This window comes from Ornithodoros turicata, chromosome 4, assembly GCF_037126465.1.
Source record: "Ornithodoros turicata isolate Travis chromosome 4, ASM3712646v1, whole genome shotgun sequence".
Lineage (NCBI taxonomy): Eukaryota > Metazoa > Arthropoda > Arachnida > Ixodida > Argasidae > Ornithodoros > Ornithodoros turicata.
In genome coordinates this window covers 35032270-35104358 of record NC_088204.1, presented here as the reverse complement: position 1 = coordinate 35104358, position 72089 = coordinate 35032270, and the positions used below count along the sequence as shown (strand labels likewise).

At 45.6% G+C, this 72089-nt stretch overlaps 2 protein-coding genes and 1 long non-coding RNA gene across 4 annotated transcripts; 1 reads left to right on the top strand and 2 right to left on the bottom strand.

The window, feature by feature from the left end:
• Window positions 1-8102: 8102 nt before the first annotated feature.
• LOC135391427 (uncharacterized) lies at window positions 8103-18999 on the bottom strand. 2 transcript variants are annotated; one of them, XM_064621679.1, is made up of 14 exons: window positions 18937-18999; window positions 18678-18776; window positions 18571-18610; window positions 18332-18450; window positions 16056-16100; window positions 10094-10213; window positions 9814-10032; window positions 9678-9701; window positions 9379-9614; window positions 9199-9320; window positions 9018-9132; window positions 8764-8931; window positions 8570-8692; window positions 8103-8515 (listed from the first exon to the last, which is right to left on the bottom strand). In XM_064621679.1, the coding sequence occupies exons 1-14, from the start codon at window positions 18965-18967 to the stop codon at window positions 8309-8311; spliced, it is 1668 nt and encodes a 555-aa protein (XP_064477749.1). In that variant the 5' UTR covers window positions 18968-18999; the 3' UTR covers window positions 8103-8308. The 2 variants fall into 2 exon arrangements, with proteins under 2 accessions (XP_064477749.1, XP_064477750.1); XM_064621680.1 differs by having other exon boundaries at window positions 18678-18743; window positions 18937-18986.
• A 13371-nt stretch (window positions 19000-32370) lies between these two features.
• Window positions 32371-34942, bottom strand: LOC135392973 (neprilysin-1-like). The gene is made up of 2 exons (XM_064623591.1): window positions 34766-34942; window positions 32371-34528 (listed from the first exon to the last, which is right to left on the bottom strand). The coding sequence occupies exons 1-2, from the start codon at window positions 34919-34921 to the stop codon at window positions 32459-32461; spliced, it is 2226 nt and encodes a 741-aa protein (XP_064479661.1). The 5' UTR covers window positions 34922-34942; the 3' UTR covers window positions 32371-32458.
• A 9327-nt stretch (window positions 34943-44269) lies between these two features.
• On the top strand, window positions 44270-59134 carry LOC135391426 (uncharacterized). The gene is made up of 3 exons (XR_010421943.1): window positions 44270-44430; window positions 44530-44626; window positions 58888-59134. It is a non-coding gene; the product is annotated as an uncharacterized LOC135391426 (long non-coding RNA).
• The last annotated feature ends 12955 nt before the right edge of the window (window positions 59135-72089 follow it).

The window sequence follows — 72089 nt, the reverse complement described above, 5'->3', positions numbered from 1 at the left end:
GCCGGCGGAGAATACAGTAAACGATTCGTCCAGACTCGGTACTCTCGTTCCCAGCCCACCGCAAAAAGCCTCACCCTGCGGGGAACTATTTTGAGACGCGGGAGCCAAAAGCCTTCGCTGCTCTGAGGCCTGTCGACCAATCAGAGACGATTTATTTTGAAAGTTGGAATCTGAAGCGTTTGTATCGCAAAAGTTGATTTTTACGGCTTTATCTTTACACCTTGGATTTTTTCGTGATTTATTTTGAGGAGTTTATTCTCGAAGTTTATTTTGCGAAGTGTAAATCAGAGTGATCCCCATTTCTCGTAGGATTCTGTGTAAACGGTTAGTTACAATCTTGTCTCCAAGTCAAATTAAAACATATTTCATGATGAAGTATGCAAGCTTGATTGAAAATTTTGCACTTTGCTCGCAAAAGCCCGTCCGCGAATCGGCAACATGTTCTGTGTATGATGTCACGGCCAGTTCACCTCGGAGGCGGGCCGTAGCAGCCGCCGTTCACGCCTGTGGTAAATATAGAATTTGTACGATTTTCACACTATTGTACGACACTATTTGTACGATTTTCAACTTCATATTTTACATAGTGAATGCCTTATTACAGGGGAACTAATTAAAAATGTTTGTGGGCTTGTCAAATATCGTTTCATGGTCCCTTTAATGCTACATACGCATTCACAGCGTCATGTTCATGGTCCCTACCATGCCGAAGAGCCTCACACTGTTTCTGCCTCCTTGGGTGAGAATCTCTTTTAGCAGTCCTTCTGGCTGGCTGCAGTTCCTGATGCGACCAAACAGGGAGGACGTCAAACGCCCCACTCTCTCCTGATGCCACGTCTTGCTTGATGCTTGCCCTGTGGTTGCTTCACATAGGCTATTCCTCTCCTCTTCTCTCAGAGGCTGAATGTCTTTAAAAAAAAAGTGCAAATACTAGTTAATTCAAGTTATTTTCCAAATAGTTTATCACACCTTGACTAAACTGGAAATGGAATGGCTCATGCTTTATCAAGAGTCTGGAAGAATTTTACACAAATCCAACACATGGCTGAGCCATCACAGCTGTTTGTTGTATGAAGCAGTCAGTGGTCGCCTGGGATTACAGGGTCTGTGCTCCATTATCTGTTTTTGCTCATGTGAAACATTTACTCATAATGTCGTTGCAGCTGTATATAAGTGTACAGTTCGTCTGTGTCATACCTTCAAAATATCGGCCAATAACTTGTCTCCAGTCGTCAGCAGTGAGATCTTCAGACATTGGGAGGCTCAAGGCTGGTGACACACAGACTGCATCCTCTTCGTGGGACTTGTTGTACCTCAGCCAAAGGGAGTCTGGATGAACCTTCTCCATCGCTTCCACAAACTTGGAGTAGTCTCAAGGTACCAGGTGGTCACCAGGAGAAAACCTGCTTCTTGCAGATTCACGCCTGCATACACTGTCAGCTCTGAACTTGTTCCCCTTTATCATAGTTGGAGGGTGTGGCTGCTTCGCTGTTATTGGTAAAAGAATAGAAAATTCGTTATTGCGGCTTGCCACATGCCCCCCCTCCCTTCGCGTTGCTTATCCAAATTACGGAATGTTTGACATACTGAATGACACCACAACTACAAGGATATATTAAACAGAGGTGAGCAAGCACAGCGACAACCTCCCACCCCTTCAAACTTTGTGAATGTGTGTCGTCTACTCATCTCCTTTAGTGAAACTCTACCAACTTTCCAAACGCTCTACATCACTCAAAGTGTGTGTGAAAAGACGACCTGGTTATGTTGGGTACGTTACATAATCAGCAGCTACCGGCATGTATAGGTGTCTTGCATGTACATGAACAAATTAGTTATTTCTCCAGTTCTGTATTTAGACTATATATTTTCTCTCGTGGACAATATGTAACTGCATTGTTAAAGTGGTAGATGACCTTATCAGCTGGTGGCACAACCCACTTGCAGGGCAAATCTATACCGGATGTCTCAGTTATCTGTGTTGGTTCTTGAAGGCTTAATAGCAAGCCTGCTACATGCTAACAGCACCCGCGCAATCTGTAACATATTACAGGACTTGTAAAATGGACTGAAAGAATGGTGCTAATGCAGGCTTTGCGGGTGGTAGAAATTCATGTTAAAAATCTTGAGCTTAAGGAAAAATAACAGACATTCCTGTGTTCGAATCGCTTTTTTAGCTCAAACTCAAGCTCTGTTCATGGAGCTCATAAAATGTGTGCGGCGGCATTGCACATGATGGCAAATAACTGATCCATTGAGATAAGTGTCCCGATTTTTGAAACCAACGCTAATTATATAAAACTTGACTTAAGGCTGATTCGCACTGCTGCGTTTACGGTTGCGCTTGCGTGTAATGTCCGCTGACAGCGAACCATTGCAACGGAACATCCTTCCGGATGGAACGAAGGTAGACGTAAGACGCTGTACGCAGCCGTAAACGCAGTAATCTGAATCAGCCTTTACACGGCACTGTAACGTACGGCCACTGTTACTTGACAGTAACAATGAGCTCCCTCGACGTCGCCGTTTTCCTTTTGTAGCACAACGTGAACGACGTAATCACTAGCGCGCATGGACGGCAGGCAAACACATTTTACTACATGATAACAAGAGTTCTGCGACACCGTGTGAACGTAAACGTTTCGTATGTACTTGTCATTTTTGAACAGGTGACCTTTTCTCAGTTGTCTTGCCGTCGGTGCACCCGATTGACTGAGGAATTGCATGGTTTGCTCCGCGTTCGAGAGACGAATGCTTCGAAGATTATTTGTCCACCCATTTATAAGCGCTGCAAACCCTCCGGGAACAAACCTGTCCCCGGGTACAGTCATTGGTAAATGGGGATGTAAATAACTAAGAGCAAATACGACGTGCTAGAGAAAGCGGTATCGGCAACACGAAACAACCTCAAGAACTCTACTACCCGTTTTCCGGCATTGCCCTCTGTATTGTTTAGGTTTAGGTTTAGGTTTAGGTTTGCCTAATCCCTTTTGAGTCAGGGCAGGTGACGTGAGGGCACCACAGGCAAAAGAAAAAAGAGAAAAAAAGAAACAGAGTCTATGAAGGTTGAAGCGGTTGTAGGTGGGTCGGTTCCAGGAATGTCGCTGCTGTTGGCGCTTCCGGTCGCTCCGGCTCGGTCGGCAGGCTTGTTTGCCTTGGCTTGGCTCCGATGGCTATCGCTGGCGTCGCTGCTGCTTCCGGTGTTTTCGACGGCGAAGGTTTGCTCGGCTTGGTTCCTGACCTGGATTTGTGGTCGTTTCTTAGGGCACTTTTAGTCAGCCTATCCCAGTTCACGAGGTGTTGTTTACATCTTTCGGCGATGTCGCTGGGGTTTGCTGTTTCAGATGGAGTTGTCAGTCCTAGCATTGTTGCGATGTCAAGGTTTGCTGGGCGAGTCGCCTTGGTGGCTTGGCACCTCAGCAGGACGTGGCTTAAGTCCTCTTTCTCCGCACCACATAGGATGCATAAGTCGTCGTTGTGGTTAAAAAGCTGGGACAGTCTCTCTCGCGTCAGGAGGGCCCCCGTTCTAGCTTGGAAATATAGGCTGCTAGCGCGGTCTCCTCTGTAGAGGTTGTATGCGCTGGGCTTGTCTCTGTATGTGGCGTAGAGGTTCATGCTCTGTTTGTTTCTTACGCGTTGTCTCCAGTAGTCGTTCTCAGTTTTCTTCATTTCTTTGTTGATTTGTTGATTCCATTCTCTGGCAGTGTTTGTTTTATGGCGACTGGTGCCCTTGCTGAATTTGGAATCTATTCGGTTTATTCGTTTTATCCAGTTCGTCTTTATGCCTGTGTATCTTACATGGTGGAAAATTATTTTTGCTCATCGATTTCGTGGTAGATGGATCAGTCTTCCCAAGTATCTTGTTTTTGACCGTGCCTCTCTGTATTCGAATGTTGACCATGCGACCTCCCCTCCTATGGCAGCATTCGCTGTGGCTAGGTTCCCTCCCAAAATTCATTTGCCGATCTCCCGTTGTTGGCGTTCAAGGATTTTCATGGTACTGGCGCTGTAGCATAATGCTTCATTTGCGTAGGTGGCACATGGAACTGATGTAGTCTTCCATAATAACTTACCGACGGAATATGGGTTGTAGGAGTGGCGGGCGAGGTGCCACACGTGTCCCTTCTTTTTGTTTGTTGTCGCTACGATTGTTTTTTCATGTTTCTCCAAGTAATTTAGTTTGTCTTCGATGAGCACCCCCAGATACCTGTAGTGGTGGGTGTGTTGGACGGTGGTATTTTGTAGTCGGAAAGTTTCGTTGCCGTTGTTGTTCCCCCCAATCTTCATCCATTGGGTCTTTGATCTGCTAAACTTCATTCCGTGAGCCTCTGCCGTCCGAGTACATATGTCAAGGAGGCGACGCAGGTCTGTTGGTGTCCTGGCGATGAGTAAAATATCGTCTGCAAAAGCCAGCGCAGGGATGTGGGTGACAGTCTCCTCGCCCAATGTGTCCCGGGTACTAATCTTGATCCCATTGTGGCAGTCTTCAAGTTTTATCAACAGCTCATTAAGGAAAATATTAAATAGCGTAGGTGACAATGGGCATCCCTGTTTCAGTCCCACCATCTGTTTCACTTTGCAAGATTTGTAGGCATCCAGTTGGTACGTGCAGTAGCAGTCAGAGTACATGTTTTGTATAATGTTGATCATGCGTTCCGGGACTCCAATCTTTCTGAGTTTTTCCCAGAGTACTTCATGAGGGACGGCGTCATACGCCTTTTCCAGGTCGAGGAAAGCTAAGAATATTTCGTTGCCTGTTTTCAGGGTGAGCTCGATCAGTTGGGTAAGGATATACAAATTATCGCTTCCTCTTCTGTCTTCGCGAAAGCCATTTTGTAATTCGCTCAGCTTATCATCGAAGGTTTTCGCTATTCTTTTGTTAATGACAGCTGCAAACAATTTGGCGATGCTGTTTTGTAGCGTTATGGGTCGATACGAATTGAGATCGTCTTTTGGTTTTCCTTGACCTTTGTGTATTAGTCGGACTGTGCTTTGTTTCCACTCATTGGGTAGTTGACCCGTCTCTAATATGTCATTAAAGATTCTTCTGAGGGCTTCTTTGGAAATGGGTTGGAGTATTTTTAGGAAATCATTTGGGATCCCATCTGGACCAGTGGCTTTACCCTTCGCAAGTCTGTTGATATGTTCTGTTAATTCCTGTTCTTCAATTGGCCTCAGGAGCTCTTCCTGCTCGTCTTGAAGTGGTTGTGTTATATATTTGGCTTGTGTACTTGTTCTTTTCTGAAGGTCGTCTTGTTGTTGATTGAAGTAGCGGGTCATGTAGTTCTCGATTTCTTCTTTACTGCTAAATCTCTTTCCTTCCTGATCGCATAATGCAGTTACAGTTGTGGGGTTTTCTCTTTGATTTGTTAGGATTTCTATATAGTTCCAAAATTTGTCCCTTTTTCCGTCCAGCTGCATTGATATCTTCCTCTATACTTTTGTAATATTCGGCCATCTTTTTTGCTATTAATCGTTTGGTGGCTCTTTGTTGGTTTTCGTAGGACTCTTTTTCGGCTGAGGCTTCAGATTTGTTCTTGTTTCTCTCGCCCACCGCACGGTGGCAGCACATCTTCTGAAAGAGGCGCATTATATATACTCTGATCGGAGGAACGTGGATTTCATTCGAAGTTCGAGGATTGAATTGCATATTTGATTCGGAAATCGAATATAATATAAGAATCTTCCCCGTTCTTGTTGTATATGATTACTCGCTTCGATGTTCGAAATTCACATATTAACGCCATCCTTGTAAAAGCCAACGTGAAGAGTCAACAAGTCCACGCGTGCGAAAAATAGATGTTCCACTGGGGATTTTTTTTTTTTTTCAGGGGACATTTTCTTTCCTTGGAATTTCTTCAGTGGGAATTTTCTCCTATAGGCCTGTCATGTACAGTGAAAATCTGCCTTTTCTAGCTTTGATTATGGGTAAAGAGAATACAAAAACATGGTGTGCTATGAAAAAAAAAAGAAAAAGCTTCGGCTTCTCTAACTCAATGTATGTTAATTTTTGCTTCTTTCCAGAGTAGCATTTCGTACCGTTCCCGTTTCAGTTACCGAAGTTTCGTCTGCTCTTGCCATCAGAGGTGTAGACTTGTACACGTAACTGGAATGAGAACTAAGTCCGTTACCAAACGATTCGTTACCAAGAAATAACTACGTTACACGCTACAACAGCATCAAAAGTGTCGCGTTCCCGTTAACAGACAGTAGCTTGGTACTCTCGTGACTTGGGTACTCGTGACTCACCTAGCTACCCGCCAACGGACCTCTGACATTCTCCCCCCGCCCCCTCAGAGCATAGTTGATCCAGCGCTCACTTTCCGCATGCCCGCACATATCTCTCGTCAAGACGCCGCATTAGTTCGTCGAATGTGCCTCGACGATTAATGACACGTACGAGCTTCATATAATGAACCCTATGTAATGAACCTATAATGACCCCCCCCCCCCCCCAGACACACCAAAGCATTAAGTCTCGTTAACGTCCGTCATGAATTTATACAATAGGTTCGCTCCTCCCCATACCCCACGGGAGAGCTGTAGCGACGAGGGTGCGAGAGGGGCTGCCGCAGGTTAAAAAGCCCTGGCAGGTTGGTTAAACGGTATAAAGTATGAATGAAGAGAATTTATTATCTCGGCAGTGCAAACGAGCGTTTGCTTCTCTTTTTTTACGAGGCTTCTGATCGCAGTAAGACGGGGGGGGGGGGGGGGGGAGGTGCTCCGATTAGCTCTCCACGGCGGTGCGCGCTTTGATGGATGGAGAAGCCACCCCTTCCCCAAAGTGAGGTACTGGTTACTGCCCTCCTAGTTATTCGCTACTCTACTGGCTTTCCCAACACAACAAGTTTCAGTTCCATCGGAACATGCTCATGATAACGTTCTGGATTCCGTCACGAACGATCGTCTGACACCTTGGGTTTCTCGTACTGTTTTCGGACGGCGTGCGCGATGTATTAAAACTCCCTAATAGCTCCTCCTGCCCATGCAAAGAGAAGAGAAGATGCACCTTATGCGTGTGTTCCATCCTCACAGATATATATATATATATTACTGAGGGGTTACGAGGCCGTGTTTTAGTAGCGAATTATGAAAACATATCTTGTGAGAGAGGGAGATACGATGAAACGTATGTTGGTGTTTATAAATTTGGAAAGGCGAGTTGCTGGTTCATATGATGCTTCCCGTTGGGAGGTGTTCGGTGAGGTAGAGAGCACGTTTTTCGTGCCGTCACTACGGAGGGCTTGCAACTATATGCTTCGCGGCTGACGAGATTCTTCGGTGCGTGTGTCCTTTAGTTTATGTGGTTCCCGCATGTAGTTCCCCTCAGTTCGACAGTTCTGCAGCTCATCACGTTCAAAATTTCATTATCGTAACTTGAACGCCGCCCCGCTCCAGCCTCCGAAGCGGGAAGCGAGCCACCCTGGCAACGCCTAGCAGAAAACAACGCTTTCATAACGAGGGTCACCCCTCGAACTGTAAATAGATGAACAAAACACCCTTCGCAGTTATTTCTACTAAGCATCACCCGGAATGGCGTTCAAGTTAACTCTGATGCGACCTGTACCAGCGCCAGGGGTTCAAGGTAATGCGAAAAACGCGCTTTTGGGGGGCGTTGCACTGGTCACCCTCGTTGCTCTACTTTTCGCGGCGCCGGTACAGTAGGGAGCGATTGGAAGGATTAAAAGACACTTAGCAGATTAGAAGGTCTTTCCGATAACGGTTTCGCAAACATGGTACGCCAAACATCTGATCCCTCTGAAGCGGAACCATCACGTTGTTGACCTTGGACCTGAAACGTTTGATTTGTTTTTGGTTTGTCTCCCTGGAACGCTTCCGATGTGCCAAAACTCCCTAATGTCTCACCCCCATTGCCCTACCTCTCACTCGCGACGCATTCCCTTTAACCACCTATATGCGCGCTCCTCACTCCTCCTCATCTCTGGCGCGGAGAGGCGAGGGTTTTTTTTTGTTCCGCAGATACGACGATCTCATGAAACTTTCCCGTTAACAGCTGCCGTAGTAAAATGTTACCTTTGGTCGGCAATCTTTCGTGTTTAGTTGCGAAAATTAGCTTAATGAATGCGTGACAAGAGCAAATCCCATGATCTACGCAAATGCTTTTATGAGCGACATTCGGGTACTGCCAAAGTGTTGCGGCCTGCTTTTAATATGATTAAAGGCCTTTTCCTGTAGATGATCATGCTTCCTAACGGCATTATACACTTCGTGCAATTAATGGTAATCGCATGATGATGTTCAGCGAGGGTGAATACAGTATAATAACGAATTGTTCATTGCGCAGAAGCTATGTCAACTTCTCTTTGCATGTCATCGACGTGCCAGGAGCACCCGACCTTGACATATTTGCACGAAGCCGTTTTCGGACAGCGCGAATTCTTGGAAATGGTCTTGAATCACGGGTGCATCCGGTGTCCGTGTTGTCCTCAAACTCCGCATTGAAGAGGGCCCACCCGATATTCCCTCTGTCGTCTTGCGATTGCACCCGGTCTATCTGAAATATAGGATCCGAATGTTATGTTTCGAGCATGAGGTGGCCATTCTGTACCTTTTCCGAGAGTGTTCTCACGGTCTCGTAGCAGCGATCCACTTGCTCCTGCGTGTTCACTTCGAACACTACCATTTCGTTAGAGTCGTATTCATTTAAGATAAAGCCTCGGTCAACGCAGCCCTAGAATATCACAAAGGGACCTTGCTTCGTGGACGGTCTGCACAGAATGGGTCAGTATGGATCGCACATACCTGTCGGTACGGAACGTACGAAATAGCCTTGCAAATATTTCCCAGGTTGGCTGGAGGTCCCGCATTGTTAGCTCCATTGTACTGTACCACAGCCAGGGTAAAACTCATGAAGAATGTTATATTAGGCAGAGATGGAGTGAAGAATTTCAGAAATTCCAGGCCTATCTCCTGTTTGGGGAAGGCCATTATTGTGATTGCGACTGTGATACAATTGGATAGATAATGTGCAATTATGAACATTGTGTAGGGCTTACGAGAGAGGTGACGTCGGGATCATTGAAGGAATGTGCTGTCCAAGCTGAAGTTGGTTCTGGAACGGGTTCATGGTGTGCGCTAACGTGCGTTATCAAAATAAATAAGGTTGGTTTCCTGTAACATGAATATTGCGTTGCAGTGTTCGGCAAAGAACATGTACAAATAGGTTATCAGTCTTACGTCAGAACTGTATTTAATGCTTGAAAATATTGGGAGGCTTCCGAAAGTTTCTGAAGCCTCTGTAGCCGGACACCCAAGAACACTGTGGAGCCTCGAATACGCTTTAAACGACTGCGTAAGGCCTGTACAAACGCGATATTTCAGATAAACACACAGGTAACGCAACTATTAAAAACATACGTTCAAAAGGTTGGTCAACTCGTGACGTTGACTCAGAAGAGCGTGACCAGTGTGGTACTCGTGGAATATTCCGAAACCCCGTATATTGGAGGCGGTCCGAAGCGTTTTAAAGTGTTTTACGAATGCAGGAGATAAGATACGGTCATTTCTGCCCAGCATTTCCGAGGCAAGGGTTGCCAAAAAGATGGTCTTCCGGGAGTTCTTCGACTTTTCTAAAAATGATCCTAAGGTTGTGCCTGAAAACAAACAAAATTTCGATGATGGCGTTCCCACACACTGCGTGTGTGACGGCCACGTACCTTCGAGCGCAAGGTCGTCGATGCCTGTGCAGACGAATAATTAGAAACAGGGATAATTCCTTTTTGCTCATTGTTTTGAGATGTACTTCCACGGTACCTAGCCTGAGTACTACCACACATAAAGGGAGCTTCTTACCGTGGAAGCCACTGTCTTCGTAATGGAGGTGGACGTAAATGGCGTAATCGCAGACACCGTCCTTCGGATAACTGTTCGCTGCGGTCTCCCCAAAAGTGTAAATGCAGGCAATCTTTCTAGGCGGAAATGTTCGAGCCAGAGAGCATCGCGGTGTTGGCGAAGGCTGTTTACTAGCTGCTGAACGTGTACTGGAACGGCGGTGTGTTTCCCTGACGGAACCTACGCAAGAAGCGGGCAGTCCTTAACGATGCACGCCTACATGAAGGGCACACAAACGTACTGTGTGCACCTGTGATGGCGGTTGTTCGGGTAGCATTCCGATGAGCTGTCTTTTCCGTAGCTGATTGAACAGGGCCATCCTGAATGAAATTTCCCCGAGGTTCATCGACAGAACGATTATCTGCGGAGAAATGCGGCAGCAGTGACGAATAACCCGTCACACATAGTACGAGAATAGTCCCTCACGATACATTTCGTCTATAGAATTGTCTCTGTCGTCATCCGCACTTATGTAGGAATATAAGGGTTATACAGAGTTTGTAATGAAAATGAAATGAATAAAAATACCGTTTAGGAGCTACGCTATCCGTTGGAGAACGTATTATGTAGAAATTGTCAGCTTGTCCCATCGTCTATGGATAAATTCTGACAAAAAGAAAAAAAGCGATGTCCTTTTAATATGTCCGATGGCTTAAACACTGGCTTAAACCTCTTGTCTTTGCAGGACTGCATAGTTTCCCTATGTTGTTTACTTTGCTGCGCTATAAAAATTGTGAGATGTAATATGCACTTCTGATTCATTACAGGGTATCACCGACACCCCGACAGCTTGCCTCGAAAATGCCTCGATAGGGCATTCATAAGTATTCGGTACATTATGCATTCAGCAGTATCTTCTACGGAACTGGGTGGAAGGAATACAGTATTTATTTTGGGTTGCACCGTACTTAAACTTTTCTTAAGGACTGTAGGCACCTCTTTCTTTCGTTTTTGTTTATTCGCTACAAGGTGGCGAACATGTGAGCGACGTAGGAGAGGGGCGTGGCGGGAGTTAGATAAAAGCAACAGTGCAGACGGGAGAAAAAGATCTTCCTGGGCTTCCGCGGTTGGCGGTGTGGGTGGCTTGTTTGTCAAAGGTATGGATTAAAACCTGGTTTGTTGTTTGAACCTTTGGCCTGCTGTGTCGTCCTCGGCGACGGAGCGGACGGAGTGACGCCCCGAGGTTGTGGAAACACGGTTTTTCCGCAGGACTTAAGTACTTACACTCTTCTAAATATTCTTTTTGACACCGCAGCACTTCGGTCCTCACTGTAAGGAGACTCACTGGTCCGGTAAACCATATTACCGCCAGCAATCGGGTACAGTGTTGCCCCTGGCGATGCACCTCCGCTATCATCATCGTTCAATTAAAGTTGTTTAACAAAGACTGCCCCAGTTTAGCAAAATTGTTATGTGTGGGTGTGATGCGATTGCAACAAAGAGGTACACAAACAAGTTTCAAACAGCGACTGCAGTAACAACGCCCTATACCCGAAACCCAGGTAATTGCGAATGATATATAAAATAGAAATATGCACTCCATTTATTTACATCATAATTGCCCCAATTATAGGCTTAACGGGTGCCACTTGTAAGAGGGCGAAGAGGGCAAGGCACGAAAGAGACGAGGAGGAGGAAAAGGAGGAATAAGAAATGAAGAATTTGGAGTTCGGGCTTAAAAACAGGGCCGACAGTCGGCAGCGTTTGAACAGGACCCAGTGTGGGTGGAGTGATATGTCTCAAACTCACATGAGAAGGGCATCATCACAGCTTCCCGCCCTCAAGGTGAAGAGGAAGAGTTTTCTGGAATCTTTCGGTGAAAATTAAGGAAGCGTACTCAATTGAATATTTTTTACGAGAAACGGAGACTATTACTACTGGCTGGCCAGAAACTGTCACCACATTTGACTATCGCATTAATAGTGCATGGCCTCCCTAGGGATATTCAAAAACAAGTAATAGGAACCTCACCAAAGGCGACACAGGAACCCCTGCAATGCTTGAAGAAACTTTCTATCAACGTACCCAATGATCCTTGGAGACCATCCACTAGATGAGCACGTCAAAAGGGTTTTGCAAATCCCACTGAGAGAATAGGACAAGAAATACACTGCGGTTCCCACGCCCTTTGACCTTTACAAGAATAATCGTTTACCATTCGGATGAAAAAAAAACACACCCCTGTCTGGTTTCAGACGATGTTGAACTAAGTTTTGAAACCACACTCGGGCGACTTCTGCAATTGCTAGGTTGACGACCTCGTTCGGTTCCGAAATTGTATTGAAATCCGTTGATGACCGTATTGATTGCCTTTCTCCCTGGGTAACTCTGACATACGGACCATTCTGAGGAAATACCCTTTTTTATATAAAATACAACAAACCCTGAAAAGAGTCCTAGTAGGAAGGGCAACGAAATTCCAAAATAGTTCACAGCGGGGCACATTCCACGTAATGGAACAGCCTTTAGGTCTTTAACAAATGCTATGAGAGAGGATTGTGAAATCTGAGCAGATGACAGACAATGTTGATGACAGAGAACTGTTCAAGGAAAGAATGAATATTTAAAGAAATCAGCCCTGCACTGGAACGCTTTGAGTGCGCGCTGGTGGATAACCGTGTTAATCTGGGTACGTGTGGAGTGATGTAGGCCTGATGATGGATTCGAAATTGATCATTAAGTAATTGAAAAAATAACTGTAGGGTATGGTTTTTTCTGCGCTCCTCAAGCTGTGACTCCGGTGTGACGATTGTACGCCCTGAAAATACAACTTAACGCTCTTCTTTGAATGGATTCAAGGTGTCGGATAATAGGTCGGACTAATGTTCTGAATGCCGTTAGCTTACCATGTGTTGTACATTCACAAAAATGACCATAATCTGAAACCATAATTTCGTGGTAGCCTTCTTTGTTAAGTACTTGTTGCTCTCATTCCAGCACAAGTCTGATATAAGTAAGACGGCCAGGTATTTGCACTCTGATGCCCTTGAAAGGTTCATTGAGTTAATGTAATAATCAAAGGTAAGCAGTGTCCGTTTTCGAGTGACACTCATAACCACACACTTATTTATGTTAAGAGGTAATTGCCATGTCTCACACCAGTCAGACATCTTCCGCAAATAATTATTTAAACATGCAAAGTTATAACCGTCATTGATACCTACAGGGTGTCCACGCTAAGTGTGAACAGATTTTTAATATATATATATATATAACACTTTTTCCAAGATGAAATCAATTGCAATATAGCATATGCTGAAGGGCACTCCCTAGTAGGGCATTAGCAAAGTCCAAAGGCAATGTCTCAATTAACTTTCATTAATTAACTTTAATTAATGAGAACATCTGTTCCTTTCGGTCACCTGATATCGTAGCCATTTTCAGAACAAAAATCCGTTCGATAGATCGCCCGCAAAAAATTCGTGAAGGAACGCCATTTTTTTTCTTCTTTATTTTGTTCATTGCGCTTCGTAGAAGACGCGTCTTTATTTCGCCCCCAATGTGAGAGGAAGAAAGAGCACACTATCGCCTCTCGCGTCCTGGAAAAAGATTAAAAGGAAACAGAAAATGCAACCCAACATAAGGCCAGTTCCGATAGAGTCACTCGATACATTTGTTTTGGTTTGTTTCCGCAAGTTAAAGCTCATCTTCGACGCATGAGGCGGCCCTGTACTCCTTTCCCCTCTCACGTTGGGGATGAAGGAAATACGCGTCTGCGAAGATGCGCAATGAACAAAATAAAGAAAAAATGGCGTTCCTTCACTAATTGTTTACGGGCGATCTATCGAACGGATTTTTGTTCTGAAAACGGCTACGATATCACGTGACCGAAAGGAACAGATGTTCTCATTGGGACAACTTTGTAGCTTTTATAATTAAATTAATGAAAGTTAATTAAGACATTGCCTTTGGACTTTGCTAATGCCCTCCTAGGGAGTGCCCTTCAGCATAAGCTGTATTGCAATTGATTTCATATTGGAAAAAGTGTTATATATATATTTTTAAATATGTTCACAGTTAGCGTGGACACCATGTATATACAATACATAGTCATCGGCAATACCCATACCACCGTCATTTATGAAAATTAAAATGAACAACGGACCCGGAACCTGGCTCTGGGGAATACCGGTTCTAACTAATACGAAGGACGAATCGGCGTTGTTCGCATGAACAAATTGTTTCCTTTTAAATTTCATTCTTCCAAGAAGGCGTTGTATTTCTCGGTCGCTTCTTCGATGGTCAGGTGAATACCAGCAAATATACATATGTAGCAGGTATAGCGCACCTGCAAAAACCGGCTCATGTGTATTGTCTGCGCGTTTACTTCGAGTTTATCAGGAAATTTTCAGGCTTTCCTAAATGCTTTTGATAAAAGAGCTTGGTGTCTCACGGCCCTGGTCCAAAAGCATGCTCCCATTGTTTATATCAGAGAGTGTGAAGGTGCATACATGGACCCCATTCAGGTTATATCCGCAAATTTGGTTATGAGGCTTCCAAATGCTGCCTTGTCGTTTGAATTAAACATAGATGATCCCCACTTTGGAACAGGAGCAGCGGCACGACAAAGAGCCAGGCAAGACTGATGAGAGTAATTGAATACTACTCCTATACATTCAGGAAGAGTGAACAGGAACTATTGAGTTGCTCACGATGAAGGGAGCACTAACTGTCTTGATGGCGCTCAGCTACATCAGAGCTGACTGAGGGCAAGCCTTGACTTGTCTGGCTGTCTTGGCTGCCCATCAGGCGCTTACATACATTCTTAGCCGATCAGAGCAAAAAGGGTAATTAACCCGATGGATTGTCGAATTACAGCGCTTTGTGTCTGAGGCTTCACACAGGCCAGGCCCTCATTTGACGGACGCCGATGCACTTTCGCGACTGCCCAATGTGTGTTCACCACAAGCTGTTCAGTCAAATTGTCTCAAGTTATATGAAGGCACCGATGACCTTCGACAAGTTGGATAAATATTCCTTGTCCTGAGACCCTACTACCGATAATACTGCACCTATATCACGGCACTGTCCGTGTCGACTCCGGAGATCTGAAGAAAGAGACGGAGGGAATAGGAAGAACGCAATCATTCCTAGTGCTCATTGACGAGCGCATAGGATGGTCGCAGCAAAGCCTGGGAAGGAAGGCACGCATAACGCCGTAGCATTTACGGGACATGTTTTGCACGTGTTCCGTAAAACAAAGTGTGGTGTCACACAACGGAGTTATCATTCAGAAGTTAGCGCTTCCAATAATGGGATTTGCTGCGGGGGACCACCTTGAGGACGAGCGACTATATCAACCATCTGGCAACGCGCGAGGAGAACGGGTTACCCGTGATCTCAAGCTGTATGAGGCAATGTATCCAGATTTCACGGGTAGATGGATCTGTTGTCTTCAAGCAGCAGTGAATCACCACAACAGGTCATTCACAGCTGATCTTGGGTGCAGCACAGAACGGCATGGTGGATTTTTTGGTTGAAATTTAATAGCATGACGGCAGAACGCAGGAATGGGACACACAGGGCAACTTCCTCGAACAATTGGCTTTACATTTCACGCAAACAGGAATTCATACATGAGGTCCTTCCTTCACGGTTGTACATTGATAGCTTAATTACGCTGAACGGCCAGTTTCCAAATTCCAGAATTGCTCAGAGCGCATTGAGAAATTAGTCAATGAAAGTATGGAAGGCCTTTCGATTTCCTCCAGAAACGTGCAGATGCCGCACTTCTCTCAGAACCTTAAAAAATCTGATCTACGACGGTCTTGAGCCCTTTGACACCACATCAGCTTTTTTTCCCGTTGCCGGGTGCTTAGTGTAGCTGACAACCATTTTGGTGCGGTAAGATCGCACATCTATATGCTTACTACGCGTATGATCCTGTTTAAATGCCGATAACGTGCTTTTAATCAAGTTTTCTCTTCCTCCGATGAACGCTTTCCCCGGAAAGCAACGAAGCTAAAGGAGTATTCCCCATTTTTCTTGTACGTGACCTAAGAAACCGATGCCTTGAATTTTACGTGCGAAAAATGCCACTGGGGAAAATTTCTAATTTAAGCTTCGAGTATGGTTGCTAAAACTGACTGAAAAATAGTATCTCAAAAACGCAGTCGACTGGAACAGCGAAGTCCATGCATATTTTCGGGGAAGTATCCTTCATTGGTCTTACTCATTTTTAGGTACAGCTGGCGACTACATACCGCTATCGTTGTCTTCGTCTTCAACCACCTTCCCTCCAATGATCTCTGAAAAGGATTGATTGATTGATTGATTGATTATGTGTTTAATGGCACAAAGGCAACAAAGGCCATAGAGCGCCAAAACTATGGTGAGTGTGTCGGAGATGAGTTTGAAAAGGAATGTTAATTTCCGCAGGACATGCGTGAAAGAAAATCGGCAAGCGTCAACAGTTCCCTCATCGAGCTTTTTCACCTAAAACTAATTAACGTAACGTTCTCACAGTAACAGCTCTTGGGGATATAACCCTACCACTCAATTGTGAAGATCGTCCCGTTCACAACGCAGGATAGAACGCTAATGCAGATACAAACGGTACATTACCCATAACTTAACATAACTTAAGTTGGTAACGATAACGGAAACTAATATTCCGTCCGTCCGTTGCTGCAAACAGAAGCGTAAACTAAATGGTCGGCTGGTGTCGGATTTGAGTAACTGCTACGTATTGTTATGCCACAACAGGAGTGATTTGTTGTTCTTGTTTTATGTTCATGTGCCCTGTCTTCCCTTCAATACACAGGGTGGTCCACACAGTAAATCGAAAAGCACCCTTTTGGGTGTAAATGAGCTTACACCCCTTGTCCTCCGATAACTGACTCTTTTTTACACCCCACAGTTTCAAACACCCTTTTTCAGAAGGTGTACTCTGCACGAAACTCCTTTGCAAAGGGTGCTTCAGCATAGAACACCTATGTGAAGAGTGTATTACATGCAAGACACCTTTTTGACACTCCTTCAAACACCATTTTAAGGGAGGTGTATTGCAACTTTTATGCCCTTCAAAAGGAGGTGATGGAATGCTATAAAGCATGTGATGCACCTCCACATTCCAGGTTTATATGCCCTATACAGGGGGCACGTGAGCCTTGGTGTTATATTCATAGCACTCTTCCGAAACTATGCATTTTTAACACGAGAAAGTTCCCGACAGCCTTAACTAACTTCTCTCTCTATTCTTGGGTCATCACCACCGCAGAGGGAATGCCAGATGTTGAAGATGTGGTATAACGTACGTGCACTAGTATTAAGCAGATATGTTTTTTCGTTGTTACATGCTTACACATACTTACATATACTTACATGCTGTTCTTGCAAAATATGCCACGGTTTCATGCCAGGGGACTTAACCACTTGTTCACTACTTGCTACACATTATTGCGTTCGGAAATTGTAAAATAGTCTGCTGGTCTCAAGTTCACTAGTGTCATGCTGGTGTTGTGGGAAATCTCAACAGGACAAATGGTAGAAAGGTGGGACATGTGATGCATGGAACAGACAGGCAAACTATTCCTTGATGTGTCTATTTGCTCCCCCCGTCCCACTGCAACTATTTTCAGATACCATAGGAAAGCCTAAAGCATTCCATCAAATGCGCCGGAGCCCATATGAAATTGTCATCTTCAAACACCATTTTAGACACCGTCATTGCTTTAAGGGTGTAAAATGAACAAAATGGGTGTAAAATACAAATACACCCTTCTGAAAACACCCGTCAGTAAAAGTGGGTGTAGTTCCTCGTACACCTCTCGTAACACCCTTTTACACCTTCTGATCACATTTTTGGAATGAAAAATTGTGTTTATGTTCCAAAACACCCTTCTGTTGTGGACAAGGGTGTTTTTGGATTTACTGTGCACCAACTATGATATAAATTCTAAGTAAATGATGTCGGCAATTGTCTTTTTTCTGCCAGGAACATTTGTCACCATATTGGTACCATTTTTATTTCATTTCCTTTCATGGGGATTCATTTCATTTCTTGAACTGAACTCTGAAAGTTCTCAAGTCAACCTAACGTTTTCTTTGCGGAAACGGGTTCCTCCTCGTCATCTTACCGAGTACAGCACGTGGAACGCTGACATAAATGACGACAACTGTTGAAATAAATTCACGGAAAATCCACGGAAATGAGTCCTTGGTTCCTCCCCTTTTTGTCGGCTCTAGTTCTTTTTTATTCCGTGTTAGCGCCGCGAAGCAGCTATGGCTATGAGCGGCATACAGGCGTGGACACATGGAGAGAGGACAGCAGGAAGAAGTGGGGGACAGAGGGACGGCTCTAGTTTGAGCGGCAAAGTATGACAAACGAAGGTTACATTGACATGTCATATGAGGCGGCCACACATTTTCGGGTGGTACGAATGCGATAGTTTTTCACAAGCCAGACTTAATTTCTCCATCTCCAGCAATCCTTTAATGCGAGGTTCTTTTGACCATCTACACATATAAAAAAGCTTACCGTTTGGTCGTACCATAACGAGGACACAGATGGCCACTACTAAAAGGACCAGGATGAACATGATCACCATCCCAACCATGCGGAAAGACGATCGCTCCATCTCGTCAGTGTTCATAGAACTGCAAAAGCAAGAGGAATTACGGTGTTCATCGTGCAAAATAGTTCTGTCTGAAGCATAATCATTGTGGTTCCCCTGTAGTTCACCCGAGAAAACGTGAGTAAGAAGAGTAACGATTCACCTGGTTGCCGAAGCTGCAGAACACACGTGTAGCGCTGCAACTGGCAAATGAGGCAAAACAGTTTTGTAGGTACATGAACAGGATAACCAAAAGCTGCCAAGCATTACCGTTTTGCAGTTTGTCGGCAAGTACTGATGAAGCTTGTGATCGGTATGGTGACGGCATCTGGAAACCTTCCGAAGAAGAGGCATCGCATGAAGGATTAACTGCCAAAAGAACCAAGAACGTACAGACCAAGAAATGGTACTCGAAAGCAAAGAATTCTGAACTCAGTTCACACAAGGAATAGCCGTTATGAAGCTATGCTGGGGGATGCTGCCCCGTACCCGCTATAAGTCATTTAGCAAAATGAATTAATAGTCGCACCGTTCATGACAGTCTTCAAAACCATGGACATGGGACGGAGAACAAATGAAATTGACTTCCTCGTTCTCCTCAAGGCGGTTCTTCTTCGTCGGTTAGCGTTGGGCTTCGCTCGTGCAGGGAGACAATTCTCCTGACACCGCATAGCAATTAATAATTGAGTTTGTCGTGCTGTCAGAACTACACTCTTAGAAATAGGTCTTCTAGCGTGCCGTCAAGAGCTGCCGTGTCTTCTAGATTCACGCTCAAGGCCGAAGTTTTAGACGACAGATGCCCACGTGACTCGGGAGAAAAGAAAATGCCATAAAAAATGTCTTGCTTTTCTTGTCGGGTACGTCGTGTAGAAGACACGTTTATCACGTGACGAGGAATCGGACGTCGTGACGTCTATTTCGTGTTGTCTAAATTTTTGCCGTGGTTTCTATGCCCTCGGAGTGATCACTTGACCGGCGTCGAGGACCGGAGTCACGTGAACTATGCGACGGGGCCAGACATGCTGGTGGCGCGGCACTGGTCGCACCTCTTCTTCGATGCCTTGCCGCCAGCGTTTCCTCGCTTTGCTGATTCTGGGATTCTTTGACAGGTAAGACACTTCCATTTAATAAATTTTATTGCGATAACTATGCTAGCAGAACTACTATTGTAGTGGCTACCTGTTACTTCCCCACGCTTCTAACGAGCATTTGGAAGGTGCAGGTGCGAATGGAAGTGTCATGGCGGCCGTGACAGAACGTCAAAGAAAGTTATGTGGTGATGCTTGAGAAGTTGCGTAGTGATGGTATTCGAGAGACGCTAATGTATTATCAGCTGTATCCGGTTTGTAGCTCTGTTAGAATTGACTCTAAACGTGAACTTCACGAGCGCTAACGTTTGAGTATGGCGCAGGATGTTTTTGTCTTTCGGGGGCTCGTTTCGACCGTGGTTTGAGTAACCATTCTCTGTCTCAGCCTGCCGCAGTGGGTATGGACGTCACCAACGAACACTTCACTGGTGTTCCACGTACCGCCTGGAGGAAATGTGCGTGCGATTCATACCGAAGACTGAGAGATATTACCATTGTGCATTAGTGACAGAGAGCCATTACACGGCACAAGTGTTACCCAGAACATGCGTCCAATGCTAACACTCACCTGTCGACCATGTGCAAGGTAATACAAGTGGCCGCGTTGTTCGCCTTGCATGCGAGAAGAGTTGATTGTAGTTATTCGTTCGTCATGGATAGCACGGCCTGACTGGCGTGTTGATCTCAGCCGCATTCAGTAAGATACCTCTTTGATCTCTCCTCCTACATACTTGGTACTGCTGTACTGCTGCCTCACGTATCATCGTTTTAGTATAAGCTATAGTTCGTACCCTTTCACTGTTGTCGATAGTGACTTTTATTACACTTAATGTTGTTCACATCCACTTTGTAATGCATCTTTGTCGTCGTTTACTTTGTCACAGTTATGCCTTGAAGCAGAATTCCGATTCGAGGCCAGGATGGGAAGCATGGAGGAAACGCTGCACAACGGGTGACAACTGCCACATCAATAGCCCCCACAAAGAGATGTAGAGCCGCTGAAATATGGTGATCATATGCCCAAACAGGTCTGCATCCCAGCGAAACTTGTTTCGTAGCGAGTTTCAAGCTTGCAAATAGTTTCGCAGCAGCGGCGTCGAGCCGCGCCGTTTTGTGCAATCTGTGATATTTTGACTATGTGTGGTTCTTATTCATTTTTATTTTGTCTGAGTCGTTTCTCTGTGAACAGGGTATATTGCATAGTTTGCAAGTCTCGTCAATATTCACTGTATCACTGTCACAATTTCACAACTTTGTGGAAAACAAGTCTTCAATCCTCTTGGAAAGAAATTCTGTTGACTGCAAGCCTGCCCTCCAAGCCTGCCTTCCAAGCCGGGGGAGAGGGGAAGCAGGAGCACGCGGGGAGGGTGAAACAACCGGGAAATGAGGAAACTGCGAAGCATAAAACAGACGCCACTTTTGTGGCTTCTACGAGGGAAACCATGTGATGGGACGTCATTCCCCGCGCTTTCGCATGGTCTTTACGTAGAAACCCCCAAATTACCGTTTTTTCGTGAGTCTGTAGAAGACACGATAGAAGATCCATTTCTAAGAGTGTATGGATGGGTTGTTGCTATATTAACGAAATACGTAGTGAGAAACGCTTACTACATAGGAATTATGCTCTTATATTTCTATTCGCAAATGTACGTCACAGGTGGAGGAATCGCTTGCCGTAATAGGCCACGCTCAGGCGGGCGATGAGCACGACAAGCACAAACGTTTGGAAGGATCAACTCGTGGACAACCATGCGAAACAGCCACTGATTCTTTTATTTGTAGCAAAGCCCACTTCGTTTTGTAGGAATCCTCTACTGGCTGATCACCCGGAGAATGGACCGTGTCCCTGTCGCGCCAAGCTCCAGGGAAGGTCACCTATCTTCCAAGGGGAGGATGGAGACCACAGCATTCCTGAGTGAGTCATGCGGAGTAGAACGTAACAAGGTTCCATGGATGAGATAATGCGAGATGATTACGTCCTTCTGTGAAATGTTGGAAAATAAAGAAATACGAATTCAGTTCAGGTTCACGGATTTTGTTTCGGTCACGTTTCAGTGTTCCGGGGCGAACTAAGAACGATTCGTATCCGTTTATTGGGGTTGATAAGGGCTCAGCAACAAATCTTATAGGCCAACACACTTTGGTTGCGCTGAAGTGAAGGAAGAGGATGCAAGGTTTCCCACGAACAGGTGAAGTCTTCCCTCCTCCCACTGCCCTCCTGCCCCACTGATCTCGATTGTAAAAGGCTGGATCGCGGATGGGGAGCGCGAGCGTGAAGAAACCGGCCGCCATCTTACTGTACCCACAACAGTCGCCGCAGCGATCATGGCAACTTCTTGTAATTACCGTCGTACCAACCGTACTGGTAAGGTGACAGGGCCTAAATTTATACAGGTGAGTCACTCTTCATCAAGGAATAAATAGGCGTCCATTCTGTATATTTAGTTGACCATTATGAAGTGTTTTTTTGCCCAAAACGAGCACTAGATGCTGGTTGCTTGATCGCTCTTCCGACGTTCAATCGAGCACACTTGCATTTTACCCGGCGGCAAATACAGTTTAAGTGCATAATATGCAGGAAAGAACATGTTACACTACACAGGTAGTGTTGTCATCAATATATGTGCAAGCACTCGAGCGCTTTTTTGCATGCATTGCTAGCATGGTACACGGTGTTCTCTGCGGAAGCAAGTGCCACATTCATTTCTTTGAATTACCTTCGCGCACAAGTTCGGTATAACGTCATAATGAGACCACGATTGTCACCTTTTTTCATGTATTGGCATTGTTTTGTGCTTTGGTTTGATTTGTGGCAAACAAACTACGTAACGGACTTCAATAACGCCTTTGTGTCTGAGCTGTATCGTCAGCTTGTTACGATAGTAATAATTTGTAGCGTGTCGTGCTATTTGTAGCAGTTTTTAAGGCAAAAGTGGTCTCTCAATACAGGTTTCGTCATGAGGGCTACCCAGTGAATAATCTGTGCAGTGTGATACGGCTGGGTGTACAGGTAAGTATCACGTTCCTCATCCACTGGTTTCTACTTTACAGGAAGGAACAACCTCAGTGCACGCACTGTGGTTAGCCTCTCTCAGTTTTGCATATTTTCTTACATGTTCACCGTCAGAAACACACCTTACACTTTAGGCTCCTTCACCCAGCAATATAATAGAGATTATAATTCTTTTTAGAAGAGTTTTTAATCTTTTTAATTTTTAGAAGATACAGGGATTGTAAACCATGTTTTAAACTGATGTTTTAACATTTGTCCAATGCATTTATTAAACAACATATTCATTTTTAACTGGTTGCACCCAAACCAATGTTTTGATGTATTATTTCCTTTGTTGTCGATGCACCATAAAAATTGGAATAATCATCATCAATGCAGGTTACTTCACAGCTGCCTCGACATACTCAAGAAATGGGTGCAGAACCTGCGTAATGCCCACAAACCTTGACTACCACAGCACCTCCAGAAAGTAAAGGCGTATGTGTCACATGGGATTTTTAAAGGCATTCACAGTATATAATACCTTGTATGAACTGCTGTAGATCTAAGCAGCCTCTACAGTACACTCCCAGAAATTAAAACTTGTCATGGAACTGTAATAATTGTGTCAGTTAATAGGCATGCACATATACGCTATAAGAAGACAATTATTTATTGAGAATGCACTTCTCTGGCTACTCATGTTGTTTACATCTACTGTTGATCACATTCATTTATCACATACAGTGAAACCTTCCTATGTTGGACACCTGCGGTGTGGCAGAAGCGTGTCCTACTTATAGAGGTGTCCGAGTTACAGAATATGAGGGAAACAAAAAATGGAAAAGATTACAGCTGTGTTGCCAGAAATGTCCCCCTTCTTCAATTTCTGGTCCTGAGTGGTACCTGGTGGCAGTGGTACCTCTACCCACTCTTCACTGATAATTATTACTGATTTTAGTAGATTCAATTCTGTTCAGATTCCACTCAATGGCATTATCTCTGGATCTTTTTGAGCAGCGATGACTTGTCTCTGAAGCGTCAGCCCACTTTTCGTTGCTTTGGTGCAGTGTGCGTTCAAAGGCTCTAGACAAACCGAAGACAAGTGCTCACACAAAGAATTACGATGTACACTGACAGCACTTGTTTTTGGACTCTGAAAAACTAAAGCAACTAAATTCTGAGACCAGTATAGGGAAAAAAAGGGGCGAAAGTCAAGGCCACTGGCTCGTTTTGGGTATTTTCGGTGCAAAGATGGGCCGGTAATTTGGCCAGGGTTTTGTCCGACTTAGCAGGGAAAACCCTGTCCTACTTACGAGATATGGAGGTGTCCGACATAGAGAATTTCGTCCCCGTGTAGTTTCAAAGGGAGCCTGCCCGTGCAATGAAATCTTGTCCGACATGGGGAGTTGTCCGACCTTGGAGGTTTTACTGTATTATATTCTTATATATTATTATTATATTATCACATATTTGATCACATTAAATTTAAAATTTAGCATATATGAGAAAATATCAGGAGGGGGTTGCTATTCATTGCTCATTCCAACCTAAAATTGAGAAAGCATACCTGACCATTGTCATTCCTAAAATATATACAGTCAACCCTCGATTTATGAACACCCTCGGTTCCCCGAAAAATCGTTCATAAATCGAGGGATTCATAAATCCAAAATTCCGTTAAGTGAATACTATCGAGCAAATGGAACAGTATTTCCGAGTTGATATTGTTTTTATAATGCAATATATTGTGTAATTTTGCTTTAGACCATGCCTTCTGCTGTATCAGTCTCACAAAACACAGATGTTAGCGCATTCACACTCTGTTTATTATGCAATACTAAATAGTTTAATTTTGCTTTGGACCATGCCTTCCGCTGTGTCAATTGAGGTCAGGAACACTTATGCAAAAACCCGTTTGTTGTTCGGATTTCGAGGGGTTAAGAACCCAGGGTGCAATACCTCGAAAACGTTTTGTCTGTTCAGGCGTCATTCATAAGATCACGAATAATCCCTTCGAAGGTTTTTGTTGGCCTCGGAAGGATCCGTTCATAAATTGAGGGCAAAAACGCTGGGCAACTCCTAGTTGGTTCCCAGAAATTCCATTCATTATTCGGATATCGAGGTTCATAAAACGAGGGAAAAATGCATGTAAAAAATTTGGTTCCTCGTGCTAGTGTTCATAAAACGAGGGAATTCATAAATCGAAGGTTCATAAATCGAGGGTTGACTGTATTGCCATTGTAGCAAGGTCACAAAACAATAAATGTAGTCTTTTGCGACCTCCCTGCACGTTCATTGTATCCTGAAACGCATAAGTGCAAGAAATAAATATTGAACTTGAATAAACGATGTTGTATAAACTTGACATGAAATGTTGAATAATCTAATGAATGATATAAAATATTAAATAAACTTGAACTCGTATATTCTCTTTACTCATCATCAGTGATCTTCATTACAAAAGCATATCGTGTTAGACTTTTTTGTTTGCGTTTCACAGACTGGGTACACGAGGGCCAAAATGACAAAATCACAACTGTTTCAAGCTCCAAATAGTCCTGTTGCAATTTGAAGACCATACGCTGAGCTGCATTTTTTGGAACATGCTCCACATAACAAGCATGACAAAGTCAGCACTGGATAGCAGGACCCCGTCCCCAAGCTGCTTTTCTCACGCTGCAGTTGTATTCAACAAAAGCATGTGAGTGCTGGAGGACATTCAGTTTGGCACAACCGCGCCTGCAAATAATCAGAACAAATAAAGGAAGAAGCAAACAAACATAGAAGGGCTGTACTTCAAAAAGAGATAAGTCCTGTGTCTCAAGGAGGTGTTATCTTTTTCTAAGTAACTTAATTGATTAAGCTTACATCACTACCTGATTAACTGTCCTAACGAGTGTGATCTAATTGCGTGAAGTAATTATTTCGGCTGCTTCGGTGTGTCCATATTTGCGAGGCAAAGCACCCCTATCGTTTACTAAAAGACTCTTTCTAAGGCGATGCTTGATATAAATCATACTAAACGCATACACGGCTAAAACAACGGCTGTGATTCTACAGAACGATCTCTTTCGGCCATGCGAGTAAATCCTTTCCCGGACCGTTCTTTATGGAACAATTTTTGTCCAGAACGCAGTATGGGGTATTATATACATGGTTGTTGTTAACCTCAAGTCGTTTCTTATTGAAATATTGGCTGGGAAACGTGCTGTAGTACAATCCCCAGCGCTGCACTGCAGTGACGGTCTAGTTTCGGAATGCAAAACATAACGTAATTAAGAATCGAACGGCAGGACACCTGTGAAACACTGTTAGGATACATCAGTATACTGGCACCTTACAAAATTGTGTGATGACAAACAACGACCAATGCTTGCAGCGCAATAAATACTCACAATCTCCGTTGCCTCCCATTGTTTTCTATGGGCACACACAGCATTTTAGGGCGCACCAACATGGCGGCCCGAAGGCACGCCTCTCCCCCACGAGCCCCTCTCCCATGCGCGATCCAGCCTTTATACATAGAGATCAGTGTCCTGCCCTCACTGCCCTCCTGGCTGAAGAACAAGAAGAAGAAGAGTCATCGGCGTTTTGACATTGAGCATTGGTTTAGTTAGCATTGGTTAGTATGCACAGTGAGTTGATGATAAGGTAAGCGCGTTGTTGGACGTACGCCGAAGAAAGATAATGACAGTAATGAGGACATGTTCATTTGTATAGTACGAGGGGTGTTCATGTCAAATCGGGACTTCCTGTCACCTGAGTGTACAAATGGCTCGCGCTACTTCTTTTTCGTCATTTTCACACGCGACAGGGCTCCGCGTTCACCACGTGGTGGTCCAAAGTTTGTGCAAAACCTAAGACACGTGCTGGACAAGATGGCCGACAACGAGGTGAGCGCGCACATCGAACAGCGAATTGTCATGAAGTTTCTCGTGAACGAAGGCGTAAAGCCATCTGAAATTCACAGAAGACTTCAGGCTCAGTATGGCCACGATACACTTAGCCGCAGCAAAGCGTTTGAATGGTGCAAACGGTTCCGAGACGGCCGTACATCAGTGCAGGACGATCCCAGCCGGGGCGGCTCAGAGCCCAGTGTCAGAGTTCCTGAGAACATCCAACTTGTGGAGCGCTCTGGAACTGGCTCGAAAGACGGACCTTTCTGTGGGAACGTTGAACACTATCATTCATGAACACCTCCAGTTTCGGAAAGTTAGTGCCCGTTGGGTCCCGAGGCAGCTCCCCGTGCTTGACCGGCGGAGAAGACTGGAAATGTCCCAAGAGCTAAGGTACCGTTTCGACACTGAAGGACAGCCGTTCCTTGATGAGATCATCACGTGCGATGAAACGTGAGTGCACCATTTCATTCGTGAGTCTAAACGCGCACCAAAACAGTGGAAGCCTCCGAGCTCCCCAGCTCCCAAGAAGTTCCGAAGCACCCAGTCTGCGGGTAAGGTCATGGCCGCAGTTTTCTGGGGTAAGGCTGGCGTTGTTCATGTTGATTTTCTGCCCAGTGGTACCACCATTGGCAGAGAGTCCCTCCTGTTAGCAACTCGTAAGTCATGTACTTTGGAAAAGATAAAGGCACTAGGCAGGCTTGAAGGTGCAAAAGGGTAACCTTGCAGAAGAGGGCGTTTCTGGTCCAGGTTATTTAAGAGGCAGGTCTGTCAATAAAAATCTTGTTCGTCAGTCGGTGCTGTGTGTTGTGTCGTCCTTTTGTATGTTTTCCGGCACGTTTTTTTTTATCGCCTGTAAAGTATGAAATACCAAAGATCCCATTTTTTTAAACAATTTTCTATAAAAGGCGATGCGCGAGCACCATAAGCATCCATAAAACGACTGGGAGCTTCATAGGTGAAAGTCGCTTTCCGTATGTCCGCCGAGTGTCGCATGTCGGCAGTTAAAAAAAAATTCCGAGTCTTGACGGAATCCTCTGATGGAATGGAGTGTTGCAAGAGGGGGAAAAAACGCGCAATTGCACTCCAGAAGATTGATTCTCGATGGATCTACAGAATGCCTAAACCAAAATTAGTAAAAAACACAGACGTTGTGGCAGTCTTGAGTTAGTACCTCAACCCATTAACCCATTCCTCACTTCAGTGTTACGTGTGTGAGTAAAATAATAAATTTAGACAACTCACCCCTTCTGTTTAACCGCGTCAGCAAAGACGGCTATCAGATTCGCCAAATCAGTCAGACCTCGCCCCCAGCGATTTCCATCTCTTCGGGCCACTGACGGCGTTCCTTGGGGGCCGCCCCTTCAGCTGCGACGACGAGCTCAAGAATGCGGTTCGATCATGGCTGCTACGCGCCGGTAAGGATTTCTACGATTCTGGCATCCAAGCCTTCGTGAATCGCTGGGACAAGTGCGTTAGTGGAGCTGGAGATTACGTTGAAAAATAAAACTAATTTATCGCCTGTAAGTTCATTTTACTTTTGCGAAAAATGAAAAGTCTCTGGTTGACTTGAACACCCCTCGTACATACGGATTAAAAACAAGGCTTTCGTCCAGTAGGCTGCACTTCTTCAGCTTTCAACAGAATATATATATTTGTGGGCACTGCAAAGCCTTGAAGAAATGAATGAATGGAACGTTCTAAGTAATTAACATGCGGCAAGTGCCTGCTCATTGCAAGGTCCACAATTTCACGAAGAGCTATATACAGCTGCCACGCTTTATTTCCACGATGAAGAGTGTGTCCAACGTGCAGTACAACGTGTCGAAAGAGGCAAAATTTCTGTGAAGGAGTGTCTTTCATTACGCCCCCATTTCACAAGAAATGCTGGGAGACAGACTCAGCTATGCTGTTTGTTTGTTTTTCTGTGGAAGTAGTCATAAGTGAAGTTTGGTATCTGTTCATTGAGTACGTCAAGAGAAAAACGTTTATTTTTTTTTAATGAAATCTACAATGATGTAACGCAAAAGGAATGGCATAACAAATTCGTGGTAGTCATGCATAATGTCGGCTGGCAAGTGGAGAGTTGGGTCAAATCCTGATGTGTGCAGTGCAAAAGGTGCTTTCACTCAATACAAAGGTACTGAGTGAAGTTTTGAAGGTGGAATCTAGGTGGAATCTGTTCAGTTCTAGGGCACGTAATACAAAATCAACTTCCCTGTGTTCGTTTCTTAATTCAGAGTGCATAGCCATACAGAACCTACAAAGGTGTCCATGACTGAAACTGATTTTGAAACCTCCAACTCTGTGGCTGTGGTGTAACCAGAAACGCAGAAAACCGTGCCAGTCATATGTTCTGAGAACACACTTATACGTACCTTCAGTTTCCAGTAGGGCAGTGTCACCGTGTAGGGGGTGCTAGAATTTCATCAAGTTCGTATTTTTCAATGTGCTTCGCCTTGGATATCAGAGCCAAGTGAATATGTGGGAGGAGCGCTCTCAAGTTCGATGGCACATTTAAGAGGGTGTAGTGCACAGCCATTAACTTGTGATTCTGTCTTTGTGCCCCTATCGGTGTTCACACCTCGAACACGTCAGTGTAAAGTTGGACACACAACTCTTTTCGATCGCCCCGAAACTACGAAAATGTTGTTTGCAAAGGAAGAACCATCAAACACGAAACTCAAGTCTTCAGTGGAGTTGCAGGTGATAATGATGCCAGGTATCTTACTGTAATGTTCGGGGATACACCAAGTGTGCTCTTTCGACAAGGGACGTTATGTACCACCAGATTCCAACGGATGATGCGCAGAAACGAAAGTGGTTCTAAGCGCTTCGTGAAGACTGTGTCGAGTCGCACGAAATGGTAGCAGCGAACGGTGAAAAAGGTCTCAAATGGACCGCAGTCCCGACACCAATGTTTCTCCTTGCGACGTGTGACGATGCGAACACCAGTGATGGCTGCTGATGAGGCCCAAGAAGGCCGAAACAGGCCGAAGCAGCTTTGCAGTACTGGCGTGGCGATGTTTGAGCACTTACAAACATAAAATCACAAGGTTACCCAGGGTCGCAATTCACTTTACACTTCCTTTAAAAGCATCATTCTCTAACATGGTTCGCCTTCAGCGTGCTATGCGGTGAAACGCTGTTTTTAGAGGTACCCGGGTTCGAATCCCGGTGCCGGCTGTTCTGTCTGGGGTTTTCCTGGGTTTTCCTCAAACGCTTTCAGACATATGTCGGCACAGTTCCCTTGGAAGTCGGCCCAGGCCGTACATTCCCCCAGGGCGTGAGTCGTGACGTTGCCCACCTATGTGAGGCCAACAACGGCGAGCTCTTTCACGAGCACCACCACCACCACCGCTGTTTTTAGAGTGCGTGGTCTTGCTCGTGACACTTGCTGTGAAAGCCCTGGGGACACATGCTTCAAATAGCTTCTGAAAGTGACGCTTGAGCAAAACGTCACATTTTTGCAAAAAAGTGACGCTTGCAACATTTTTTTAGTTTAGCTTGTGTGAATCACGACTATTGTAAACAGTATCTATTTAGTGTGTCTGCTCATTTCTCTCATCAATATATTACAGAAAACGCGCTATATAGGTTTCGGGGGACAGTTGAATACACAAAGTGGGTCTTCAAAACAGTGTAGTTTCATCCTCATATTATCCGTATTTAGGCATTATTTGTAGACTCTACAACCGCAGCTTTCCTACGTATACTAAGGCCCAGTGAAAGTATACTGCAGTTACATTTACAAACGTTACGTGCACAAGACGACCTATATAAAATGCTCATTAAAACTCGCCATACAGCAGATCACGAGGCTTTAAAAACATAGCGTAATATTCTATGTAAAGCACTGCAGAAAATGAAAGTAACGTTGAATATGAAGGGCTGACGAGAGGAAAGATACGAACAAGGTTTACTAATCTCGACGGTAAAGGTAATAGGAATGCGTGAGCAAGTTCGAGTAACACGAGCACAAGCCCCGCACACACGCTGATCTTAATCTTCTTCAATACTCCCCCGCCCACTGCACCACCCGTCAGACTTCATGCAGCAGCTGAAGAGGTCGGCGGATGCAAATCCCGGTACCTGCCTTGAAAGAACATGGGCGTACACGTCCATCTTGCCCTCTAGGAACTCCTTGTACTCGGCCAATTTCCTTCCGTATTGGAAAAATGTCTTGAGGTTATCCCAGAAATCCTTAAATTACCTCAGTATATCTTGGTGTTGGCTGAGGTTACATGAGAATTGTCTAAGGCTGTACCTCAGGACCTTACACCCGGCTGTGCTTCTTCTCAGGTTACCTAAAAGAATTCTGAGGATCAACAGATGACCTCAGACCTTGGTGCACGTTACGGTGTCGGGAATTTCTGTGGGAGTTTCTCAGGTACCCTTTCGTTGGAGAGGTTCGCAAAGTTCTTTAGAGTCAAATTTTGTGTGTTGGGTGATTTTTCATTTAATTGTGCTACACCGAACTCTAACGCCAAAACGTAAAATTTCATAAGTTTCATCCACATAAACCATCCAGAAGGCATAAATTCAATTATATTCGGTTATAAATTAAAGCTCTGCTAGCACAAAGCGCCCACAAGCGCCACCAATACGAACGTTACACAAAAATCACAATGAAAGAATTGCTGAAAAGCAAACGAGCTAGAGATGGGGTTGGAGGCTAGGCTAGGATTGGAGGCTAGGGCGTTTTAAGAACATGCAAGCAGAAATCATATTACTTCTGTGAAAAACACATTACAGAGTTTTCCATAATCAGTCATGTGAAAACCCAATAAGCGCAATATAGGATAAACGGTAGGATATAGATAAACACGTGAATCATTTCTATTAGAGGCTAGAATTACAATTTCTCTAGAGGCTATAGTATTAACTTACTTAAAAAGTAGCTGCAATACATTTAAGAGACCAGAGTAGCGGTGAGGAAAATTGTTAACGATTAATTATTATACGGTCCCCTAACGCGTGGTACTATCTCCATTTCAGATTACCTGTCTCTCGACCTCCCTCTGTTTCTTTGAAGAATAAACTTGTCTTAGGCAAACAAAATGGTGACCAGAGTGCAGCCTCTGAGTAACTCTTGGAATGGCAGGTAGAACGCACCACGTAGTAGCTTATTGTAGAATTCATAAGTAACTGCCTCCTATTTAATACAGGTAAAAAATGGCAAAAAAATACGCCTACACGAGAGGCATTCTGCTTAGAGCGATATTAGAATAGAGTAGTAACTTACTCAAAAAGTAGTTGATGTACATTCAATATACCTGAGGGGTGGCGAGACAAACGCGTGGTACTAGCTCTAATTGAGAATGCCTGCTTCTCGACCTCCCTCTTTTTCTTTGAAAAATAAACTTGTCATAGAACAAAGAAAAACAAAGCTTACATTGGACTAATATGTTTCCATGTTGCAGTGGATTGGGCTACAAAAAATGACAACTGAAGACGGGAAGCCCTTTGCTAGGTTTCGTCCTGTGATCCGATTCCAATTCTGATTGCGGAGAAGCTGAACTAGTTACGAGTGCCGCTGCCACAGGGTTAATGCACTTTATGTTGCCAACAGTAGGATGGGACATGCTCAATACCTACCCATATCACATCTCAAAAATAGTACTGCCCTCGCCCTCAAAAAGAAGAGCGGCCATCCAGCACTTTACCCGCCTCTCCAGGGAACTTTAGAACGCCAATTTTCCCTCAAAAAGAAAAAACAAAAACAAAGATAGCACTGGTGACTTGCCAACCCGACATGTCCTGATTACTATACGAGCCACAAATTTTCCGTGTCCTCAGGTGAAGTACCATGAATTCGCGAACGGCACATCCGCAGCCGAAGGGAAAAAAGCCAGTACCACAATGATCCCATAGGGATTCCATGGGAGACGTCGAGCGGAATGGAAAGGTCGCGTCAAGAAGTTGCAAGATGAGCACGATACGAAAATGAGCGAACAAGAAGAAGACACAACAGTATGGAGCAGAAAACACCTTGCATTTAAAATACATTAAAATACAAGATGTATCCGATATCTCACAGCATCAAACGACACACAGTGCAGTGCCCGGCGCCTATACATGTCGGGCACCGCCTGCGTCCTCGCGAAAAAACGAACACTTTTTCTTGGGATTCATGTTGGAACCTAATAAACAATGGAATGCAGTCGCGAACTCGTCCAAGTTAGACACAGCCGCGTTACATGCGTTACTGAAATGACAAAGCACATTGCAAAACGTCAGAAAAAATATTTGATCGGTCGAATATTCTTCTAGTAGTTGGAGCTTCCAGTCGTTCACGTGAAGCTTTTGTTTGTTCTTGAAAATCCTATGCGCAACCTGCAGAGCTGGCACGAAGGGGAACATATTTCGGAAAGTTAGTCCTTGTCCTTCAAAGCAGTCTCTAGCGAGTCCAGTTTCCGATCGGTTACTACGGGATGGCAGGAGCCACGCCAACATATCAGTCTCATTCGCATGTTCGATTCCAACAACGCCGTTGTATAGACCCTTCAGAAACTCCAGAGCGTACCTCCCACCCAAAGCGCCATAGTTCATCGACACGGTACCGTTGGTGTAATATAACGGCTTATGGAACGCAGAGAGCGATACCTGGATAATGTTCACATAGTTTAAGTAGAAGAATAGGCCGTAAATGTTATCGTGGCGCATTTGGAAGACGTCTGCACTGTTGTAGGCGCTCCTGATCAACGTCGATGTCATTGCTTCACGAGATTTGATCCAGTTGACAAAGAATTCATCTGACATGGAGGGGAACGCCGAGTACAGTTCGTCGAGGCCGGTTACGTTGTAGAAGATGCTGGCCGGCCAAACGTCTCGCCTGATCAAAGCGAGTTTCGCGATCGCTGTAACGACTTTCTTTTCGTCCAACCACTCCGTTTCTATTAAAAGGCGTACGGTCATGTTTGAGATGGTATCTAACATGGTATCTATATCCTCCCGGCTTTTGTTTGAGTGTTCTTTGTGGATATCTTCCAGATCTAGGAGAAGTCCCATAGTATTCTCAACGACGTCGAGGCATTGAATAGCCCGTATTCTTGTTATTTCTTCAGGACGTCCAACCTTAATTAAATGTACCGATGGAACCACAGTCCATGCACGCATCTGCAGAAAAGTCCATCTAATTTGAGAGAGTAGACGTTGTTGGGAAACTGCTTGAAATGCAGAGTCAATGCTTTTTAGTACGTTCAGATCTCGAGCTAACATCATGTAGTCCGTTAGGGGAAAGGTTGGCTTCAAGTGCTTGCTCAGCAGATCGGTCCATGTTCCTGACGATATGGAAGGCGTTAGGACGTTTATTTCATTTAGAGCGAAGTATTTCTGGTTATGGATAGTATAATTTGTAAGCAGCGTGCTCAGTATAAGTTTTTCATCTTGAAGGAGACCGATTACGTTCTCTTTGCATGACACAAGCTTCGTTGAAACCGCGCAAAGCTTCTGAACGTAGGATTCATGCTGGGCTTGAGACATGCCTTGCATCTCCTCGAGTCTTCTCGCAGGCCATTCGCACCAACTTACAAGGATTACTCGTTCCTTTCGCATTATTTCAATCTTAATCCACATACAGATACCCCAGGCTATAGCCAACTCAAGCACAAGATCCAGAGGGTGTACTTCGTGTTTCCCGCTTTCCGAGAGCGCCAAGTTGTGAGAGTGTACGAATTCCTCGAAGGCGATCACGTTGCTCACGCTTCCGGAGAGGTTGGTACTGGAACAGGTGGCAAACAATCGGCGGGCTTTTGCAATGGCAGTGCTCTGAAGGTGAGATGCGTCGGCACTGTTGAGACGTCTCAAGGTGGCCATGATGCGTCTGTATCGCAGTGTTTGTGCGAGCGCTTCGTTGAGAGAGTTGCCACAAACGAAAGCATTGAAGTCGTCGCATGGGTCAACTCCGGTATCAAGGCTCGTCTTTAAGCTTAGGGCATGACTCAAGCAGTCTGGGGTGCCGCACAATGTCATTGGATCTTGCCGAATATTGCTTTTCCCGCGTTTTGACCATGCGACTACTACGAAGACGATGGTAACAGTGACGACGATTCCGATACTGGCTATGGCGACCATGTTTTTGCTGATGACTGTCTCTGCTCGGTGCACTGACGTTATTTTACAGACTGACGACATTGAACTCTGTAACAATGAGAAAACGCAGTCGTAAGTTTCGGCTGGATGGATTGGTGGATGGATGGAAGGAAGACGCTAGGAAAACCGACGTTAGACCCTAGTGAAAATTGAACGATATTTTGAGTCCCAAAAATGTCGATGACTTCCTTCAGCAGATACCGCTTTTGTTGGAAGTTTGGAGTTTGAGAGTCCTGTGGTAGTGTGTACGCGGAAACTTCGAAGAGCCACAGTGTTTGTACTTACATATATATCAGGAGCAAGCTTTCCTTCTTGTGCGCAGTTAACTTGGTCGACAACCGGACTTCTCATGAGTGGAACATCTTGCGTGAGGCACATATTGCTGGTTCGGTGAAGTGGTGAACGTTCCGCTGTTGGACTCCTGCTCGGGACGTGCGCCATATTGGAATTACAACATGAAATTCTTCGTCGATTTCTTCCTCCTATGTCCACGTACTTTCTCTCTGTAGTGCAGTGGAAGGCGGACTTCTTCTTTAGCTGTCGTCACTTATGCTACATGGCGGTGTATCAGCCTGATACACACGTTTTTGGATGCGATAGTCCCTTAAAGGTCCTGCACCTCATGATATGCTCCCGCCAGTAGACGCAATGAGCCCTGGCGAACAAATTTATTGATTCAAATTCAAATTCGACCGTGTATTTTGAATCAATTAATTGGCTGTATGCTCTCTGCATCATATTCCCCCAGTGATTGTAACATTCTGCCCCACCCTGGTACACACAGATAACAGAGCTAGCTTTCATACTTTCGTATTATATCGGGGTTGTCTTCAAAAATATTGTTTATTTTGTTATGTTCGAACTAAAACAAGGTTAGTTCTAGACAGCAGAGTTGAAGTTTTCTTTCCTGTGCAAAAATATAAAAAATGACAAACTTGCTCGTCTCACTGTACGCCACGTTCCTCTGCTTTAAACCTAACAAAGATACAAGAGTTCTTTGTTGTACGTTTAAACAGTGTATTTGTTCCCATCTGTAACAACAAAGACGCATCCGACAAACCGTCGATGCTGTTGGGTGGTGTGGTCATAATGCAGAAAATACATCTCGAGGCATAAAAGTAGTAAAGCAAATGTTTGTGCATACCTTGATTTATTTTCATCATGGAAGCAAAAAAAAAGGAAAAACACACACACGAAAAGAATATCGAGATATAGATTTGGGGAGTACGTCTAATGAGTACGAGGCACTGCAGTATGAAACTTTTGTGTCTTGTCGGACACACGTTATGCAAGATAATACAGTTGGTGCAAATAACCATGATATCCCTTTTACGGCAAGGCGGTTTGCATCACCCATCACGTTTCCTTATTAATTCTTATGACTTATTAATTAAATGCAATAGAAAAAAATATTTTTATTGCACCATTTCTTCACTTCTGGTGTCTGACGTCAATGTCTAGTCAAGTAATGGCAGCCATATATCCAATGCTGGAACCAAGTCAGCCACAGAACGCAGGACACCATTATCGAGTTCAAAGGCAGACTTTCAGTCAGTGCATTGTACATCGTAGAGGACACATTTTGTTAATGATAACTGCGCATCTTGATAGAATGCCTCGGCCATTTTAGAAAGGTGGATCACTTGGCACACATACGAGTACAGATTACAAGAAACATCTTGGGAATGCTTGCTCTCCAATCAGCTTGCACTGAGTCAGTCACATGAATGTATCCCACCTTTTACTGGCAATTGATGGGAATTGCCTCAGGACGAGAGCCGCCGATATTTCGAAGAGGAACTGTACTTCTTTACTCGCATGTTTATTATGTCTTTTTGTTGAGTATTTGTTATTGTCCTGGTCAGTCTTGTGACCATTCCGTTCTCCAATAATGTCGGTGCCATCCTATTGGCGACACACATGGAACGTGTATACCAGATATCTACCTGCACCTCAAAATTGATAACTGACTCTAACTTTATATAAGGAGGTCGCGTGCACCTGTACTCCAACTGTTGCGTCACTGTGGTAAATGATGTATCCAGACAATAACTGCTGCTTCTTGTCTGTAGCGGTGCCTCCACCAGAGACTCTTTGGCGTTTCTGAGAGAGGGATAGCAAGCAATGAGGCCACAGACAGGAGACCTGAGATCCGCACAGTGTAAGTTACAAATGTAAAAGTCCGTGTTCGTATAGCTAACGCTCTTATCCTTCTTTAATCATACCCAAGGTACTTTTCTTCATCCTAGTTGTTTACTTCACTTACCGTACATGGTATCCTGAACATTGAATGTTGAACATTCATCTTCAGCAATAGAGAACCTATATTAAATTTAATCATATCTGAGTTGAACCTTTTACTGGGAAATGTGTGGATACATTACACAAATGTTTATTGGACCCTTATTGGACACTATGAGAAGACTTGTTGTACAAGACTATTATTATGTTTTCAAAAATAGAAAATATTGGCTTAATAATGATGGACCTATTGTGGACACCATATATCAAAGTTGGTTACCGGAACGTAAGGAACTTGACATTATATAGTTATATGTTCATTTTACATTTCATTATGTCGAACAGCTACGGTTCTTGTGGGGAAGAAACGTGCCCAAACCTTCTGATGCAAATACAGCAGACGCCTTAATCAATGGTTTTATGGTAGTCATACTTGACTACTAACGCCATGAACATTAGCAGCGCCGTAAACCGCTCGTCAAAATATCACTTCTCTCCTCGAAAGGCACGCGAACTGCACCGAGGTCTACTCTCTCATTGTCATCATGCCGACCCTCCGCACAGAAAAGCGCAGTATTTATTTTGGCGAGAGATTGACAGGAGTTGAGAGATGCTCACTAGCTGGTGCATAACTACGGAGGGTACGATACCCGAGACAGGAGAGAAAGACACAACACACACACACAAAAAAAAAAAAATTAAAAAACACAGCAAACTTTAGTGAACGGCAAATCCTTATATATTAAAAAACCTCCGAAGCGGGGAAAGGGGAATAGCGGAAGACGTCCTTACACAATCACCACGGGTGGCTATCGCAATGGTGATATATCTTCGCGAAGTATATAGCCCTTGCGTTTTACAAAATTTGGTTTTCACAGAAAAGAGGTATAACATCGTTGCCTTTACGGAAATCCAGGTTCACTGGAAATATGGCTTCTTTCAGTTGTTAAGCTGGTTTTCGTGGAGACGGTCATTCAAACACCATCCTGTCTTGCCGACATATATAACACATACCACACTCAAAGGGGATACAATAAACAATGAACTTGTTACAGGACACAAGCAGCTTGCGGTGCTTTACATTACAGCCATGAAAAACTGAGGAAAACGGCGACAGTTTGTTTGAACAGTTTGTTTGTTTGTTTCCAATGAAAAACATTGGAAAAGACAATCTTGATACCAAAATGTTTTGCCACTGCTAGTATATTGTGGGATACCGTGTTATAGAGGGGAATAACCACAAACTTGTTCTCGGTTGCTTCCGTAGAGGTTATGGGTTTAAGAGGGTCTGGCAACATAATTTCCGAAGCAACAACAACTTTTTGATATAGAGGCAGTAACTACAGAGGAAATAATTCGAAACTTGGAAATTCGAAACAATATTGGAGTGTGAACCAGAATGTGGTACGAGAGGTTTGGCTTCGCCTCTTCCATAACACTAACATAAGCCGTTTTGCGACATTAGGGGGAGATTCAAGAATTTTAGCTAACGATGAGAAGGATATTCGACCGAAGAATCTAGTCCACATAAAAATATAGTGAGGGTATTAACCAAGCTCTCAGCCAAAGATTACAATATCATCAACGTATCTACGGACAAGGAAAACGCTATCAGCAAAGCCAGACAAGAAACCGTGCATTGCGTTGTCAATTGTATTCCAATAACTTTCTACTAAAACAGGACCCACCGACGAGCCAATACAGACACCACTGGCTTGATTGAAAGACTTGTTCTGCCAATTGACGACCGTGGATTCCGGGTAAGACAAAGGCTAGTCAAGAAATCATCTGCCGACATGCGAGCGACGTTTTATATAGCAACTAAGTTAGGTCTGTCAACTCAGTTAGGTCAGAGGTACGTTTAAGAAGCAGGGAAATGTTGCTAGAATAGTGCAAGTCGTCGATGTCGAGGGACAGCATGTTAAGAATGGCGCTATGAAACTGAAAAAACAGCTAGGAAGCAAGCGAGCTGGTGAAGATGAGGTTGAGACTGAGAATGAGGTTGAGACTTCGTATTTGTGTCTGTCCTTTCGTGTTCCCTAGTCTCCGGGTTTTACATTATGCTATGAAACTGTTTCATGGAGCCAATCAACTCCTGGGATTTTCTGAGAGCAAGCGACCCAGGAAGTGCCTAACCCTTAAATTATCGTGCAAATGAAGAGGACGGTCCCCAGAAGCAGAACAGTCTCTGTTCGAAATATCGGCTACTCTGGTCCTGAGGCACTCCCTTCATACTTCCTTACCGGTTCGCTGGATTTCTACCCGCCTAGCGTTTTCAGAGCACGTTGAAGATATCCAGAGAAGAGATCTACAATGCCTAACAGCTACACCGAAGGGGCATTTTAAGTTTATGATCTTCGAAAAGGAACTTTACAGCAAGCAAGTCGAGTCTGCATTTGTCCAGCTCCCAAGCTTGGAAAGCTCACGTAGCCTAGGGACTTACGCTATCAACGAGCGATGAACTTGATGATGCGTCATCTCGATCGGACGAACTACCTCAAACACTTCCTGCAGTCTGTCTGCACCTCTAACGTAATCCACAGTGAGGCGGTCAGGGTATGTAGCCTACTTAACTCGTAGAACTTCCATCCACGACGACGAACATTGGGTATCCACAACTGTTTTTGGCGGTTGGGCTTCGGAAACTCGAAACACCTACGCCCGTTGTGTTTTTTTTCTAGTGTTTTCTAACAACGAACGAAGCCACACTTATGTTCAACCATTGCTCAACGACGCCGTCATAACTGCGGAACCAGTCACTGCTAAGAAAAAGCAACGATACAGTAAGCACTGAACATGGGAACGACCATACCCACAACGCACAGCGAAAACTCGACGTAAACGCAACGGAGCAGACGCAGCAAAGACCGGAAGAGAACACTCGTGACGACAGGAGTGCTCAAGGTGCTGCTCCCAGTTTGTGTGTGTGTGGGGGGGGAGGGGGGGACAAAACGTACAACTTTAAAGTCGCCTTAAACACCTTTGGAGCCGGATTCAAACGAAATATTTTACACGCTGGATCAGAAGCACACGTGGAATCATCACCTGATAAAGGCCATGTACCTCACATTTGGGTTCCAGATAATCGCCATAAATGTTGCCTGTCTCGGATGATTCCCGTTGTTTACGTTGGCGGTTTCATGCTGACCACTCCCACCTCTTATCAAGAAGAAGAAGAGTCAGTATGGTCAGTTCCCACTCCTGGAATAGCTTGGCAATCCAATTCCATTCCGTTAATTCCCTCAATAAAAGGAGGATGGATTGCGGAAATAAATGGCGTGAAAAAGAGTGAGACGTCTCCGTTTTCACTACGTCGGAAACGGAGACGCCTCACTCTTTTTCAAGCCATTTATTTCCACAGTCCAATACTAAAAGAACATTTGCTCACTGCACCCTGGTTTATCGCTTATCGTATTGATCATCAACATAAGGTGGGAATACTGCTCTGCAAGACTGATTTATTATCGAACTCTTTTGTACCTCGAACAAGTTTGGACTGGAACCACCTCACGTCTTCAGCGATATGTATTAATCCTGCCAATTTTCAATTGTGTATTGCTAATCTCATGTAACCACTCCCCTCTGTAGTGCTTAGCCCTGAGGGTATAAATAAATAAATAAATAAATAAATAAAAAGAAAAGGACCGGTAACCATACCTGCAAGTCTGGCAGTGCTAGATGAGATTGACATTACCAAGCACGGAAAAAGCACAAAGGCAAGGTTATTTGCACACTCTTGACCGTGTGCAGGTGCGGTGCAAAGGGTGCGAGGTCAGAAACCAGCACGTTGAAACCAAAACTGCCACTGGGGCACCCAGACCATTCCATTCCCATTCCTAGGAGAGTTTCCGCCGTTCCATTCCAATTCCATTCCGGGCTCTGCTAAATCTGGAATGATTCCGGAATCATTCCAACTCCGGAGTGGCAACTCCGCAACCCTGCTCCACGTAGATGAAAGCAGTCATAGTGACAGTGTTACTCGAAAAAAAAAAGTAACCTAGTTTAGTTATGCTGCAGAAATGGTAACTAAGTTACAGTTACTCTTTTTGAAAAGTAGCTAGTTTTAGCCAGAGTTACCACATTAAAATAACTTAGTTACATTACAGTTTCATTTTTAGAAAAGCCAAATAAATTTACAAAAAGATGATTTAGCGCATGCACTCTCCTGGTTGTACTGTGATATAGCTAGAGTTTCAGGTATTGGGAGTTTAGGATGTAGTTCCGTATCGGGACCACTGGCTTTTTTTAAAGAAGAAAGAATAAAACAAACGCGTTTACGTGAAAGAGGAGCTAATTAGTAACGAAATGAAACAGGAATTACCCTCGTATATTGCGTGAAACGTATAAAAATTAAATTTTATCGCCCGTTTCTTGAACGCGATCCGCCATCTTTACTGAGGCACTACTGATCTAACCCGAGGCACAGTCTCGACGCCTGCACCGCCTAGTGTGTGCCTGGGGACAGACCGCCCCCCCCCCCCAATCTGTAGAACCTAACCTAGACTAACCTCACTAATCTGAGGTGATTTGGCCCAATTCAACGACGCTACCGCTTGCAAGAGCCCGTTTCGCAAGGTTTCGAGTCCGTTAGGCTTAGCATTCCCGTGTTTCTCCTGCGCTAAAAGTGAATCATATGGGGTTGTTGAAATGCATGTAAAACAACTTATAGTCCACAGAAGTTTATAATTCTTACTTTTTTAGATTCAGCATGTGACCTTCTTCCACTACTACGCAATATTTATCTTCCTAACGCTTTCACTAATTTGTAAAAGGACTGGTCCCGATACGGAAGTACACCCGGGGTTTATTTTGTGGCATATTGGGAGTGTGCTTCTCAGATTTTATTATGTTGCGAAGACTCGGACTTTTCGTCTGTCATTTATCGTATCTACGTTAACAGCAGACATTCGGAGAAAATCTACAGCTGTGAAACGACATATTCGCAGAAACAACTTTATTTAAATAATTATGAGTGGGGTATTCACAGAAAGAATGAGACGCTGCCTCCTCAAAACGCTCACTGTCATGCCGCGGAACTTCTAAACAACGATATCTATCCCACAATCACCCGGCGACGTGAACACCTCGGAATCCGGGTTGCGTTCCACTCCTGTAGTGGAAAACCTCACCACTTCATCGTCAGAATACAATAGAAAAAAGAGAAAGGGAATAACAGGTGCACAGCGAGCGTGTTCAGGCGTCCAAGTGCCGTTTAATAGCTGCTCCAGGAGAACGAAACTCGGAGCGCAGGACAAGGAGTGAGCGAGCAGCTACTTAACGAGCCTATTGTTGCAACATGAAGCTGCCCTTTCATGCAGACAGTTTGTATGGAATCTGTGTTTCCTTGTCTAGTTAGAGAGGAAAGCACGATTCACGGACAAAGGAAAAAGCTGGCGCTTTCCAAGCAGACCTTCGAAATGACTGAGATATCCCCAAGTGCCCTCATGTCGAATAGTGTCGTTAAATAAGGTACACCATTCAGTGACTCCAATGGTGAATTACCTCTCGGCAAGGATGGAATTCACCGTATTACACGGATGCTTAGCGCGGATAATCCGCGAAAGACAGCTCTACAGTGGACTTGATTTAACAGAGCCACCTTTCCTTCACCCGATAACTCTCATTCGCGAAAGCGGAGTTTTGCAGATAAATCGGAATTGCTTCAAAGTTTACCGGCGTATGTGTGTCTGTACTTTTTGTTTTGATTTTTTAAATTCGAAAAACCGGAACCCTAGTTATAAGTAGAGTATTTCCTATGGACCACTGTATGGTCATGGGAATTAGTCTAGGCCACCCTGGCTGTGTATGAGATTACAAAATATGTAGAATTCGTGTTTTTGGGAAATGCAGGACATTTGAAGCCACGACAAAATGACGCACGCAGTGAAAATATTGCCGTACCAGTGTAACCTAGTTACAGTAACAAGTTACTTACTAAACAAGACTTGATGAAACCCTCCAGAAAGATGTCCTGCAGTGGCTACGATAGCAGCCCGCTCGTTTCAGCACAAAGGGCATCAAATAATCTAGAGCAGTTGCTCCTAACCGGGGTGGAATGTCATGGCTACCAGGTGGAGAATTAGACCTGCTTAGACTTCTGATCCGCCTTCGAGTGCATATAACGGCTAGTAGTTTGTACCCAAGGAGTGCGGACGACGACATGATCCACGCACACTTCGGTACCCGCAGCGCACGTTGCACCAGAGGTCGCTGGCATGGCCCGCACCCAGAACCCACTGTTGCAGTCTCTTCGAAGCCTTGCACGCAGCGAGATCGCATACTAGAATGACTGCAATGGTCATGACCCCCAGCCCTAGACCGTTGCACCCTCGCGCCCGAGGTGGTAAGAGGGTATGACGCCAGCACTGGCACTGGTATGTCTTAATATGTCATCGTATAGGACGTGCTTGTTGTGAATGCTTGTCAAGCTCGGATGCTGGGTGAACAGTGACAGCAAGGCGGAAAGTTTTACGCACCTGATGTGACATACGTATGGCAGCGCAATCATGTGATCAAGAAGTTCCCGAGGCAGGGCTGTAAAGAAGAAAAAGTACGAAAGCAGAAGTAGAGCGCATGATGCAGGTTGTCCGCTGTCAATCTTGGGAGCACTTCTCTGGTGGTGGCTAGAATGCCAGTGTCTGTCAAAATTACTAGTGCAAATCAAACTCCTCCTTGTGGAGGCATTCGAATACAAGCTGCCAGTAGTGAATGGCTCGCTTTTAGCTGGATTAAGGAATGTAAATGTGGTCAACCGCTTCGGGTGTCTATACATCGCTCCCGGCGTAGTCGACAGCGGTGGGGGGAGGGGGGGGCATTCCGACATGTGCCAAAATGTGTCCGGGAAGGGTTGGGAACCATCGCTCTAGAGCCGATTCCTCTTCATTGCCCTACACTCCCGCCTTCATTCCACACTTCACTGCCTTCCCGAACTACACTCTCCTGGTCTCTCCATCAGCTGTACACACCCCCTCTCCTTTTGTAAAAATTTCGAGGCCCATGGCTGAAGGCATCCCACCAACGCTCTCTCCTGAAATCTCTTCAGACCCTTTTGGGCGCGGTAGGGCTTCGGTCCGCTGTGGGGCGACTAATTATTCCATTTCCCACATCACCACCAGCAATGGGATAGGGTATCGCGATCCCTGGCGGTGAAACTCTCCAATCTTCATCAGCAATTAAAGTTCTTATTGTTGAGTTACTGCAACGATGGCAAGGGTGTTTAGAGGTGCACACGGTGAATATACTTTGAAAACGGACGCAGTTTTGTACTTCCAGAATTTCCCTTTGTATTTAATGCAATAAAAACATCGGTGAACATTGAAGGACTATTCTATAGTAACCAGAGGTGTCGACCGTTCAACGCTCTTTATAAATGAGCCTAACAATGTTCTAGATTTCGAGGGCATATTAATACACTAGCAACTTTATCAACAGATTTCGTAAAACGACGTCATTGGAACACTGTCGCTAAGAAAGTTGCATACGCTGCGTGACACCGTATCTGCTGGTCTGTGAAGTGCGGCGTGTTATCGGTTGCCGAATATTTCCGGTACGGCTTACTTCCGACACAACGTTCCTGCTCGTGTGGCTGCAACAGAAGCGTGAAAGATCAGCTGTCGAAACTCCTTCGGAACGAAGAGCAGTTTCATGTGACATAACATTCTTTTGGGGTCACGATACCAAACAGTACGCACGTTTCCATTTATTCTAAGGTAATGTATAGCGAACGCAAGTTGTGTGCAGTTGTGAGGTGTTACTTTGGACATTTCCTGGATAGTTTTCTTCTATTTTGGATTCTATGTGTTTTCCAGGAGTGACGGTATTGCATCAGCAGATGTGCAATGAAAGGGAAACGTTCAACAATCCTGAGGTTGTACTGTGGGGTAGTGCTTTTTGGAGTTATGCTCGGTAAGTCCTTTTGGTTTAAAACAGCGGGCTCCCGACTAAGGAGAACGAAGGTTCGTGCTTTAATAAACGATGTTGAAGCTGTTGATGTTCATATCTCTTCAATATGCAATGCATGAATATGTCCTAAATGCGCGCAAACGTCCCAGGAAACTCTGCCGAAATGTGCATGTCGAGTAGCTACAATGAATGTGTCGTTTAGTGAACGAATTTCAAGCGTTTCTTGTTTGTTTTCTTTTTTGCGTTGTCAACGAAGACATGCAATGTTAGCCAAATTAACCCACTTTGCTTCGAGATATTCCATGTCATGAAATCCCGGAATCTGGGCTGTTTTTCACATACCGAAATTAATCCCCGCGCCAACAGTAGGTTCTGCAGTATTCCCCAGTCCCGAAATCCCTGTAGAGTCTGTTCTATAAAAAATAATATCTAAATTTCGGGGGTGGAGCAAGGTAAATGTAAAATCGTAGCGAAAGCTAGCCGGAATATCAAAACACACCTATCGGACTATCACACGACTATCATCATGAGGCACGAGCGATCCCTCTCGATTGCCGTGCCTGAATACCAATAGAAAAAATTTACGCTGAACTTTTCTTTGGCAGTAAATATTGTTACAGAGTGCAACCCGTACAATATCGTGAGCATCAACTAAAGAAATGTGTCACGTCCTCGTCATTTTCATTCATGCAACAGCATAATCAGAGTGAATCAGCTGAGCTAGGAACCATCGCACAAAGGAGGAAAGAAAACACATTACATCAGAAGTTACAGCACGTTAGCAGGTCGTTTGTTAGAGGAGAGTGCAGTTTTTTTTAGAAAATGAGGGCGCAGTTTCGACACAGCATCTCCCTGTGCCAGCTCCATATGTTGGCCTGTGACTTGTACGGTTGCTTTCTCATCGACGCCACCACACTCGCAGGCAAGACCGCTGCGGCATAGCAACAACCTTTTGTGTTTGACGCAGTGTTGTGCGTAGCGGCGCTACTTGTAGCGCCGCTTCTGTAATCGCTACTTTTTTCAGCAGCGGAGTTGTAATTCCGCTACATTAGTTATTTGTAGCGGGAAAGTAATTTCCGCTACAATTTTGAGTAGCCGAACCGCCTCCGCTACCACTACTTTTGAGGGAGAAAATAAAATAAATTAGACGCTAGACTCTAGCGTCTAAAGGTGATTTTAGTACATGCTCCCTATCGTATTCGACTGCGAAACCGGTAACGATACATGGTATTCACTTTCGGTTCGACCGATTCATGTCAAACCAGAGCCTTCAAATCGCTGCTGTCTTAATTCTGAGGTTCAAGCTCTCATGGCTCACGGATGAGAACCAACGAAAGGAAGTAACCAGCTTCACCGTAAACGAAGTGTTAAGGTGTTCGGTCGCCTCAAGTGAGCGCGCCGAGGAATCCACGAGCGAGCTCCATGTAGATGATTTCTTTCCTTTTGGGGAGTCAACTTCTACAGCAGATCCAACTGGTCGTGAGCTTACTCAGTACCTCTATGTGCCAGATAACTTTAATTTGACGTCGCTAAAGCAGTGTTATCCAAGAGTGCACGGGGCGTTCCTTAGGCTGAATACCGCCGTTCCGTCAAGTGCGTCTGCCGAACGACTTTTCAGTATTTGCGCCGATACGCACCAAGAAACGTGTTACAGTGACGGGAACTTTGAGCGGCAACTGCCCTTGAAGTTGAATGCAAGTGTGTATAGACTTTTTCAGAAAGTACTGATCGCAAGAAATAAAGTATCACCAAGAGCACACATCTTTGAATGTATCGAATCACATATTCATAGGCCTTCGGCGAGAAGGTAGCGGAAGGGTAATTGCGCTACATTTTTTTTGGTAGCGGTAGCGGTATCGCGCTACGTTCGTAAATTTGTAGTGCCGCTAGTAATAATAATATTAATAACTGGGGGTGTACGTCGCGAGACAACTGAGATCATGAGCGACGCCACAGCTGTCGGACTGTGGATTGCTTTAGCCCACCTGAGGGTTCTTTAACGTGCGATGAAAGCTCATCACACGGCACCCCATATTTAACGTCCCTAGCGCCGCTAGTATCGCGCTACATTTAATAGGGTAGCGATAATAGGGTATCGAATCACATATTCATAGTCCTTCGGCGAGAAGGTAGCGGAAGGGTAATTGCGCTACATTTTTTTGGTAGCGGTAGCGGTATCGCGCTACGTTCGTAAATTTGTAGCGCCGCTAGTAATAATAATAATAATAATAATAATAATAATAATAATAATTGGGGGTTTACGTCGCGAGACAACTGAGATCATGAGCGACGCCACAGCGGTCGGACTGTGGATTGCTTTTGCCCACCTGAGGGTTCTTTAACGTGCGATGAAAGCTCATCACACGGCACCCCGTATTTAACGTCCCTAGCACCGCTAGTATCGCGCTACTTTTAATAGGGTAGCTGTGTTTCGCTACCTAAATTGAGTAGCGGGCACAACACTGGTTTCACGCACAGTGTACACCGTCCTGTTTCGATTCGGCAGTATTCCAAATTTATTCCGTAATCCCACGATTACTTGTAATGTTTTTCATTTGTAGAAACGCTTCCTCTCTCGCCGTTATCAGGTATCATAATACATGTCGAGGCCGCTGCTTGCTTTTGTCTTTTCTACTCTGTCAGTAGAAAAGTTTTCTGTGGTCACTTCGAATGAAGTCTTCCATAATATATAGTTTTTTTTTTCTTTAGAATTTCGAGAATCATGTTATCTGACTACGCGCACCTCCACGCGTTCCAACTGGTCAATATTCGCGGAACAAGGACACTGTAATTTTTATTGTACTGTAGATTTTATTTTGTCATTGTTACCTCGAAGTTCAGCGATGTTCTTCCATTGCTTGCTATTAAGTACTGGCATTCAACGAGGCAGTAGTACACATACAGGATACCTGGGCTACACCATGTAGTGGGTTTCCGGAACTCACTTCCTTCAGTTCTTACATGGAGTCTAATTTTGAAAGTAGCCAGCGATAAGCAGCAGCAATGATGTGAATCTGAACAGCAGGCGTACTATCGCCCAAGATCTCAAAGTACACCAGTTAAGGAGTACAGAACAGGGGTAAGAGAGAGTCAAGAAAACGGCGCGAGGCTTATCGAGAAGAGGTAACAAGTGGAGATGCTGAATCTGCTACAGCGTTATTCTTTGAAGTAATTGATATCGCATCAAGTACATCAAGTACATTGCGGTGTAGGACATTCCTAATCGAATTTGATGAGGCAGTGGTCAATAAAGCACGGTAATTGTGGTAGGACACTGTGTGATCCTATTATTAGCTAGCCAGCGCCCGAAGAGACGAAGGTGCTCCTGGACATCACTCAACCGTCGAAAACTTAGCTGTTTAGCCGCCTATCACTTCCCTACTCATGATCCCGGCCCGATAAGATGTGAAAGAATACGGAGCACAAATCCTGACGCCAAGTCAGGTCCGAGTAACTTTGCACTGTGCACGAATCCGGCCACTGCTCTAACTTGTGAACCACAGAATCGGTTTCCGAAAACTTTGTTGAAATGGCGTGAGAAAATGTAAGCGAGGACGATTCGTTTCAGCTGCTTTTTGATATTGAAACTGTGCTCTCTCCCCGGTCATCGTGTAACACCACGTAATGACCCCTCGCTAGCCTTCGAGACGCAATCCTGCCATCCTGTGCGTGAACGCCGTCCTTATATGATAGGCGATCTCGAACGCGTGGAAACAAGAGGGGATGGATTGCAAGGGATAACAAGTTTACTCTGTCTAACCAAACATGACCGCATTTTACAATCATTGATTTATCGTGACCCCTCCATCCCCTAAAGCACTAAAATGTTTCGCGACAGGTTGTGCGTTCGATTGCAGCCGAGGACGCTATCGACTTAGGCAATTATAGCCTTTCGCTGTTGATGTGCACTAAGTATATAAATCAACTTCGTGGCAGGGTACAATCTGCTTCAACACACGCCGTCGTTTCAAGGGACGTTAAATACGGTGTGCCATTTGCAGAGCTTTGTGGCGCAAGTTAAAAAAGCCTCAGGTGGGCAAAATGAATCCACAGACCGGCTATAGTCGCGTCGCTCATGATCGTAGTTGTAGCACGACGTAAACCAACAAATTATCAATTACAAGATATATAGAGAGAGGCAACCTCATGCAGCGAGCTACGACCATATATTGCGGAAGCTCGTGATGCCCTGATAAGCCATCCATCGACACTCTTCGGTTTCTTAACCAGGGCTGTGCGGTGATTTCACCGTACCAAAAAGCTATCTGTTGCGCAAATCGTACTCATATACGAAATCGTCATCCACCCGGGTGTGTTTTCGTATCCTCCGCAGTTAATATACTTTTTGAGTAAAACGAGCGAGGTTCACATATCGGAGCTGTTGAGCAACTTAACACGCAAAGTATCTCCTGTTGCCGGTCCCGCGAATAAAATAAAAAAAAATAAAAAGGAAAGAAGAGAGAGCTTTCGTCTTGGCCAAGACCAGCCATGTTGTCGACGTGAGTTCTAGCAGGAACCAGATGTGCACCAACGATGTCATGTTTTTGCAACGGACCCGTTATTTCATTTCCCATTAATTAATTTCTGTGTCGCCATCACGATACCCTTATGTTTGTAGTCAACACCCGTGAGAACTATATGTATTCCGAATCGCTGCGAGTCATTAAACCTGGTGTGATTAATTTTTATCTGGTATTTTTGCCCTGGGTGATTAGTTCCCTTTCGATCAAGTCTGGTTATTCTGGTGAGTCAGCGGCTTTGGGATATTTGTTACAGCTGTTCGGAATACAACGCAAACGTAGTGCGCGAATCTGAAGGCGTCCTCGGTATATTACGCAGTGCTTATTACTCATACCGCTGACTTATACAGCGTATTTCAGTTAAATCCCCGGGCTAAATAATTAGCGAACGGGTGCACCAACCGAGTAACTTTCTGTTTTACAAGTATGTGTCTGATACCACTACAAGCTGCGTACCGTGTGATGGGTGGGGGCGCTCAATATTTAAATAGAAATGCAAATGGATTTCGTGAAAAAAAATTTGTATTGAAATAATGAGCGCTTCTCGCTCATTCACACGGTGCTTGGCCTGTAGGTGGTATCAGACAGATGCTTGTAAAAAGGAAAGTTATTTGAGTGGTGCACCCGTTCGCGAATAATTTACCTGGGGTTGTAACTGACACATCATGTATATCTTACGTTCATTACCTTTAAACTCAACTTTCTTGCTTTAATTACCTCTAATTTGGTTTCATTACTCCTACATCTTACTCTTAATTACTTTCAAATACTTCAATAACTTTATATCATTTACCTTCATTTACCCTCTTATCTGCCTTTCACCTCACCACTTACACCTGGGTGATTTTAGGCAGAATCAGGCAGGGTAGGCCGGTCGACCTCTCAGATTTTTTCGTTTCAATATATATGAAAGTCTAGTGCTTACGACGTACATTGGCGGAGGAATTAGCTGAAAATATCTTACAGCTGTTTTTTTACGATGTTCAAGACACCATTTCCAGTACTGCGCTTCCTCGCAATTTTAAGGACTCGTATCTTCGTAGCCATTAACGCCATGCAGTTAATTTTGTCCATGCTTGGTGCCCATGTGCTGCTGTACTGCTTGCTCTATCTTCATGCTTCTAGGTTTTGCGGGTGTCCAGATAAAAAACCGCAAAGTCACCTCATTTGCACACACAAAAAAGAAGAAATGCACTTTTTCTGCGTGTATCTGCACTTCTGCTAATATCAGAGGGTTAACGTGGGTGACATCGTTCTGTTCGTCGTTAAACGCTCTTTCTATGCATATAAAAGAGATTGTGGAAATGATCGGACGTACTTCTTAACATGCGTTTAGTGAGGGGTGGTAAGCAAAAGCGGGCAACTTCGGTTGGGTATTTTCTATATTCGCCCACCCGTGACGTGGTTTATATTCCGCACACATATTGCTCATAAGATGCTCACAGAGCGTAGTGAAAAAAAAAATCACTTTAGAAATGTATGAAGTTCATTTTCCGTCCTTCCGCGCACACCTGCCGCGTACGGTTCGTGACGGGCTCAGCGAAGGCGGACAGCCGAAGTTCAAGTCAAGGTCTGGTTGATAAGGTTTATTGAGAAACAAAGTTCAAATATAGTTCAAAGTTCAGATATAATATATCTACACAGACAGGAGTTCATAAGTCGGCATGGGAACACTTCGAGCGCGTTCCTGGAATACACTCCTTACATCTGTGGGGAAAGCAGGATGAACAGGTAATGACGTTTGTGAAGTGTACAGGGCAAAAACGTACGTTCTTTCAATTGCCAAGGCCAATGTCCATGCCATGGACATTGGCCTTGGCAATTGAAAGAACGTACGTTTGGAATTTGCTTGACGAAGCCTGACGAAGTTGAACTGCCGGGGGCAAGGACTGCTACGCGGGGCTGGAGCTCAGAGGCTGAATGATTAAAATTGGGATCAGATGTACAGCTATGCATGTGAAAGCTGCAACGTAAACATAAAGACAAAAGCTGGTGCTGAATGCGAGAAATAAGAAATATTACGGCACGGTTGTGAGCTCACTCACTCACTCACGCACGTACAACGTCTTGGCCCCCCCGCTCGTACTTGGTTTGCACTCCATTGTATACCTAATTAAAGCTCAGCTACGCCGATTTTCCAGTGTCACAGAATGGAACGATACTCATACGACGTGTACCTCAGGGTACACTGATTATCTGTGCAAAGTAGCTATCTAAAACTCTTCGTGTTTTTTTTTTTTTTTCTTTTTTCTCTCTCTCTTTTTTTTTTTTTTTGTAGAAATGTGAATTTTTAGTTTCGCAACCATTGCGACTTGCGACCCGCAAACCCTGTGTCGACGTCACACTCGAGGTCAGACGTTTCGGCTTGGCATGACATTTGGCTTGGTTTCTTCCGCCGAGCCGGCCAGAATGTCTGCTGCACTGCTGCGTAGATTGAGACGGAACTAGTGATATGACAGTGATGCGGCATTAGTGAGCAGTTATACTTCTGTGACTTGACTGAACCCAGGAGGAGCGTGAGTATTGCTTCATCCGGCTGCAAAACATTTTGCTTGGCCTGTCCAGGAGGCTTCCCGGTGCGTTTGGTGCTCCGTGCTGCGTACCGAAAATGCGTGAGCGCTTCGTGCTTGGCTGCAAGAACAATTGAGCGTGCAGATCCAATGTTCCGCCTTCGGAAGCAACGATTTGCTTCGGTCATTTCGCTCCTCAGTGTGAAGCAAAAGCGCAACTCGAAGAGCAATTTGGAGTTTTCACACGAAGCCGACGACATCTCAACCGGGATGATGTGACGACGATATGTGCAGCAAAAGACAGCGGATGGAGGTAAGCCACGTAATGTACCTTTGATAAATCATAAGTCATGCGGTGTGAATGCCATCATATTGAAAAGAAATGTGTCAGACGTTCGACCGAGCTGGTTTGTTTTGTTTTCAGTGCGGAATTGGAACGTACCTCGTTTCTTACATGACTGCGCAGGCATCCTGGCACTGCTGGGAAATATGCACTCCACGTCCCAACTTTCACCTTTCAGTGACATCTGCAGCTGGCACTGAAACATTTAGTTTTCTAATGAATAAGGTGGGTGTTCCACTTCTTTTATTTGTATTTGTGTTCATCAAATGAGGTGTCCTTACACTGTTAGAAAAAAAGGAGCCTCAATGGAGTGAAAAAGGTGATTTCGTATCATTTACCACTTCAATGACGCGTTTACTCCAACCAAAGGGTACAAAAGTGGTGGAGGCGCCTATTTTACTCCACATATGTTCACGACATAAGGAAGAAGGCGTAAAGCATGCGTTTCCTCCATGAGCAAACAGAAAACGCCTGCAGCTTACACCTTCTGAACTGCGAGAACTCCTGTGGCTATACCTTCTACTTAAGCATTTTGGGTGTTCCATATAGAATACCCATTGGGATCCCACAAGATGCTCACATTTCTCGAGCACGCTTTCGCAGGGCTGAGTGAAACGAAGACCAGAGTAAAAGCAATGGAGTTCCTGAAATTCTACATCCTACATGGTGGACGAGACGATCAACCTAACGAGAAATAACTTCAGTTCCTGGCCCTTAGAAATGTTTTCAATAAAATACTGGCTTTTGTACCTTATGCCTCTTTATTTTGTCCCTTTTATGCATGATTCAGGTAAAATGGGGGTATATAAAAAAGGTGTAAAATAGTGCCACTTGGGGGTACGAAAATTACTGTATAAGGAATATATATGCACCTTTTTAATGTTCTGGATATACTGCCCTTTTAGCCACAGAGTTACAAATTTACTCCATCCCAGAAGGAGTAAAAAATACACCTTCTTGGAGGAGTGAAAATTAGAGTAAAAAAGGAGTTCGCTATGGGACAAGCGGTTTACTCCTTTTGGGGAGTTAATGTACACCTTTTTTTCTAACAGTGTACTCTATTTCTTTCAAAATGTACATTTAAGCAGCAACATGTGTACAGCAGCACATTTTGTGTATTTTGAGAAAGGTATAACTTTAAATCTTGTTGATGCTGTTGTATTTTGGCCACAAAATAAGGTGTTCTTCCATGACCTTCAAGGGTAACTTTCACGCAGTGTAATGTGTGCAACAGTGTAATGTGTGAGCTATTCTTCTTCCACAAGCTTCAAGCATTACATTCAAGCAGCATCATGTGCGGAGGGGCCTATTCTTTTTCTTAGGTTTAAGTAAAACAAATCTGTCGGATCTGTTTTGGTCATAAATGGGTTTTTCTTCTTGCAGAAGCTTGGATTTTGGTGCATTCAAGTGCAAAATATGTTGTGTGCTATTGTTGGTAAGATGTGCAGCAGTATATGGATAATGTTAACTATGAAATGATTTGAGCTAACATTTACATTCTTACTTCCAGACAAATTTGTCGTGCCTTGTTCAACCTTGTGGTACCGAAACAATCCACTTGGAGTATTATTTTTCAACTGGCAAAGGTCCACCGGTGGATTGCGGTGATCAAGCATCTAGCAGGCATGGAGCCGGGCGGCAGTGTCACGGCGTCGCTTTTGCACGTCCTCCGGGCTTTGGTTGGCGGGTCACTTGCATACTGCTTGCCGGTATTGAATAGTCTCCCACGTTCCTCAGTTTGTAAGCTTCTGTGCCTCCTGGCGCGAAGTCTCCGAGTGTGCGTGGGAGCCCCTATAGCGGTAGAGACCCATGTGGTCATTGCAGTGGCGTAGGAAGCCCCGCTTGAAGTTCTTGCTCACCATCGGTGGCACCGGCTAGTTATGAAGGTCCGGAGACGCAAGCACTGCAGGGTACATCCATGTGTCTCTGTACTGAAGTCTATTATACGTTGTGATCGGACCTAGAGCTCCCAACACTCCTTTTCCGGAACCTAACATTTTCCGGCAACACTTTTCCGGCACCCGGTATCTCCCTGTCCGTACCTCGGCTCACAAGGAAGATTGGCGACGTTGCTGCATGCGTGACCAAGATTCGCACTCTAGATATGATGAGCTCGTTATGAGACTTCCACAGCAGTATTTACGGACGGATCGAGGGGAAGTTCGTGGTCCGCCTTTGTCATTTCCCTCTGAGTCAATTTCAGATGGCCATCATCGTCAACATGGGCTGAGCTTAATGATATTCTTTTCGCCCTGCGGAAAATTAATGACAGTCCCGTTCGCTCCTGGGTCGTTTTTACAGATTCCAGAGTCCTGCGTTGCAGTGTGTGGCAACTATCAGACCTCGCGTCCCCCTCAGCCTTGTGTTCATTGAAATTTTACAAGGGTATAAGAAAGCAAGCGTACAGAGCCACTCTAGTGTCTTCCAGTGGATTTCGGGTCATGTGGGCATCAGTGGAAACAGTATCAGTGGGCATCAGTATCGTTTTCCTTTTTCGTTTCTTTTCTCTTTGTCCTTTCGTTTCTCTTTGTTCTTTCTTTTCTTTCTCTTTTTCTTTTCGTTTTTTGCTTTTTAATGGAGTCTCACCTTTTCATTGTTTTCCTCGTTTTTTTTAAATTTATTTTTCGTTTTTTTAATGGAATAGCATGCCGACCTTGGTCTAGGCATGCCTTTCCTTTGAGTAAATGTATACCCCCCCCCCCCAAGGAGCGCATCAGTACACCCCTCGGGGGGATAGCTGTTACCTCCTATCAAGCCTCACTGGCCCCAGGACGTGTTCTCAATGGCAACATGACATCACCACCCAGTGCCTGGGTTACTCCGTTGACCCCCTGCTATCCTTTACTCTCCCCCGCCGAATGCCACGTTCCTTTACCATTGCTTCCACTGCATGAGACTTAATGTGACCTTTATACCGGCTTTCAAACACCTCCTCGGTGTCGGCACACCCAGCCTCTGTTCCATGTGTGGATGCGCGGTGGCATGCATCACACCCTCCTGGTCCGCAAACAGTACGATCGTGATTGTACTGTGAAAATAGGTGTTTAGTTTCGGTTTACTTTCTACAGACCAAGGTCAACATCGAAAACAAACATTCTTCAGAGTTTGTGTTGCTTTCATTTTACATCATGTGTTTACTTCTTGTTGACTTATGGCCCTCAACTTTCTGTAGACATTTGGCTACAGAATGCAATTTTTTGTTCACTTTATGTGTACTGTCAACATAACTCTGGTAACACCATCCCGCGTATGATGTGAAGCCTTTTTGTGGACTTCCTGTGACTCTACACTCTTAGAAATGAACTTCACCGCATAGCACGCTCCTGGCCAACCATCATCCCGAATGGTATCGTTATCTGCCGATCTGCTGAAAACGGGAAAGTGTAAAGTGTAAGTAGTGTAAAAAAAAAGGCGTACGCCTACCATTTTGAACAAATCAGAGCACATAGAGATATCATCCGGGTTGATGGTCGGCTAGGATCGTGCTATGCGGTGAAGTTCATCGCGTCGCACAATTGACAGTCAATGATCTGCTGTTCTTCTGGCGACCCACGATGAAACGCTAAACGCTGGACTTCAAAATTCATTGAATTTCGGCGACAGCGACGTCTCTGAAGCACTGGCGAGAAATGTGTCTGAAATAGGGCGTGCTATCGCAAATTAGTAATGTTCAAACGCAAGTGACTAAAACTGAGTAAAATGGTCATAGCAACAACAAAGTTGGGTCACCCAGCTTACTGTTCAACAAAGTAAGACCTGCAAAAATGAGAATGAAATTAGCAGAAGCAACACCGGCCTCGAACTGATACTTGTACACTTACTAGACGGGACGCAAGACTGCAGCCGCTGCTCGAAACGAACAACAAAAACCTACAGCACAACAGTCATGGTGTGAATACAAGTGAAGCTTAACCACACACTTCGATCACACAACTTACCCCTTACGACGCAAAATCACGTCCTCCTTTGTTCACCAACGGACGAGCGAACGCTGAGACAGTTCAAACATGTTGTAACCGCTCCAACGACATTCCGATGATGATAATGGCGATGACTCCTTCGTGACGAGGCGAGGGCGAGGCACGGGGGCGCAGAGTCAAAATGTGGAGCAAACCTGTCGCATGCGCATGATCCTCATGTGGTCGTATAAGTATGAAATATATTGTATACTGAATTGAAGTACAAATAATACGAGGAACCGCCTTCTCAAAGTCAACGAAAATGTATTCAGAGTTTTAATGTGTAGCTAAAAGGTGACAAAGTGCCATTCAAGATACTACATTTGATCATAGGTTCAGACTCAGATACCGCTTTGTTTAGAGTGCTGGTAACACGGATCTGTCACCTCCCAGGAGGGGTGTATACAAAACGTGTTTTTTTTGCAACTCACCCTGGAGTTTCTGATATTACCCATACAGCTTGTATCACAATGAATATACCCACAAATATGCCTCTATACACATATGCACCCCCTCCCCTTTGGGAATGCTCGGTACCCCATCTAGGCCGACCTCTGGGGACATTGCTGGCCGATAATGCAGTAATTAATCATACTAAATCCATCTATAAAATAAAACGGTCGAAATAAGTACTTGTTACATAGGTGCACAGAAAGTTCACGAACTGTGAACAACGACACCTATGTACCTTGTCCACAGAGGGTACACATAGGGTAGTCAAGTGATTGTCAACATGATGTCAACAGCAATTCCTGTTGGCTTAATCAACAACAATCTGCAGAAAGGCAAAATGCATTTTCATAGGGGAGCGCACCCCCCATGGTAACTGCTCTGCAATGCGTCGATCAACGCCAGTTCGACTTGGCCAATATTCTCGGGCCATGGTCGGACCTCTCACATCAGATGCAAGGCCTATGGGTTCGAGTTCAGAGCCGAGTTCCTCTCCAGCACTCGACTAATGGACGAACTCTAACAGGACACATTTCCATCATCACTTTCTCATCACTTCCACAAGCCCAATGAGGCAGTGAATGACCCATCACCCCATTTATGTGTGTGTTCACAACACGCCACACACTGCATCTTTAAGTTGGAGGTACAATGCATAACTTTTTTTCGCATGTGCAGAAGGGCCAGTGTACAAGCGAGCTGGTAGAGTACATACATTAGATTACAGCATGGAACCCGTGACACAGAGACTGTGCAGTATTCTGTTTCGTCCATGTCTGCTGTTTCATGTTGTTATTCTCATGTGGGACAGCATGGGTAAAAACAGATACTATTGTTTTTGATCCCAGGATATCGGTCATAAAGGCTATACAGGTTTAGTACATCATGTAATCTCTGTTGTTCATGTCCGGAGATTCTCACTGCGGAATTTATCCTGCATGTACCATACCATAGTATAGTGCATGCAGGATAAATAAAACAGTTGTTCGTGATATTTTAACCATGGAATTAAACCTGCATGAACCATACTACGGTACGGTGCATGGAGGATAAATACCATGGTTAAACTGTAATGAACAGCTGTTAAACAGCATGATGTAGTCTTGCTGTGCATCATTTATGGCCCGTGTCCTGGGAAAAATACTAGGTCTTCAGTATCACCAGTTTTAGTACGTGAGCATGCTGCTGCATGCTCCATGTGTGCTGTTGTTTCATATTGGTTTTCCTGGGCAAACAAGGTCGGGCTTCCCCATTACCCATTGGATATGCGATGGATTGCATGGATGGATATGGATGAATGCGATATTGGATTGGACCCATTACCCCTTGCCCCATTGGATATGCAGTGGCCTACGCAATTGGATATGCGATGAGGAGGTTAAAATAGAGAGTACCTATGACATGCTATGAGTATGAGACTATTATGATACTAGAACATATGAAGTAAAGAAATACGAGCGATTATACTGCGAGCTGGAAGAAAAGAACAGCTTTACTTTTAAGATGGCGAATATCGCCAAGGGCGATACTGCCAGCAGAATGAAGCGCGAGAGAGTCCCGCTCTCTCATGAAGAGTTACTCTAGAAACACGGCAATGGTCGGAGAAGATAAAGTGGCCGGCTCCATTTTGTACCGCTTCTAATTTGGAGGTCAGATGATCATTGGGAGGGTCCCACATAGACGAAAAATATTCAAGGTTTGGGCGTACTTAAGAAATACAGAGGTGCCGTTTGAGGTCAGAAGGGTCTTTGGAATAATTGTGCTTAATAAAGCTGTGTGTTTGGTTAGCTCTGGTTACGATGGAATTAGTAATATGAATGTCCCAGGTGAGATCGTTCGTAATATGCGCACTCAAATGCTTGTAAGTATTTAGGCTATCCAGTTTAGTACTACCAAGCAAGTAGGAATTAGTGGGACCGGTGTTAAGACCGACCGACATGTAGTTACATTTGTTAGTGTTCAGTGACCTGAGCCAAGGTTGACACCAGGAAGTCAGAGCGTCTAATTCCTTCTGTAAGGCTGAGACATCAGGCGGAGAAGCAATTACACGATGTATTACGCATTCATGTGCAAAAAAGATTTATGCAAAATTTATTTATGCAAAAAAAAAGATTTATGATGTGCAAAACCTACAGTTGGCAATACAAAAAAAAAGATTTATATTTATCCTACAGTTGGCAATACAAAAAAAAGATTTATATGTGTCGGTTATTGAGAGGGGTACACCATTGATATAGATAAATAGACGGGGACCAACGACGAAGCTTCGGGAAACGCCTGATGTGAGAGCTGTGACCGAGGAATGCGTGTTACTGGCACAGACAAACTGAGTTCAATTACGTAGAAAGCTGTGAATTGAAGCTAAGATGTTTGTTTCTATTTTAAAGGAAATAACTTGCGACGATGAATACTTGATCAAACGCAGGGAATCCGTCTCGAACGTGTTGCTTCAACTTGTGTGTTTTCGTTCATTTATTCGCAGACATGGTGGCAGGAAGGTCTGTCCTTGAAAGCACACACAGAGGACGGCGTGTCCCTCTGATATTGCCAACCGGCAGTGACAGCTTCGAATGTCTCAAGTGTCGAAACCTACTGGATATTGTGCCTGCTCGTGAAACAACATTTTCTTCAGCACTTATCCTGTACAGGTGAAGCGGTCTTATATAGCGGCCAGCGGAGGATTCCTTTCGTTAGAAAACCATCGCAATAAAAGCGAAGTATTTTCGGAATTCGCCCGTCTGGTTATTTTACTGACCGGTACACATCAACGATCAATATTGAATACGTCACCAAACTCGTCTTCCTCAGGTCCAGAGCCTCGAGTGTGTCTGTATTCTATGCGATGCCGGGACCTCATAAATATTGCATCTGATGCAGCAAAGTGTACGCGACGTTTCGCAGGTGTTGTGCAGCAGTCAAAAAGGGCGTAAATAAAATTCGGGATACTTCGTGCAGTTTACCTACGGAACCCTTAGTAAAAAGCAGAGCGTCGAACCGAACCGAAAACCGGAATGACCCGTGTAACGTGAAATTTAACCGGGGCGGAAATAAGGGAGACGCAGAACAGAGAAATAATATCTTGGAGCTGGCATGGGAGGCCGCAAGTCCAAACGGGGGGTCTCCGCGGAAGGAGCGGCCGGTCGCCACTTCGGCGCAACTCTAGGGAAGAGCGAGGAAGTCAGGCTGTCCGCGGTCGACTCGCAACTCGGTGTCCAGACAAGGCCACCCAGTCTCACTCCCCAACTGCCCCTTTGTCGAGGGAAGGCTCCTGTTATAGCCCCCTGAGTCGCGGCAAAGTGGGTCAACCGGTGATTGGAATAATCCCGCTTAGTGACGAAACCCCTCAGCGGCGCCTCCCAGCGGACACTCTCGTAATTCTTTTAATTTCGGTTTCGGTTTTCGCCACATTCGTCTCTTCTTCCAAAAGATGTGAGTGTCCCCACTCACAGGCTAATAATATACAAAATCTTGTTGGAGGTGTCGACGAGATGTCCTTCGACGGTCCGCGTCTTGTGGGTCGCTGTCATGAAGGGTCTTGGGAATGGTTTCGTTGAGCGACGTGATTTCTTCTTGTGCGTTAAAGAACTCGTCTTCATCGTCGTCGTAGAAATTGTGGTTTTCATGGACAGCTTCATCCGAGTTCCAAGTTGACACCTGCTCCCTTTATCTCGGTGTTTCCTGCTCGTCTTCGTCGGTCCTGAGGATGTACCGCTTGATGCGGTCTACGTTGACCACGTTGCGTCTCCCTTGCGGTTCTCTAGCTCCCTGTCATTTTCTGCCGCCTGCCGCACAAGACGAAACGGGCCGTGGTATGGGTGGAGCAACTTCGTGGTCCGACCACGTTTGGAGACCGGCATTCGAACGTAGACCAGTTGACCTGGAGGAAAGTGATGTGTACGGCGGCCGTGGTCGTATCTCTCTTTGTTCTTTCTCTTGGATTCCTTTTCTCTTTCGAGGACGAGCTTTCTTGCCTCGTTCCACCTCTAGAGTGCCTGTTCGGTGGATGGTGCCGTGAATTGTCCCAGTTGAAGGTAGAGCATGGCGTCAATGGGGAGAGTGGGCCCGTGTCCGTAGAGCAGAAAGAATGGTGAATATCCCGTCGTTTCATGTACAGAGGAGTTGTATGCGAAAACAGCATATGGCAGGAACTTGTCCCAGTCCCCATTGTTGTCAGACACGTACTGGCTGAGCATTTCTGCTAAGGTCCTGTTGAAGCGCTCGCACTCTCCATTGGTCTGCGGGTGGTAGGCGGCGGTGCGGGTGTGGTTTGTATTTGTTAACCAGAACAGCTCCTCCATCATTTCGGCGACGAAGTGTCTTCCCCTGTCCGTGATGACCCTTTCCGGGGCGCCATGGCGGAGGACGATGTTTTCCATGAAAGCTTTCGCGGCGCTGGCTGCTGTAGCGTCTGCTGTTGCCACGGCCTCAACCCACTTCGTATGGTAGTCCACCATCACTAGTACCTAGTTGTTGCCGTCTTCTGACTGCGTTAGGGGGCCCACAAAGTCCATGTCGATCTGCTGGAAAGGGCGATGGACGGGTGGTGGTGGCTGTAGCATGCCTTCCGGCTTCAGTGGCGGTTGCTTCCTCGACTGGCAGTCTGGGCATGACCGCACGTAGCGTGTTATCTCTTTCACCATTTTTGGCCAGAAATAACGTTGTCGGTTTTTCTCGAGCGTTCGTCGGATGCCCAAATGGCCTGTTGTAATGTCGTCATGGCAAGCCTGAAGGATATCACGTCTTAAGTTCCTTGGTACAGCCATGGCCCATCTCTCCTCCTGGTATCCCGTGTCACCCACATTGTGTGGGTCAGGGCGGATGCTTTATACATCGATGATGTGGCCCAGGTACCTGATGCTGCTGGCAGCGAAGTGGCATTTTCGTGGCTGTTGTCGAAGTCCAGCGTTGTCAATCGCGTAGAAAATTTCCCTCAGATGCCTCAGGTAATCTGGGATGGAGGCGGAAACGACGATAATATCGTCTAGATATGCCAGACAAACTTTCCGCAATTGACTCGCAGGCACTTTGTTTATCATCCGTTGGAAGGTGGCTGGGGCATTACAGAGTCCGAAGGGGAGTACGTTAAACTCATGCAGTCCAGTCCCGGTTGTGAAAGCCGTCTTTTCTTTGTCTTCTTCTTTGATGGGTACTTGCCAGTACCCGGATGCCAGATCCAGAATGGTGAAATAACGGAACCCGTGAAGCATGTCCATTAAATCATCGATCCTCGGCAACGGATGGACATCTTTTTTGTGTGACAGCGTTTATTTTCCGGAAGTCAACACAAAATCTCCACGCTCCGTCCTTCCGCACGAGCACGACGGGTGATGACCATGGGCTAGAGGATTCCCTGATCCCGTTTTCAAGCATGTCGTGTACCTGGCTCCGGATGGTCTGACGCTCGAAGGGAGATGTTCGGTAGGGCTGCTGCCGAACCGGCCTCGCCGTTCCAGTGTCAATTTCGTGACAGACGATATGTGTACGCCCAGTGGCATTGCTCAATGTTGTGAAGAGGCGGTCGTGCTCTTGAAGTAGTTCCTGGACCTGCTGCTTCTCATCGGCTTGGAGGTTGCCTCCAAGGCGTACGTCTCCGCTGTCAGAGGGTAGAACTCTCGGTGATGATACGCAAAGCTCTGTGTCATATATTGATGTTGCCTTTGCCACCGATGCTCCCCAGGCAATAACTAGAGAAGAGGCACTGTGGTTAGCGACACGCACGTATCCTGTACTGGTTCTGTACGGTTCTGACAATGCTTGGCCTGGGCGTACGTGGTGAGCCTGGAAGTGGTTCCACCAGGAAAACACCTCCCGCAGATAGGTTCACCGGCAGGATCGTTTCGGAGTACGGTGGTAGTCGCACTTCTTCTTGCGCGTGGGCAGTAGTCTCGATGGGTGCATCAGCACGGCAGCCGTCAGCGAAACGTAGCTGTAAGCGGTGTCCTTTCACCGTAATACTTTGTCCTGGGAAGTGCAGGACAAGATTTGAGTTTCTACAAAATGGTAATCCCACTAGAACGTTGTAGGGAAAGTTTTCGAGCACCGTGAAGCACGATTGTATCGACACAGGGCCGATGGTCACGTTCATTTCAAGTTGACCCACGGAGGTCGTGATGTGCCCATCGATACCACGCACCGCCGTTTCGCATCGCCGTAAGTTTCGCCCCAGCTTGTGTGCGAAGGCCTTGGACACAACGTTCAATGACGCCCCGGTGTCTATGATGACCTCAACCTGACGACCGGCGATGCGGGCGGGGATGGTTACTAGATGTGACGCAAGTAGGGTCCCACAGGCGGGGCCACTTGTAGATCCCACGAGTTGGGCTCCCAGGCTCGTGGTCAGGCGTTTTCCTGGGGTGGTCGGAGCTGGGGGCATTGGCGCATGATGTGTCCCGGACGGTTGCAGTTGTAGCACTTGGTACTTCCGTACTGGTTCCGAGTCCATCTTCGCGGAAACTGCTGCCTGCCCGAGGGTTGTTGTAGGCGTTCTACTGCCATGGTGAGTGCTTCGACGGTCTCTTGGAGCTTGCTAATGGCGGCGGCTGTGTCTCCACCCGCATCCCTTGGTTGTGTCGGTGGAGGAGTTAACACGTGCAGCACCGGATGCACGTTGTTGATAGCGGCCGGTACTGCGTTTGCGCCCACGTCTTCAGTAGGGAAGAAACATGACTCTGCGACGAATCCTGGGAGTGGATGCGTTGGCATTGCGAGCATCGCGTGGCGCGCCATAGCCCCGACGTGAGTGAGCCGTTGGAGATGGCGGAGGAACTCTGTTGGTGTCTTTGGATTTCTGATGCCGACCATCTCCATCATCTCAGGTCGAAGACCTCGCAGACGGCACCGTACCTTGTCCGTGTCGTTCATGGTGGCGTTGGTCCGGGCACCCAGTCGGAGGATGTCTGACACGTATTGTTGTGGTGTCTCCCCGGTTGTTGACGACGCTCTTGCAATTGGATAAAAGCCCAGTCCTGGATATGCTCCCCGGCGAAGTCCCTCCGAAGTGTCTTCTTCCAGTCCTCCCACGTCTCCTGTGCGTCTTCTCGAAGATCTGTGGTGAGCCAAGTGCGGGCCTCTTCCTCCAGTACGAAGACCAGGTTATCCGCTTTCTGGTCTTCAGTCCACGACAACGACCTGGCGTACATCTCGTATAGTCGTAGCCAGTCCTCCAGGTCTTCCTCTGCTTTTCCTTTAAAAGTGGGTGGTGGGCCGAACGGGCGTGCCATACAGCTGATCCTCGTATTTTCAGCAGGTGGGTTCATATTTGTTGTCAATGCAGAGACAGTTCGGCTTCTCAGTACTATTGATTTCATGTACACTTATTTCTTCTTTTGTGCAATGTCCTCGCACAGCGCGAAGACATCGTCAAACCTTTCGTGGATGTTACGTGGCTTTTGCTGCTCTTCAAACATGATTCGCTTGTCGAGGAAATTGCTCTCTAACTTCTGGCGGCATTCGCGGCGCATACTTGAACGCAACTTCTTCCTGTTGTCCATGGGTATTGTCGCCTTTCTCATCTTCTCTTAAATGTTTGCCCCGCACCTCCACCAAATGTAACGTGAAATTTAACCGGGGCGGAAATAAGGGAGACGCAGAACAGAGAAATAATATCTTGGAGCTGGCATGGGAGGCCGCAAGTCCAAACGGGGGGAGGGGGGGGGGTCTCGACGGAAGGAGCGGCCGGTCGTCACTTCGGCGCAACTCTAGGGAAGAGCCAGGAGGTCAGGCTGTCCGCGGTCGACTCGCAACTCGGCGTCCAGACTAGGTCACCATGTCTCACTCCCTAACTGCCCCTTTGTCGAGGGAAGGCTCCTTTTATAGCCCCCTGAGTCGCGACAAAGTGGGTCAACCGATTATTCGAATAATCCGGCTTAGTGACGAAACCCCTCAGCGGCGCCTCCCAGCGGACACTCTCGTAATTCTTTTAATTTCGGTTTCGGTTTTCGCTACAACCGTTATTTTTAGCAGGAACTGAAACGGAACCGAACCGTAACTACCAGCGCCATCTTGGAGCTGAACCGGAACCGAACAGATCTAAAATATTGTTACCGGTTCGGTTCGAGTTGGTGTGTGCCGCCTGTTATCTATCCGATCGTCTGATGGCGACATCCGTTTGATGTTACATAATATTGGATATCTGGCGGGACATACAAGGCCAAGGGTGAAGCACTTCGTCCTCGCGCTGTCCTATGTCGGCACAGTTCCCTTAGAATTCGGCCCAGGACGCACATTCCCCCAGGGCGTCAGTCGTGACGTTGCACACCGCTGTGAGGCCGACAACGGCGAGCCCTTTCACCACCCACCACCACCACCACCTCGCGCTGCCGCTTATAGAACAAACATGCTCCTGCCTTCGGCAGCTTGCAGCAGCAGTGCATTGTAACAACATCATGTGGAACATTAAAACGTAGCAAAAGAACCACTATATTCAATGAGAATGAACTGCACTGCTGCTGCAAGTGTGCCGCGACCGGCCTCTCACAGCAATTCAGTCCTTCCATTTGCAACTTGGAAGTGCTCCAGTGCCGACAGTGGCGGCTGCGGCATGGCGTACTTCTATAGTTTCAATTTTTGACGTGTAGATGGTGGCTGAAGTTGTGCCAGTCTGTCAGAACGCAGACGCAAAGAAGGCGAGAGGAAGCACACGGAAGTGAATGCAAGTTTCGATGAGTGAAGTCCCTCCAACTATATATATGTTAGTGCATCTAGAGTCACTAAATAAGCTACGCTTATTTAGTAGCTTATTTAGTAAGTAGCTTATTTAGTGACTCTAAGTGCATCAACCTAGTGACGACGAAGAAGCCAAGTCTTGAGACTTCAACAGAGCGTTGGAAGTTCATTTGAGCAATTACCATTTCATTTGCCATACGAAGATGCTACATATAAATACGTTCCGCTTCCAGATGACGTGTTACCGCTATAATCTAGGCCTATCGTTTTCTTTTTCGCAATTTAAATCATATCCTGGGGGTGGGGGTGACGTGGGGATTCGAGCGGTCTGCCTGCCTAGATTGTCGGCAGGTTGATCGGGGAAGCGATGAAAGGAGGTCCTGCTGGTCGAAAAAGAGAAATAAATGATCTTGTGTCATTTTTAGTGGCTACCTATACTTTTGTAGCATATTAGAACCGACCTCGAACCGGTTCTGAAGCGGTTTACAGCCTCTGAACCGGTTAATCGGACCGATACATGTGAACTCCGGAGCGGAACCGGAACCGCACCGTTATGGGCGAACCCGAACTCGAAACAAACCAAAAAACGTTTCGGTTCGACGCTCTGCCAAAGAGACACCAAGGCACTACACCAGATTCAGATCATGTCAGGTTGAGTCTGGTTGGAACATGGGAGATCCGATTTCACCCGTGTTCATCAGACATGTGAGACAGCTCCTCATCCGGTCAGCTTTTCTTTTTCTTTTTAGCCCTACTTTCGTGCGCATGCCTGGTAGGTGTCTTCGAGGCGTCAGGAGAGCCAGCACACGTGCTGGAGATTTGAGGGAACCAAATCGAGGATGATAGCAGTAGCATCAGTCGTGGAACGGTGAGTTTGTTTCGCCGCTTCGAAAACAACGTTGTCAGTGACGGTTCCCGCCTTGAACTTCTCATTGGCTCCAGTGCTTGACGCATAATTTCTTGATGCTGAATGGCTGATTTACATGTTGGTTTATGTCGCGTCGATTCGTCTCCTCGGACCCCGTCCGACAGTTGTGGCACCGACGCAAATGTCCATGTGAGCACATGGTGGTTTGGTTCCCTGAACTTCGAGTGCCTTCATACCATAGCCGACCTTCCGGTGACTCGATCAAGAACGCCAATAAAATGTTCGTCCGTCTACGTTTAATTGCCTCGTCTACTACAATGCTAAAGATGATCAGCCCTGCGGGTAACGTACTGTACGACGTAAGTGTGCAAAAGTATATCGGAGGATGATTGTCTTCGTTTCCTATCTGATCCCTAGAAATGAAAAAAAAAGAAAAGATTCACGCATGTCACCCACACGACGCCAGACCAGCAGGAACATAAACTTCCTAGACCTTTAATACCGCCGCAGAACAGTGTGCATGACTGAAGTACGTCTTGCCACACGTTATAACCTCTTTCTGCATATCTGGACGTGGTTCACGTGCTACCTCTACACCTCTATTTATTTATTTGTGCCCAACAACGAAAAAATCCTTGTAGCTGGTGCACTTCAACCGAGCGAAAGAAATAAACGTAATCAGGAAAAGCAGGTAACACTTACAAACAACCGACAAAAACCTGATAAGTAGCTAAATAGATCACGTTTCATTGCGTACAGACTATGAAAAATATCAACATCAGTGTCACGAGCTCTCCGCATTATTTTTAGTCCGTCCAACTCCAACACCAGTGTCACGAGCAAAATCATTGCACTCGCGCTGTAAACGGCTCAATGGACAATGTCGATGGTGGGCAGAAGGGTAGAATAATATTGCAGAACGTGTGGGCCTATGCGGCACATGTAAATAAATGTCACTCAAAAGATCTGGACTATTTATTTTCCCATGGATGAGGTTGTGAAGGTAACAGAAATCAGGAAACGTCCTTTCGTGATCCGAAAGGATCCGAACACCGAACACATATTAATCCTGCGGAGAATAATATCATACGTATAATAACAAACATTCCTGAAGTATCTATCATAAAATATACCTATGAATTTCTCTCGCACTCTCTCATTTTTTTCAATTTGAGTAATGTTCAATGATTTCCACACAATTGAAGCGAATTCTAGTCTACTGCGAACGAGCGCAGTCTACAATGAAATAACACAAACGGGATCACGAAATTCCTTTGTAAGTCAGCTGATAAATCCAAGAGTAGACACTGCAGCATTGCAGATAACACTGACATGCACGCAAAAAAACAAAGCACAGTGAAATATCACACCCAGGTCATGGGTCGCACTAGTACGTTCAGCAACACTGCCATTGAAATAGTTGTACAACAAAGGTCTTTGTTTTCTAGTGAAAGATCATTTTCGTTCTAGCACTATTCAGAACAAGGTAGTTCCTGGCACACCAATGAACCACCGGTTGAACGTCCGATTGTAATTGCACGCAATCATCCCACGTAGATAGGGAGCCGAATAACTTAGTATCATTGGCAGACAAAAGTATACTGGAACGTTGCAGCGATAACACAATATCGTTAATAAAAACTAAAAATAACAAAGGACCTAGAGTGCTGCCTTGCGGGACTCCAGATAGCGACATGAAAGGATCAGAGATGCCAGCAGACACACGTACAATGTTTGTGCGATTCGACGATATGTATTGGACCAGTTAATATAGGTGGGTGACAGACCGTGTGCCGCGAACTTTTCCAGTAGCGTAGGGTGATTGACTTTATCAAAAGCTTTTATCAGATCAAAATAAACAATGTCCATCTGCTCACGATTTCCGAGTGACACCCGAGTGACCAGAGCCCACCATGTTGGTAGTGGGCACCCAGCAGTTGCAGAGATCGACGACAGGTGGTCAACTAGTTGCAAGGCATCACACCAAATGGTGTCACCATGATAGCTCTATGCGAGAAAGACAGAACAAGATACTAACGGCAGGTAAAAATGGCAACACTGGTGAACCGCTAGTGCTAAACACCACGGAGAAAACAGTACACATCGGGGAAAAGGCGACCGGTTAGGCCTAACCACAGCGTCACAACACTACGAAGCTAACCCAAGGCGGGAACCGCAAAACGTTAAACATGCGACAACACGAACAAAAGGCTTGCTCACTGCTAAACAAGTCTAAACATGCGCGTGCCGCAAACATGCGAGAAAAGGCCTAACACGAGCGCAGTCAAACACCGCGCAATCATCGCCAAATCACTCATCGGTCACTGCTAAAGATGCGCGTACGGGGCACGGCAAACATGCGAGAAAAGGAGGGCGGTAAAACAATGAGCAAACATCTGCAAATCACTGACCTTTTCCCCCGCGGCGACGGTGCGTCTGCTCCATCCGGCAGCCAGGCAGCAACTGAGCAGACGCGGGGACTGCGGAGCAACCGAGCGCACGTCTGCTCTCCACGACAGCCAGCGAGCAAGTGACTGGGGCGCCGCGCCATCCGCCGGAAGCTCCCGTTTAAGCAATGGTCCAGGGAAAATGGCGGGCTCTTAAACCACGTGATCTCCAGGAGCCACTCACAGCGTCCCCGAGCTGCTGCGCGGGAAAAAAGCTGGAGCCCAGTGCGCATGCGTAGACCGACCTCCTTTCTCAACCTCCTCCCCCTTCTCTCGTCTGGTTTTTCGTCTCTCCTCTCGTCCCCCCTACCCCCCAGCCTCGTCCGTTTGCCTTCGACGATTGCTGTACAGCAACGTTCATGCTGTCCCAAAGCAGACAATCAAAAAGGGAGGTGTATTACAAATCAAGTTTATTTGTCCTCGGGAACTGCCTCGAAAAAGCTACAGTACATATCTTTTTTTGTCTTGTAACAGGCATCACTGGAGCTTTAGGTGCTTCGACATCGAAGGGCAGTTCAGAAGCCAATGCTGAGCTATGTTCGTCGTCGTTGCCGATGGCTGCGGGAGAACTAAAACAAAAAAAAATCTATTGATGATCCGTAACTCTGCACGAAAATCACTGCTATGATAGGCAATCGATCTTGATTTCGTATTTGAACACCAAAGCGCATTTGTCACGAATGTTCGTAGATCACAGTGAATGAACGGCTGCAACGTGCATGAGGAGCAACTAGCATAACCACACATAATTTGATTAGTGGCATATCAGAAACGTACAAGTTACGGCAATGCACTGCACAATGAAACGCCGCTAACGTACCGAGTGACTCGTAAATGTTGTACGTAATACACTTAACGTGATAAACCTGCATTACTTCCTTTGGTCACAAAAAAGTAATCAAACTTGTCATACCGTTCACCTGCAGTACGTCGGAAAGAGTGCAGACTTCCTCTCTGACGATTTCTGCGTCCTTTGGAGGTGCAGGGATTCCATGTCATGTTCGTCTTCCCGCTGTTGTGATGATCAGGTGGATGTGCCATTCCGTTCTCACATTAGCAGTTCGCCACAATCTAAATCTAAAGCATTCAAAACCCTCAAACTATCCCTAGCGTCTGCGCGCGCAACGGTTGCAGTCCGAAATCCGAGAGAACACGCGTGGCCGGACAAACGCGATGTCTCCTCCGTCGTTTTTCTTTCTCCTCCGTTCGACCGATCGTTTGGATACGCGCGCCTCAATCAAATGACTCTCGCCCAATCAGCGCGAAGGAAACTGACGCCAGTTCTTGGAGACCAATGAGCATCCAAATATTAATACATATAATTCGCAGCCAATCACAGATCTTCCGAGCTGGCTCGCCGGTGGCGACAGCATTTTCGAGGCGGTGCGTTTCGCTTTAGAGCCGGCGGCTGGCCGCGCCGCGACAGCTACGCACGCGCGCACCCTCTGCGCCGTCCGTCCACCCGCCTGTGGGTGGTTTCGGTTTCACTCTCTGCTCCTTCCAGTGTGCGCACGCGCCCCTAGCGGTAACGGGTGGCTTCTTCGTTTCGGTTTCGCTCTGGTTTCTTTGCGCACGTTTATCTGTATAAAGGCAGCGCGAACTGCGCTCGCGTCATCAATACGTGAAGATGTTCAGCTACCACTCGTTACAAAATTGTTCCCGCACCCACGATTCTTGGGAAGAAATGGAGAAGGAATATTTCAAGAACGAAAGTCCCCGCAACGAGCTCGTCGTCACTGCTTTTCGCTACGTAATAGACATGATAGGCTTTGGCAATATAGGAGAGATCTCGCCGGGGCCGCTGCAGGAGATGGTGCGTCGCATCTACGCCCGTTACAGGAACGTCTGCCTAATGGTTCCGGACGGACCCCTGGGACTGATGAGCGAATTTGTGAGCTTGACCAACGCAGAATTCAAGTACGTCGCTGCAGACATTGTGGACGTTCTCGCTCGTTCCATCGCTCATATTAAGTATGCCCTGCAGAAGCAGCGACATTTGCAAGCAGTCTACATCGCGAACTTTGTCACCGACTTATTGAAATACCGTTTGGTTATCGACATGCAGCGCACTAAACAGTCCGAATAACTTTGACGAGACTCTGTGTTTTCTTTCACTGAAACATCTTTATTGAATTCTTACAAAGGAGTTGGTCGATAGATGTCTGCACCCTCCCTGACTTGTCTGATCTCACGAACAGAACATTACGAGATGATCAGACGAAAAGATATGGGGAATCTTCATCGCAGCGTCGTCATTGCGCGGGTCACGGTACCAGCACGATGACGGAATGGTCATTCTTTTCACACACCCATTCCACTACCACACTGCCACGACGACCCGTGCTTCTCCTGTCTGCGAGAGAGAGAGAGCATCTCGACTACAACTTTTATTCTCGTTTATATGCGGGTGCACGAAGGACTTGCTCTTTGCTCCACGGTCACTCGATCCTTGACGACGACACCCTCGGACTCTCTCCCGGGTTTTCCGACGCTACACAAAGAGAGAGTACTATAGTAATCCTATACGCGACAAATCACTAGGAAAGCTTACCGTATTAGCAGCTTCTGTAAAGGAAGGAGTGTACGGCATCCACAACATAGCGCTTGTCGTCATAGGGGACCAAACTCTTCTTGAGTCCCGAAATGGTGTACATCGTTTGCTTTATACTCTGGATGGCGCACGTGTAATACGTATAATGTTGTTGTGATAAATCAAGATAGCAATTGAAAAACACGTATTTGTTGCGTTTTATTCAGCAACCTGACAGGCGATGCCCGCTGCGAGTAGCAGACGGCAATCATCTACACATGTATTCACACAGTCGACACACTTACGTTCTCGTCTCTTGCTATATTCGAAGCATTGCGTATCCGCGCCGCTGCTCTTGCTTCCTAGCATTCTGGCTCGTGGAGCGTGCTGATTGGCCCACACTGGCGACTTTCCCGGAGCTCACGGCAGAAGTAAAGGATTCCAACTCTCGCGTCGCGTTGTTCGGCGCCTTCGCGGCTTTCCCATCTCTCGCGTCTTTTAGTGTTGTAGTGTGGGCGTAGCATAACCGTTCCGACACTCTTCGAGCTCCTGTTTCGGACGCATGTGCAACCTAATCGGTACTACTCCGAAAGCAGTACCGCCGTACGAAGCGGCATATGTAGCGTCGTGGGAAGCGAGCGTCAGGGTGTGTAGTCGTTCTTGAAACACAGGCAGGTTCATGTTCCTCCTGCCAAGCATCGCTTTTATTTCTGTTATTGTTATTATGTTGTATCATTAACAGGTCTCTAGAGGAATTTGCGGAACCGAGCGCCGCATATTAACTACAGATTACGATGCAACTTGCATAATTACATCCAGGTATGTAGATTTCAAGGTTGAAATCGAGTGGCGGAAGTCATCAAACTAAATTCTACTCCAAAACACCTTGCGAACCTCTCCAACGAAAAGGCCTCCTAAGAAATTCCCACAGAAATTCCCAAGGCTGTAAGGTGTACCAAAGTGTGAGGCCCTATGTTGAATCTCAAGATTCGGCGATTTCACGGCACGAGAGCTACGGTCTGGTCTGAGGTCTTGAGGGAGAACCTTAAAAGAACCACAGCAAGGTCGGGGCTTCTGAGGTAGAACCTCAGAATTTCTTGAGGTTACCTCAAAAGAGCGGAAGCGATGTCTGCGATCCTGAGGCAGAACCTCAGAATTCCTTGAGCTAACTAGCC

Coding starts and splice junctions, on each gene's coding strand:
- LOC135391427 (XM_064621679.1), bottom strand. CDS start 18,967: ATGTCCATGGTTTTGAAGACTGTCATGAACG. Junction 9,702..9,813: donor CGAAGACAGTGGCTTCCACG/GTAAGAAGCTCC, acceptor TCGTCTGCACAG/GCATCGACGACCTTGCGCTC. Junction 8,516..8,569: donor TGAGAACACTCTCGGAAAAG/GTACAGAATGGC, acceptor CCTATATTTCAG/ATAGACCGGGTGCAATCGCA.
- LOC135392973 (XM_064623591.1), bottom strand. CDS start 34,921: ATGGCGCACGTCCCGAGCAGGAGTCCAACAGCGGAACGTTCACCACTT. Junction 34,529..34,765: donor AGCTTGCTCCTGATATATAT/GTAAGTACAAAC, acceptor TCATTGTTACAG/AGTTCAATGTCGTCAGTCTG.